This window comes from Saccostrea echinata, unplaced genomic scaffold, assembly GCF_033153115.1.
Source record: "Saccostrea echinata isolate AGI-Se365-2 ecotype Australia unplaced genomic scaffold, CSIRO_AGI_Sech_v1 ptg000012l, whole genome shotgun sequence".
NCBI classification, from domain to species: domain Eukaryota; kingdom Metazoa; phylum Mollusca; class Bivalvia; order Ostreida; family Ostreidae; genus Saccostrea; species Saccostrea echinata.
This window is the reverse complement of record NW_026889761.1, coordinates 16,797,761-16,869,849: the sequence shown is the minus strand read 5'-3', so window position 1 is coordinate 16,869,849 and position 72,089 is coordinate 16,797,761. Positions and strand designations below refer to the sequence as shown.

General features: G+C 33.2%; 2 protein-coding genes across 2 annotated transcripts; both read right to left on the bottom strand.

The window, feature by feature from the left end:
- Nucleotides 1-21,204: 21,204 nt before the first annotated feature.
- LOC133185432 (serine protease inhibitor dipetalogastin-like) lies at nucleotides 21,205-24,409 on the bottom strand. Its single transcript, XM_061320629.1, has 6 exons — nucleotides 24,332-24,409; nucleotides 22,763-22,847; nucleotides 22,503-22,543; nucleotides 22,275-22,359; nucleotides 21,555-21,686; nucleotides 21,205-21,277 (listed from the first exon to the last, which is right to left on the bottom strand). The coding sequence occupies exons 1-6, from the start codon at nucleotides 24,390-24,392 to the stop codon at nucleotides 21,223-21,225; spliced, it is 459 nt and encodes a 152-aa protein (XP_061176613.1). The 5' UTR covers nucleotides 24,393-24,409; the 3' UTR covers nucleotides 21,205-21,222.
- Nucleotides 24,410-34,114: 9,705 nt separating this feature from the next.
- LOC133185434 (leech-derived tryptase inhibitor C-like) lies at nucleotides 34,115-46,185 on the bottom strand. The gene is made up of 3 exons (XM_061320631.1): nucleotides 46,117-46,185; nucleotides 45,017-45,119; nucleotides 34,115-34,247 (listed from the first exon to the last, which is right to left on the bottom strand). Exons 1-3 carry the CDS (start codon nucleotides 46,178-46,180, stop codon nucleotides 34,187-34,189), a joined length of 228 nt encoding a protein of 75 aa, XP_061176615.1. The 5' UTR covers nucleotides 46,181-46,185; the 3' UTR covers nucleotides 34,115-34,186.
- Between the last annotated feature and the right edge of the window lie 25,904 nt (nucleotides 46,186-72,089).

Sequence of the window (72,089 nt, the reverse complement as noted above, 5' to 3'; positions counted from 1 at the left end):
CTTCCAAGTTTTTATCCTTTCAATTATCAAAGCAATATTTAAATGGTAAATGTTGATGATATCCGCTGAAGTTTGAATGTGTTCCTGCAGTTACAGTGCAGATTCTTTTAAGGTTTTATTCTGGCTAACATTCTCACTAAATGCCCAAATGAGGATTCTCTACCATGGAAAGTGGAGACGTGATTCCTACAATAAAACATGCCAAGGAATTAATTATTCCTTTCAACCTTGGATCTGAACCTCCATATTTATTGACTTGTTGAAAAATTATTTAATATTTTATTGTGAATTACTTCATTGGAAGTATTTGGCTGCCCGTATATTGACAGTACACATGAAACATTCCTGTGCGTGTCTTTTTTTTTTTTAAAGAAAAAAAAAAGTAAATTAGGACTAACTCTTAGTAATAAACATGTAAAATAAATGGCTCTTTAAGTAATTTAACTAATAGCACAATTTCATTCTGTATTGAAATAAGTGTTTTGAGAGCTATTAATTCTTTTAATAATATTGTTTGTCTTTAATGGAATGAAAGTTAAACACTAGGTAGTTCACAGTTTACACTTCATTACCTGCAAGTCAGGGATGTCTCAGTCAATTAATTAGCCAATTAAGATAAGCAAACACTGTGACACTTACTCCCTATCTTACAGACACCTATAACCTCTCACTGATATAAAAGCAACCTTACAATTTTGAATGAAAACATGAGAATGATTTTGCAAATTTTAAAGTTACCAAAACACAAGTTTGAAGTTGTTTAAACATTTTTAGATCTGAATAAGTTTTCCATCTTCTTTTTTTCGAGTACAATGTAGTTTATTGACCAAATTATTTATATTTAATACAGCACTTAAATCTGTTTTTGCTATTTATAATTTTCTATTACAAGACAAAGTTTTTCAACATCTGAAATATGAAAAAGGACATGCAGCAAGAGGACAGTGGGTCAAATGTAGATTGCACGCGAAAAATCTGTATATTTTATTAATACATGGTTGAAATACACTTCTGAATTATTTATATTGCAAATTGTATTGGAATATTATTAAACTTATCATAATAAAAGTTAGGAAATCCAAATATTACACTAGGTGGCTTAATTATATTTGATATTTTTGTGTGACTGACTGGAAATAATTCTCCAAAATAACATCCATTCATGTATGAAATAATCGAAAGTAATCGAAAAAGTAATTACAATTACATTGAAAATTTTAGCTGTAATCGATTAAATTACGATTACAAGTAATCGAAAATCTCTTCGATTACAGATTACTGTCACAATTTTGTTTAATTTGATTATGTTGGTTATGGTGTACCATAGGTTCAGTCTCATCGTATAGTTGTTACGGATAGCTGGTCACGGCTGTCAGACCGGTTTTAACAATTTTGTCTACGTGTAAGTTAGTTCTGAGCAGGCCGTGGAAGTGAGAAGGTGTGTCCTTCCTAAGTATAAATGTTGTATGACCTGTGTGGTCGCGAGAAAAATGGCTGCGTGCATTTGGCCTGAATGGTTTGTGTGTGTTCGAGAAGTTTTCCTGTGTGGACAGTAGAGTAATTTTGAGAACTTTGGCAGCGGTGAGTTTGAACTGTATATTTTGTTAGCTAGGTTTTTCTTGTTATTTTTTTTAAAGAAAAAGTTATTATTTCATTACTTTGTTAAGTTAGGTTTTATTTGTACTAGATAATGTACCCGACATATTCAAGTATTCCTTATGAATGCGTTTATTACCGACTATGGAAACCCAGACCTTTAAATAATGTGTTGTTATAGGTGACCAGCTGTGTATGTGTTTGAAGTAGCAGGTGAACATTGGTGAACATACTGAGACATTCGAGGAAATCCTAGGTACTAAGGTGTTGAAGGCTAGAGGGACATGCGGCCTTTGGACAGTGTCGTAACCGAAATTCCATGAGTAACCAACGACTGTGTGTCCATGAACAGTATACGGTAACGTCTTAGGTCAACCTCTGTGGTCTCGACAGTCAGTGTTTCCTCCGATTTTGATTTTATTCGCACATGGCAATGAAACATTTGTTGGGTCTGGTATGATGCTATTATAGTCGGTATATTGATACTATCACTATTTTTTTTGTTTATTATTATTTTGTTTTTTTTTTATTTGTGCGAGTGTTGTAGATGTGCGTGTTGTGTGTGTGCAGGTGTGCAGATATTCTTTGCATTTTTTTTTTGAGCACTATAATAAACTTGTTTGCACGTACTCTTTGTTCTTTTTCAAAGATTTGGTTACAGCGAGGGAATATTTCCATGCCATTATCACAAATTGTGTCGATTACTTGATAAAAAAAGTAATCATTACAATCGATTATGATTACTCGATTACGATTACCCCATCCCTGCTTTGTGTCTATGTCCACAGTTTAAAATATGTCCAACCGATTCCATTTAACCAATTTCTTTCAGAAAATAGTATGACTATGTGAAAAAAAAATGTAAATGCTTCAAAAAGATAGGTTGATAGTCACTGACAAAAATGATTTAAAATTTTCAATTTCCATACTTCATATGCTTTAATGAAACTGGTCGCCATTTTTAGAAGGGATACTTGTAACAATGTGTCGACCTCCCAATCATTCGTAGGTTCAACCATGATATTTTATGGGGTGGGTCAGATCTTGGGGGAATGACACTCTTTAACTATTATAAAATTACAAAAAGTAGGATTTCCCCAGAAAATTTTATCTGGTGTGGGATTTCCGTAGAGGAAAGCCATCTCTAGAGTTATTTTCCGTGAAGAAAATCCTTATCTAGAGTTTTTCTTTTCCAAGGGAAGGATTCTACTATAGAGCCAGTTATCCGGAGGGGGGTTTTAGAGGGGAAAAACTATATTACAATACTGATACCAATATATTATACTGAATTTAAGCAACAAAACGGATACATTTATAAACAGAATCACATGTCTTAGTAATGTAAGAAATCTTACATTTTTCAACAATGCACATTCTTATGTCACATGCCGAATATTAACCTCTTCTTACAGCCTTAGGACTCAAAACAAGGGACATCAGAGTCTGACACATCTGCTTCATATCTGGATATTTTACTAGAGAATGACAGTAATGGCAAAGTAACAACTAAACTTTATGACGAAAGTGATTACTACTACTTTTCTATCGTGAAATTCCCTTAGTTACTAAACATCATATCATTATCACCTGCATAGTGAGTTTATGTCTCCCAGTTGATTTGATACGCTAGCGTATGGTCTACGTGCGAAGTTTTTCTAAAACGAAGCAAGCTATTGACAAACAAATTGATTAAAAAAGAATATCAACAGTCTCGTTTAAAGTCAACATTCTTCAAACTTTATGGTACATACAATGATCCTCTTAGAAAATATGATTAATTGTTTCGTTCAATGTTCAATGTTGAATAATTTTATTCTAGTCATAACGCGGTATTTGATTGGATAAACAATACTTTATATTGTATAAATTGGGTTGCCTACGTCACAATGACTTGCGTCTAAAACGTATGGATCCGCTTGACGTTACATTTTTAATTTTTAAATTTTTAAATTTTGTACAATTTGATGTCATTTTTAAGGGCAATCATCTTTTTTCTTACACTAAAGGAATGAAAATTAAATTACAAGGAATGAAATTAATAGCTACCCAATTTATACGGTATAAAGGGGGTTGGAACAATATACGCTTTTTTTGTATAAACCGTTTTGCGGTTTATAAAGCTTAAACTGCCCCAACCCACTTTATACCGTATAAATAGGGTATTCCTTAATTAAAGAATATTCATACAAATTGTTAGGAAAATTTAGTTACACTGATTTGTGCACAGGTATTTCTTTTTATCCGATCATGACAAGAAGGACAAAGTGGGTGTGACCAGTCAACAGAGGTTGCTTACTCTTTCATGGCACCTGACCCGCTGATGGTTGAAGGATACGTGCTTGCTCAGCTCCTAATCTGAATTATGAAAATGAATAAAGTTTTATAGTAACAAATTTTCCAATTTTTTATTTAAGATAAAAAAATTAATTTAAATGTTCTTGACTATTTTTTTTTTCACTTTTACGTTTAAGTTTAGTCCATTAATGAATGAATGAAGAAATTAATGGTATGGTGAAATCACTCTATGTTTTTACCATCTGTAAATGGTAAAGTGGTAAAATGGTAAAGTGACACAATGAAGGAAATCGTTTAAAAGTTGCCTTCAAATTAGAACTTTAACTAAGAAATGTGTCTGTTACATTTTGTTTTTCATAATAGTTTGGTTCATGAATCATAAAGAATTCTTTTTAAGGGTTGAAACAATCAATATTTATTGCACATCACTTCATACATAATTATGATGAATAAATATATATCAATGTCTTTTTTTCTTAAAAAAAGCTTGTTTGTTTTTATTTCAAATAATTTTTATGTTATGTAGAACTTTCACATCTTCAATCTGGCTTAAAGCATTTTGAAAAAATTAATCTCTTTATGCAAAAGAGAATGCTAAATTCTTCTGAGATAACTATTTTGTTAATCAAATCATAAACCCATGCATGATATTTTTTTTAAAAATATTTTTTTTCTTGTTTTCAAATGATATATTGAATATAAGAGAATACAAATATGACATTTACATACATATTACATAGTCATGTAGTTAAAGATCATTAGGGATCTCTTGTGTTCTCTAGAGTTCTTCATGGTTCTTTGTTTAGTGTGGCCCTTGTCATAGCTTAAGCTGTGTACATGAATGAAGTTAGCAGTACTTAAAAAACATGTGACCTCAACTCAAGTGCAAAAACACTGTAAGTGATTGAAAAGAAAACAAAATGACTATTTAGAGATACAGTAATAAAAGATGAAATATCGTATTAATGGGAAAGAATGGAAAGCGTCTAGTCCTTGCCAAACGCTGTCAAGGATAAAAATGTTCCATACACATTTTTCTTTAATATGGGAAATGGGTGTTGTAATTTTCCATTCCAGGAAGAAAAAAAACAATATAACTTACTTCAAAACTATACAAATAAAAATATTTCACAGAAACTTAAAAAGTGGTTCAAAATAAGATGCAGAAAACTAGTAGAAAGGGTGTTTTTGTGTCGCACAATAAAATCAATGCCAGTAAGTCCAAACTAGGTGCCGATTAGAGGTGTCATTTTCATTTCTCATCCTGCTAATTCCTAATTTTTACCCTTTTGACTATTCCTTTTTCCAAAATGTAAAAGAATTTTTGGATGACGCTAGAAATATAAAGCATCAGTTGAATTAGCAAGATGCATCAGTTTATGTCGGGTGTGTAAAAAAGCTCAAGTTAACGAACGGTGATCTTCGAAAAACGAACAAACAATAGAAGTAGGAAAAAATGGGGTATAAAACACTGACCAAAGGAAATTTAAAGGTGGGAACAGGTGACTAGGAGGAGTAAGAATTGATCGTACTCGGAGCATGTTCTTGAGTATCGAAGAAGTTCGGAACATAAACACCAAAGCCTGGTGATAGAGAAATATTTCTACATAAACAAGGAAAGTTGAAACGGCAAAACTGAAGTCATCACGTTTGTCTAAGGCCACGGGCAAGTGTTTTATTCTTCTCATTTTTTCATGTAACGTTTCTAACACGTTTAAAGCTCGTGCATTTGTACAGCCAACGAGTGCAGTTCAATACCCCTATAGTATACGCCGATGATGTTAATATGGCAGCATAGGTAAATGAAAATAGCAGCCAAAGGCAACAATCAAAGAACAAATTGTGCCCAAATTAGGTACAAATAGCACCGCATTACTAAATTACTGAAAGGCGCAAATCGTGTCGTATATTTTTACAAGACAGCATATTGCATTCAATTCACAAAGGGGTAACTCACATACAGTTGACCCATGACAAGATCAAGGAAATGGTGGAGAAACAAAATTACAACAGATGAAATGGTCCAGAGCATTCCTCAAGGTATTGATAAAACTACTGCCCAAGTCTGACAAATGATCATCTTTTCTGAACAAATTCTTATATTGTGGCCTAATATCTGGATAACTGATTGATGTGTCATGCCCTTTTATTTATGACAAACGAAGCACATGCACTATTTATCCTACATCTACAGTTTTGTCCTTCCATGTTTGCAAGGTAGTGAACCTAATTATTTCGAGGGAAAATATGAGACACATATAATAGAAGTTTGAGAAAGTAAATGGGCAATATTTCCCGAAGTTGACTTAAAAACATTTTGAAGGCCTCTTAACGTATCGTAAGCCTGAAAACTATTGTTGCCCCCACAGTGAATAATGATATTTGGCGCCTTGTTACGAGCTAGCAAAAATTCAACTGTGGGTAATAACTGCTTCCAAACCATGTCCATGCCACAAGATGTTGGATGATTCATGACCAAGATGACTTTGATTTAAATTCTTTGCATATATATGAGCCCAATGTATAATAGATTAATCCATGATCAAAACAATAATTAAAAAAAAAAAAACCAAACAAACAAACTTGAAATGATGTGCATATCAAGTTTTTTGTCAAATTATCAATCACTGAAAAAGATGTCCAAAGAAGGGATAATTTTGTTTCTTAGTTTTTCTGCATTATAGTAGATGATTACATTTTTATAAAAATCAGGGACGTTCTTCGTCATTCACTATGGATCTCAGGAACAGAGAACAATCTGTGTGTGGACAATTCATGTGAAAGACAAAAACCATAGATGCAGATATATGTGATGTGAAACCATGGACATTTGATATGAACTGCCAGAAAGTGAAACACTTCTGAGTGATAGGGACTTTCTATAACCAAACACTTTGAGTAATTGTATGTACAATCGTACATGTATAAGGTTTTGCAAATGTTCATTTTCCTTTTGTATAAATGATGATTTATAAAGTGTAAATAAAAGAAATTCAGGTTTTTTTTACAGGTTCACGTAGTGATGTAGAATCCCTTTTTTATATTATAGCAGATAGGTTTTGTATTCAATTGCAATGGGTTTTTTATTGTAAAGTTTTCTCATTTTTTTTTTCCATTTCCCTCTCTAAATTTGAGCTTCCGAGGTCGAAAGCAATAAAATTAGGGGAAAAGTAGTCATAATGCAGTTTTTTTATTGATAAATAGAAAATATTCCAGAAAGACAGGTCATGTTTTATGAGGTCAAAAATGATTTTTTTTTTAAATGTTATGAAAATTGATTTTATTTCGTACCAAAAAAATTTCAATAAAAATGCCAAGAATTTCGGCGACAAACTTATCAGTTTACTCAAGTACAAAAGAAAGAACAAGGTACGGTTTCAATACAAATGTTGCCCTGTGTTTTTCTTAAAAATAAAAGTGATGTAAAAAATTAAAACTCATGTTTTTTGAATTATTGAAATTCCATGCAGAAAGATCATACAAATCTTTTTTCTCACATGACCTTCCAAATGCTAATTGTGACGTAATAAACTTGTGCATTTTCCCGTATTTTCTTAAAAAGTTGCAGAAGACATCAATTTTCAATGGAATTTTCTTTCAGATAATATTGTCCACAGGCATCGCCCACAAAGATTTTGAGATATGTGATTTTTCAAAGAATTTTACACAACATATCTAAAAATTAACGTGGGCGACGGCTGTGGACACTATTTTCTTAAGGAAAATAACCCTTGAAATGGGTCATTTTGAGGCTTTTTCTGTTTAAAATAGAGAAATGCATCAAATTAATGACGTCATATATCCAGAATGGTACTCCATCATACTATATTCTTTCCTGATTTATTACAGTCATATATTCAACTAATATTTAAGCCAGTTTCAAAACTTTTTGAAAACGTTAAATTTTTAGGGCACAATAAAGCTAAAACCATACCTTCTTCTTTGTCATTCCATGCAGAGACGCCACTAAATAAAGCCGTAAACTTTTATTTGCATAATTTTCATCTGGGTTGTAGGCAGCTACACTTTTGAGTGCTACTCTTATACTCTCACGGTACTTGTGTGTCCAACAGAGGAGAAAGACATACCTGTCAATATGGCTACTGCCAGGTCATCGTTGGTTCTCAGAGTATGAACATTGATATTAAGTTCGTGTTTAATTTTTTCCAACAATTTTAATTTGATGATAGTTAGATCAGGACTTTGGACTAGCCATTAAAATGTTGGAATCCCCTATATATATACAAATAATCTTTAACTATTCATGCTCTATGCACAGGGGCATTGTCGTCTTAAAATATATACTGATCGTTTGGAAAATGCCTGGCTATAACAGGCCATAAATTACTATCAATGACTTCAATATTTTTTCAGCATTTACGCTTCCAACCACAACACACAACACATTTAATACTTACACCCTAAGTGGTTATACATCTCCACACCATTAACTCAAGGCGACTTCCAGTAGGGGGTGCTTACCCGGTGCTACACAAGAGAGTTCCACTCTTCACCGTTCTTCCGCCACACATATACAAGTTGTTCTCCGTCAATCATCACCTTTTATCTCATACGTGTGGTGGATACTGCCCATGAGATAAACCTATGCTTTATCCACGGGTATGTGCCTTATCAATAGCACTTCCGGTTTCGACATAATCCCTCGGCCTCGCTTCAAGATCTCTGTAAATCTATCAAAACTTCTAATTGTGAAAGTTCTGTGTTATCAAATGAATGCTAATAAGCAAAGATTTTCGCTAAAAACAAGAAAAAAACTCATTATACTTCAGCGAAATGTCAAAATTTATCAATGTACTGGCTACAGCGATGGATGATGTTACCCCCCCCCCCCCCCCAAACACACACACACACCCTCACACACACACACAGAAAACGTTAGACCTAGCAGTTAAGTTGTAGATGGAATATTCCTTTGACCATGCAAGAAAGTCTAGCTACTTTCAACAATGCTTTCTTACATTATACTAACTATATAACTTACCATGGATCTATAAGTAGCCTAGCTAGCACTGCCGTAAACAGAATGATTTCACAAATCATGATGATTCCTTGGTCCTTATGTACAAGACTGTAGAACTTCCAGTCAAATGTTTGTCAAATATTTGTATGAAATAAATCTCCAACAGATTGCCACATATGTTTTTTAAATGATTTTAAGATTTCATACTCTGTACAGTCACTCATGATCTATGTACAAATAACTTTCTTTCGGCATGTCAACGTCAACAATTTACGCGTCATCGATTTTGGTTGAAATCATTCATAGTTTCACAGGAATTATCTCAAAGTTTGTTAAAAACGAAAGTTATATGAGATAAATAGAACATCTATAATTGTGTGCTTTGATATTTGCTTTATCCAACTCGTTGAAATGGTGTATATTCGCTCGGCAAGCCTCGCAAATATATACCATTCAACTCATTGGATAAAGCAAATATCAAAACACACAATATAGATATTCTCTATATATTTCTTTTTTCCAAAACTCATCGACAGTTTTCGTGTCTGTATTGCTTACACCAATTAACTCGATTACCTTTGTTGACATCAAGAATCCGAAGTTATTTTTTTTTCTGTACAAGCCTCCTCCGATATCCCACTCCGTTCAAAATTCTTTTTACGGTACTTTCTGACAAGCTTCTAGGTTTATTTTCATTGGTAACATTTGTTATTTCTGTCAAAGTCCTTCGACGAGTAATGTTCATAAGTCGGATAAGTTGCCTCTCTCATTGGACACTATATAATAACGCGGTCAGCCAGTTTGATCCTTGTCGCTTTTAAAAAAAGCTACATATAGAATATATACTTTTGGTTATCTTCGATATCTCCTTTAACTTTATATCAGCTTTCTTTTTCGGTCTTACTGAGTCCAGATCCCTTCATGTCCATTTGTTTTTATTGGGGACCAAAACATTTACAAACGACACAGTTTACACACTGGATACCACAGTACACACTTACTCACTACATTTGCCTACTTTGCTACATAAATAATCTTAAATCAATCTTTAATAATGCTTCACAGGCAAGAATCCGACTTTGAGCACGCTTTGTTTATTTTAACCAAGCATTCATTTTGATTTTTTACTATATAATTATACAATATTCCTAATTAAATTATTTATCAAAGGGGAGTTACTCTCATTCATTTCACTTATTACAGTTTTGTACCCTGTTTGCCTCCTAGATACACAGGAGCAGAGAAGAGGCACAAAGCATCTTCAAAGGTCCCCAGGACATTCTTATAACTTTTTTGTTTATTTTGCTCCTTACTGTGGCTCCATCATATTCCTGGGTCATGATCAGAATAAATTTTAATCAGTGCTTCCTGAGTATACTTATTGTTCTTGATAAAGTTATATATTAACCTGTATGCCCAATGTAAAACTGTGTTCCTCTATTGCCTAATTTTACCGCAAGGGAATAAACAAACTTAAATCCACATTATCCGATAATGCTTACATTTAAATATGATTTGTCCTGGCCTAACTGATCTTAGGAAGTAAATTATTAAAAACTTTTTCTGTTGTGGCACAGTGCTATTTTAGGGACCAAGATTTGAACGAATTTGTAAACTCAAATAAATCCACGAACATTTCTTAATATAAAGTATATATATTTTTTCAAATCTGGATCTTATTTATTTTGATAACACACTACTCTACGCTTAACAAATTCATTAATTCATCAAAATAGATTTTATATCCGCTTTATAATATACTACTCTAAAAGTGGATGATGATAATATGAAACATAATCAAAATACGACCCAAAAAGATGCTATATTTGCAAAGAAGGTCATTATGTCACTCTTATGATTTGCGTTATGCTGACTTTAAACAATTTATCTGTAGTCTGAAATCTGCCTCAGTTTAATCAAAGTACTCAGGAGTACACAGAGTCGGGCTCATTTACAGAGTAGAATTTTTACATGAACCCATACATGTACTATTGTATTAACAGATAAATAACAAGAACTTCAGACACTGAAAGAATATGTAACACAATCAATTAAAAAAATAATAATGAAATTAATAAAAATAAGGGTTTTAATGAAATCTTATTTGAAAAATTAATAATTTTAAACAATCTTATGAAAAATTCATTTTAAAAAATCAATATAATGAAATATATGGAAATAACGAACAGTATTCAAGCTCAATATAAATGATTGCCTGACGCCACGTGCGTCAGGCAGTATAAGGATTAATTTTTTCAAGATCCGAAACTAAACGACCATTCTTAATGAACTAGATTTTCTGGAAGCTGATTTACACTGGAATTTGTTACCTGCATTTAAACAAATACAGTTTGCTGAAGAAATAATCGTATTACTGATGCAAAATAATGATGTGTTTAATTCCTTCAGTTTTTGGGCATGCACATGTTTATTCTTTGCGATTCTTTGTACGGGCATGTCCGTGTAACATTTTTTCTGCGTTTCTAAACTACTGGATCAGTCCATTTGCCTTCTACAGAAGGGGTGACAATATCATTTCGCGCCAAATGTCACATGTAAATTATCTTCGCGCCTTTTTCTTGGATTGTTCTGTTGAATGGGTGTGATAACTTCTATGGAAATAAATAACGTTTATTCTTTTAACCTGATTCTTAAGCTTCGGATTTTTTATTAACAGTAAATTTTATCTCATTTTTAAAAGAACACATTGTATATGGGCAGGCAACACTAAAGCAATGGATTTGCTGATTATTCTTACTATTTATCCCATAAGTGAACTAGTCGCATCATAAGCAAACTCCCTCGACCTAGTAAATGGGACATCCCTTCTTGATTCAGCTAGTCTGTTTCCCACCTTTACTTTCAATATTACATTTATCAATAATGTAAGTTACAAGGTTAGGTTTTTAAAAAAGCTTAGAAAGTCAGCCAGTAGCATATTATTTCATGCTTTGTGATGAACAAGGATCGTGACAATAGTAGGTCAGTACCCATAGAGGAATGGGCTTAACTCCCGTAAGGTTCTAAGCAAAGAATCAGCAAAATGAAGAAGACATCATGATCTATACTAGTTTTCATTTCATATAAAAGCATGTTATTATAATTATGAGAAAGGTCCTGAAATCGATTGAAAAGAAAAACTAAACAATTTTAAAACTGCACATAAAGATGTATTTTTAAACTCATTTATAATACATGTATATGGTAAGACCATCAGCGCGCGCGTGAGTTTCGTGCAGGGGGGGGGGGGGTGTTATTAGTATCTTGTTTTGCTCTAGCTATAAAGTGTACAGTCCATTTTCTTTGAGTTCTAGAGCAGCATTGAAGCATTTTTGTCTCAAACATTTCAAGAAAAGGCAGTTAAAACTGTTCATAATTTCTTCGACGTCGAGAACGACGGAAAACAGACCAGTCTATAAAAAGAGTCCGTCTCATCAATCTATCACTGACCAAAGAAGTGCGCCCTCTAGTAAGAGAGTACATGTAATATGAATTTCTTTAGAATCATCTAATTATTTTCCCAAAAATTATAATCTACGCTATCGCACTTAAAGTTAGAGTTTCATCCCAACGTAACTTGTCAGCCTGTGGGCTAACTAATAAATGATTGAATAGTGGCATCACAGGTACTTGACGTTTTAAACCTTTCTCTTTAATGATAAAAATACCCCCATACTATAATAATAACAAGGTACGTCACGGTCGCCATCTTGAATTTTTCAGGTCAACTACATCGCCTCGATTTTTTGTCTACAACATGTTTAAAATCAACGGACACAACCACCAACGTTAATTACTTACTTTAGATATGTCTCAACTTTCGGGTTATTCAACTGAAATCACGTAACATCCATTCTATTTATTCAAATATCGCTCCAAACTCAGTCTACTGCTTCCGATTCAGTAAATCTTAGAAAAGGGAGGCCGGAAGTTGATGCTTTTATGTCATAATGCGGGATAGCCCTTTTCTGATTGGTCCTTATATTAACATGCTTATGAATAATAATGAACTGAAAAACGCGTTCGTATGGGAAAAAGAATGAAATCTGAGCACATCACATTTTATATTTACTTATTATATTGACACATATTCATATATATATTTGCACATAATTGGTTTCAGACTACATGCAGTGTACTTTTTACATTAACATTGGAGGGGTGTTGCTAAAACGCGGAACGGAAAACGGAACGGAAAACGGAAAATATGACACCAGTTTAAAGCCCTTGAAAAATTCAAATTATACCAAAAACGATATAAATTATATGTGTTTTTCATATTTAACCTTGATTATCAAGAATGAGTTGATCTCTTTATGTATACCGGTATTCTCATATGAAGTTTCCAATACAAAAGCAAAGCATAGGGTACGGAAAACATAAAATATATACACGTGGTACATATAAAACGTTGTGGTGAGATATGAGTGAATTAACTTTATAAAAGACCACTCTGATCAATATGAATAGCCAGTATTCGATATTTATATGAGCGAACACAACATAATTTTCGATGCACAGGCACCTAAAGAGCGAATAACCATGATACCGTACAACTCTGCGTCCCCCACCCACCCCCATCCCCCGTATTTGGCCAAATTGTAAAACTGGAAAACAACACTGACCGATTGCACAGAATAACATTAAAATTGATATGATAGAGAAATCATACATTTTCCAGAAAATGCACTCTCGTAATTTATATATTATTTGGTAGGGAGGGGGGATGATGTAGCCTACGTAGTCCTCGATTCAAGTGCCTGACGGTGGATAGCGCGGATTCAGGATATTTTTAGGGGTGGGTGGGTTAATGTGTACTTTTCCCATCAACTTCACAGGGGTCCGTGATTTTTTTTTTTTTTTTTTTTTTTTTGGGGGGGGGGGGTCATTTTTCTTAATAAATATTTACTTTACAATGTACACGTAATAACTCCGCAAATTTCAGGGGGTCCAAAACCCATTACGAACCCACTCTAGATCCGCACATGCCTGTAGTTTTAATAAGCATGTCCTCTTTTCTTTCCTTAACGTCAGTGATCGTTGTCTTGAACACAAATGTGTACATAATTATTCTCTTTCTCTGCCACCCCCAGCCCTCCCCTGTTTTAAAACACCATTGCCTGTTTCATAATAAATGATAAAAAAGATAATTTTATCCTTGGTGAATAAGCTTTAAAAATTAGATTTGGACAAGTGATGAATGAGTATCAGATAGTTACTTTGGCTTTGTGTCTAATTAGTATGTATTTCATTGACCACCGCATGTAGTTCTTACGGGGGGTGGGTGGGGGGGGGGGAGGGTCATGAATAAATTACATTGTTATGTTATTTTTTTAATGAGACATAAACTATATGATAAAGAATACTGGTTCCTGTCTGATTTATATATGCTTGAAGTAAATAATTTGATGTAAGATTTTCCGTTTTCCGTTCCGTTCCGCTTTCCGTTCCGTTTTCCGATCCGCGTTTTAGCAACACCCACATTGGAGTAGTCCCACACTTAAAAAAAAGATGGGGGGGGGGGGGTCCAAGAATTACTGCAATATACAAGAAAGGAGATGTCTATGAGAATCGTCGAAAACATTTAAAAAGGGTTTGAATGGAGTAAATCAAAACATAAAAATGAAAAGGAGGAAAAAATACCAGACGCAGAGCTCAAACATGATGCTTTTGCTCCATGATACTTTTGCTCGCCTCTCTTCTGAAATTTCTTATAGACTCGTAATACATATATTTCACCTAAAGGAAGGTGGAATGAGGGTTCAGACATAAGCACTAGCTCATCTGAAATTAAAAGGTCTCACTTATGAATATCTTACGAAAATCAAGAAAACATTTTACACTGAAAGACCATTTACACATTTGACGGAAAAGAGTAATACATTAAAGGTACCGGTCAGGCTGTACTTTAAGAGCCTGTTTACAACAGAAATTATGACCAGAACCAGATTTACATTTGCTCACCCACCATTTTCTTATGAGTTATTCCCCTCTTTTTGCATTTATTTGCATGGAAACTATCATTTTTAGGCCGACTGTCCCTTTTCTAGTTGTAGTACTGTTAAACCCTCTCACTTATTGAAAACAAACAAACAATAAATAAATAATGTCCCTTTCCCCAAACACTCTTTGGGAGACTGACTGACTATTTATTTATTTATTTTTTTCAAATTATTTTTTATTTATTTATTTTTTTTTTTTGCGTGTTTTTTTAATTCTAACCCCCCCCCCCCCCCCGAAAAAAGATGCTACGTGCCTCAATCACTTTGCACAATATATCTGCCTGTTTTTTGAGTAATGACCTACAGGTGGTATGGGTTCCAAGTGTCTGCTTTCACGAAATCCTGTCAACAAATAACAGCAATGGCGGACTGGAACTAAAGCATTATCCTTCATAACTGTTACAATCCTTTTATTTAACCTAAGAACAGTCTACCTTCGTTTCATAAGAAATACTATTTTTCCAGTACCTGTTTACTTAGAAGAATACAACTTTGCCGATCTCTTTAAATAATCAAAAAAAAAAAAAAAAAAACAAAACAAAAAAAACAAAAAACAAAAAACAAAAAAAAAAAAAAAAAACGCGTATCACAGGTACTTGGTATAACCCCCCCCCCTATTTATTTTAATCCGGGATCTCTCTCTCTTTTTTTCTAATGCTAGTACATTGTATGCATCACATGTTATTGATGTTGTAACCCTTTCTCCTCTATTAGTTATTTGAAAATAAATGTATCTCGCTTTTGACTGATACATGAATAGTTGAAACAAGCTTTTTACAAAAAATTTCAACGAGGATGAAAACTCAATAACATGTATTAAATAAACAAAACACACCAATGGGAAAAAATGTGTTAATTCCAGATAACAGAAACAACTCTAAGTGGATGGATATCTCTGAAAAGAGTGTAATAGTTGTTTTAAAAAGCACATGCTGTCTCTGCCGGACTTTTCCCGCGAAAATATCATTTTTCTTTTAACTAATCAAATATAACTGAAGGGTATTCCTATTTACATAAAAGCATCAACTTCCGGCCTCCCTTTTCTAAGATTTACTGAATCGGAAGCAGTAGACTGAGTTTGGAGCGATATTTGAATAAATAGAATGGATGTTACGTGATTTCAGTGGAATAACCCGAAAGTTGAGACATATCTAAAGTAAGTAATTAACGTTGGTGGTTGTGTCCGTTGATTTTAAACATGTTGTAGACAAAAAATCGAGGCGATGTAGTTGACCTGAAAAATTCAAGATGGCGACCGTGACGTACCTTGTTATTATTATAGTATGGGGATATTTTTATCATTAAAGAGAAAGGTTTAAAACGTCAAGTACCTGTGATCGAGGACTACGTAGGCTACATCATCCCCCTCCCTACCAAATAATATATAAATTACGAGAGTGCATTTTCTGGAAAATGTATGATTTCTCTGTCATATCAATTTTAATGTTATTCTGTGCAATCGGTCAGTGTTGTTTTCCAGTTTTACAATTTGGCCAAATACGGGGGATGGGGGTGGGTGGGGGACGCAGAGTTGTACGGTATCATGGTTATTCGCTCTTTAGGTGCCTGTGCATCGAAAATTATGTTGTGTTCGCTCATATAAATATCGAATACTGGCTATTCATATTGATCAGAGTGGTCTTTTATAAAGTTAATTCACTCATATCTCACCACAACGTTTTATATGTACCACGTGTATATATTTTATGTTTTCCGTACCCTATGCTTTGCTTTTGTATTGGAAACTTCATATGAGAATACCGGTATACATGAAGAGATCAACTCATTCTTGATAATCAAGGTTAAATATGAAAAACACATATAATTTATATCGTTTTTGGTATAATTTGTATTTTTCAAGGGCTTTAAACTGGTGTCATATTTTCCGTTTTCCGTTCCGTTTTCCGTTCCGCGTTTTAGCAACACCCCTCCAATGTTAATGTAAAAAGTACACTGCATGTAGTCTGAAACCAATTATGTGCAAATATATATATGAATATGTGTCAATATAATAAGTAAATATAAAATGTGATGTGCTCAGATTTCATTCTTTTTCCCATACGAACGCGTTTTTCAGTTCATTATTATTCATAAGCATGTTAATATAAGGACCAATCAGAAAAGGGCTATCCCGCATTATGACATAAAAGCATCAACTTCCGGCCTCCCTTTTCTAAGATTTACTGAATCGGAAGCAGTAGACTGAGTTTGGAGCGATATTTGAATAAATAGAATGGATGTTACGTGATTTCAGTGGAATAACCCGAAAGTTGAGACATATCTAAAGTAAGTAATTAACGTTGGTGGTTGTGTCCGTTGATTTTAAACATGTTGTAGACAAAAAATCGAGGCGATGTAGTTGACCTGAAAAATTCAAGATGGCGACCGTGACGTACCTTGTTATTATTATAGTATGGGGATATTTTTATCATTAAAGAGAAAGGTTTAAACGTCAAGTACCTGTGAGTGGCATGTCTTAGATATTCGTTAATCTGCAGTATTTGGTTTGAGATTTGAGAAAGGTGTACATCTTGTGTAATGAAGTATCGCAACTATGTCGCTTCTTGATGACGGAAACGTTTGGCATCTCTCTTGCTTATACGTTCCATAGATATTGATTGACTAGTCAGGCAAGCTTTTTGAAAAGCTATTACTTGTAAACCTATTAGTTTTAGTGACCTAATACCATGGTCCGAATTTATTATGGTCAGAGTTAACCTTGCGCACCGCTGAATGTGCAAGAAACAGGTCAGTCTAGTTCCCTCTCCTGTTTTTCTTTGTCTTTGTAGAGAACTAGGCTACGACAACATTGACCATCAAAAAACCTTAAACAAATGAACTATGGTGTTTGACTTAGGACTGAAGTTTTCAAAGTCATTACTACTGATGTTTATTTGTATAGAAAAAACTTCGTATTATTTTTGTTGCTTTATTTAATAATAATATAATAATAATAATACTTTATTTAAAGAGGGTAACCCGATTAGTGCAATGCACTTTAGCGTTTGTATTATCTCAAAAGCGGTTGAGAGTAAGAACTATATGTTTACACGTAATTTTTATTTAGCGGCTGTGGTCAACACTTCATGCCTGAACAGTCTGACAGTAACCGGCAATTGCTGTTTGAGCAATAAGCCCGGCTTAAAATTGATCGCACTCAGAACATGCTTTAGCCTACCGAATCAGTTGGAACACATAAACACCATATGCAGGTGATATAGGAATATCACTGAATTAATAAGGGATGTTGACGATGGACACTTTTTTAATTATCATGTTTTTTGGCCATTAAAGTCTATATCAATAAAACTTCCAAATTTGAAACAGATAAGACAGACTCTGTGGTGTCTTTTATTTCGAGTTCACTATTACTTATCAGGTATGATACTGACTGTCTACAGAAATAAATAAAGGTATTGGAAGTAATTTTTATAGAATTATTGAACATGTATATTCTACTACTGTATGCGGTGTGAAACAATCAAATGTTCATAGTGATTTTTTTTTCTACAAATCGTGGAGTAAAACAGGGAGACATTTTGAGTCCGACACTTTTTAACATATTTATCGATGATTTTACAAAATATTTAGATTTCTCAAAAATATATCCTGTTCAATTGAACAACATTAACTTTAACAGCTTATTTTTTGCAGACGGTTTATTACTTGTATCTGAATCAGTAGATGGGCTACAACAATGTCTTAATTCATTGGAAAGATATTGTGGTAACTGGAAGTTAGAAATAAATACACAAAAAACTAATGCTATGGTGTTTTGTAGTAAAAACCTTAAAAAATTGAGTTGTAAAACAATGAAGTTTAGAGAAGATGTTATTGCCTTTGTTGATGAATATAAATATTTGGGTGTTGTCCTAAAAAAATAATGGTAAATTGAAATATGCATGCGAGAATTTAGCAGGTAGAGCAAGGAAAGCATATTTTACAATCAAATCAAACTTACCAAGCAATCTTAGTCTCTCAGGAAAGGCTCAGTTTAAGATATATGAATCATGCATTATGCCAATTTTGACTTATGCTTCGGAAATCTGGATAAGTGATTTAAAAAAAAAAATGACAAAAGACTTTGATAAAACTCCATTAGAAAAAATTCAAAATTTCATCTAGAAAGACATTTTAGGGGTCCATAATAAAGCTTCTAATTTAGCAGTTAAAGTAGAGTTTGGTGCACTTCCCATTATTTTCAGAATATATAGATTATTATATAGATATTATTACAGATTACAGAAAATTGTTTCAGATCAAGAGAACTCAAACTTGCTCTTACAACATGCATATTTAGAGGATGAAAAACTTGCAGGAAATGGAAAAACATGTTGGCAAAAATGTATACAAACTATACTTGATGAAGTTATTGGTTCAAATGCTAATACATTATCAATAAATGATTTTGAAAATAATTTGAAAAAGTGTTTTGAGAATACAGTTTTTAGGGATATAAGACATATCAAAGAAAAAGGTAATGGCAAATTATCATTCTACAGCCAGTTAATAAGTCAAGGAAATCTAAACAAGCTTGAAATTCAACCATACTTAAATTTTTCCATTTCCAAGAATCTTTGTTCTTTTTTGACTAGATTAAGAATTAGTGCCCACAAATTACAGATAGACGTTGGCAGATATTGCAATCCAATTATACCAAGAGATGAAAGATATTGTATTAATTGTCAAACTGTTGTTGAAGATGAACATAATTTTTTATTTGTATGTCCTCTTTATAAACAACTAAGAAGTGAATTTTGTACACTTTTTAACAATACATGTATATCTTATGAAATTCTTAGTCCAGCAGATATTAAATCAACAAGAAATATTTGTAACTTCATACGTGATGCATTTAATATAAGAAAATCTGTGTGACTATATATTTTTTTACTGTATGTATGACTTGCGCCACATGTGGTTTTTGTCAAATAAAATAAAATAGATAAAAAAAATATATTGGGTTGATCTATCTCATACCCGGCGAGGTGCCTATGCCCATTTTAGTTTACTAGATAGTAGAAGTATTATATAGATAGTGGACGTTGACGATGGAAAAGAAATAAAGTAAACTATAGTTTATATATTGATATGACTTATCATGGTTTTTCTGTTCTGTAGAAGAAGGTTTTTTCAAAATTTTCCCTATATAATTACTATGTATAACTTTAAACCCCTGCTGTGGCCCCGTCTTACCCCCTGGGGTCATGATTTGAACCTCTTGAATCTACACCCCTTGAGGATGCTACTGTATTAATATGACTAATACTGGTTATCTTGAGAAGAATATTTTCAAAGATATCACCTAAATAAAGCTATATAAAACTTTGACCCCTTTTGTGGCCTCGGCCTACCTCTGGATCTCATGATATAAAAACTTCCATCAATAGTATGTAATGGAGCTTTCACATAGGTTTCATCTTTTCTGGCACAGTGGTTCTTGAGAAGAAGAATTTTAAATGATGCCATCAAATTTTCACAAATTCATCTCCCTTTGAAAAAGGGCATGAATACTTGCTGTGAACAAGCTTAAACCCAAGGATGCTATGAGGCATGTTTGGTATGTTTGGTTGAAATTGGCATGTAGTTTTGGAGAAGTCGAAAATGTGAAAAAAGTTTACAGACAGCACATGGCACACGACATACAGACAGACGGACGCCGGTTACTGTTTTGATCAGAACAGTTCACTTGAGTCCTCGATTCAATTGAGCTGAAAATGAGCCAGTTTACAAGGTATGAACCAACGATGACAACAGTCTAAATCGATATCGCTTTAAAAAGTGAGATTTATGTGTATTTATTTGTTATTTGGTAGACAAAGAAATTGAGTTACATGTTGCAATAGGCAGTGCTATAAACAGTGGTAAATATGCCACAAAGAGCAATATACCGTATTGACAAGGAGCAAACGTGGGGGAGTGTTTAATATATATATATATATATATATATATATATATATATATATATATATATATATATATATATATATATATATATATATATATATATATATATATATATATATATATATACATGTATATATATATATATAATATCATGTACATCTTAGATGTCCCTTTTCTATTTTATTGTACTTTGTCTTTCAGTTATACTGATGATTTTTGTCCCAGAACTATTAGTCTTCTACTATTTTGATTTATGTTCTGGTCCAATATGTCGATAAACCCTATCGCTGCTAGAAAATTGGAAATTTAATTCTGTTATTTAATTATTATTAACATAACTGTGCCTGTGGTGGAATCCACTGTGACAGTTTGCAGTCCATCACGAAAAAATGTATATCCTCTTGTATTGAAGCAAAGGGAAAATTAGATTTTTGATACTTTTTATTTTCCGTATCCTTTGCAGGGACAATATCCATTACACTGCACTGCTATATTGCTAGTAGAATTAAAAGAAAGAATACAGCATATGAAAATGATAACCAGTAAATGTTTATTTAGGTAATCGTAAATATGCTTTTAAATCAGAGTAGTTGAAAATATATCTTTTTTAGCATTTTAGTTTTTCTTGGAAAATTATGCAAACAAATAATGACAATAATTTTGCTTCTCAATATTGAATTTATTTCTACATGTATGAGTATTTTTTGAAATTAATTACAATAAATTTTAATAACTTTAATAAACGTGTACATATAGATTGATTTGTTACTTACTGGCAACGTGCCCAGCACGGATGATCATAGTTTCTGCCATCTACTCCACACACAGGAGACCTACCCTTACCCTCACAGTTACAAGGCCTGGGGCAGGGACATTCACCTTTACAAGCAACTCTTACACCTGGTCTGAACGTGAACAAAGGTAATAAATGGCTTATTAGGATTTGTTTAGTCTTTAATCTATTACTTTGTCATGGTACATGTATCTGTTCTATGAATACTAATTATGAAGTCCAATTTTTATCAATAAAATATTGGTTAAATAAAGTTGTAGATTCAAGAACTTTAAAATTTTCCTCCAAAAAACAAAAGTACAGAAGCTTTGACCATGTTATTTCAAAGAGAAATATAACTTTTATTCAAAGAAAAAAAATCACTATACAAAGTGCAAAACAAATTTTGTCTGATATTTTAAAATCAATCAAGATGTTCGATTTTGGATATTTCGGCAAAGATGCGACAAAAAATAAATTCTTCCTTATATTTTTTGCTTAAAAACATCTCCAACCGTTACTCTCAGCATTTTTCGTAACCAGTTAAGGAAAAGGAGGAGTGTGATTTGGATGCAAAGCTTCTGTATTTTATATAATCAAATGGAATGTCGTTCTTTAACTTCACCTCAATGTTATTACATAAAGTCTTAAAGAAACTGTTTTTCCGACATAATCAAAACATGTACACGTATCAGTTAGAATTGGTGCAAGACATACGTACGTGCAGCGCATACATGAAGTGTTGGAGTACGTTTTTCCGTCCGTACCACACACTGGATCATATTGAGTTGTGCATATACATGGTCCTTAATAGAAAATATTCTTGTTACCTTGTTGGCAAAAACCGAAAATATTTAAAAAAAAAGAACTTGATTGATTTATAATACATTTAGTTGAATTTTTTCTTTACTGCTTTAAAAATCAGAAAAACGTATTTTTTACTACTCACTACACGGACATCTTCCGCGACAAGCTATCTGGACATTTGGTCTAGTAAAAAGAATAAAACAATAGATATGTTGACTTAAAAGACTGAAGAAAATACAATCTACATGAACCTCCTATGACTGAAGAGGTAAGCGACCTAGTTGAACAATTTGAATGATAATGGATTTACATACGTTCCGATATCTCAAAAGAAGAATAAAAATATTTTTTGATGCCAATGAATATAATCTAAAGCTCTTAAAGAGGTAAATTATTCCTTACGTGCAACGCATACACGACGGGTTCGAGTAAGTTTTGCCATCTGTACCACACACTGGGTCATATTGTGCCGTGCAAACGCAAGGTGCTGAATGAAAAACGAATATATATATATATATATATATATATAAATATATATATATATATATATATATATATATATATATATATATATATATATATATATATATATATATATATATATATAGTTAACCTACAACACCGTTTATCCCATGTGTCGGATCTACGAGATAGATACAAAAGGTCACGGATGGAAATTTATACAAAGCACTTTAAATGACCAACGCACAATTAAAAATTGTCTAATTTTCGGGACGCCCTGTCCTTTCCTCAGGACATCGAAGATTTTAAAGAGTCATTTAAAAAAAAAGAAAACAAAAGAGATGAAAACAAAAACATCTAGCACTACAACCAAGCTATTAAACTCTATTTACAGTTTTACATTTTTGAATTTTAATGTTGATATCTAATTAATTTGAAATGAATCCGGACAACCGCAAGGTACGTCCGGTCACTTTTGTCTCCTATGGCGATAAAATAGAGTGATAAAAAGATGAACTATTGAATGGTAAAAAAATATATGGAGACATTGGTCTTTGCTAGGCATTGTTAAACATTTTCGACTTATCCAAGTTTATTCTTTTATTTACTGTTATTACGTCTTCTTCTATACTCATTTTCTTATTCGACACCAATTTAAAGCAACATTTTTTAATTCGATCGAAATTATTTTTATTAATTTGATCGTTAAGGTAAATCACAAATTGCCACAGGAGACCAAACTGACCAGACGTACCTCGCGGTTGTCCGAATTCATATCATATGTGGTGCAAAATGTTAAAAAGAGGAATTCAGTTAAGAAAAAGAGTTGTAGGTCTAGTAAACCAACATTTACATGTATAGGTCAAGGAAGACTTGGTTATTTGCGCAGTAAGAACAACACTAAGTGTAGAAAATAGGTTGATTCCCAGCCCTACCAGCTCTTTCCCTCTGTCGGATTCCTTTCCACTTTTCAATAATTTGTCCCACGTAAATCAATAATAGACAGTGGAATACTCATTGTTCCAGACGTAAAGCTAGTCTGTAATTGCTGATAAAAAGCATCTACAAAAGGCTTTCTTTTTATTAAAATCACTTATTTTGGACATAAACAGTTGGCCGGAAGTATACAAAGAAAACGGAAAATTATTCATTAAAACACATGTAGAATAAAAACAAAGTAGCAAATATTTTCATTTGATAAAAAAACTGGTATTTAACTATAAATGATTTATTTATAAAAGATTTTGAAAAACTTTTCAAAAAAGTCTCAGTAATATCTGGGATCACTATAAATATATAGCTTTTATACTATCCATTTTCTATTCTTTTCTTTATCTGGCCTGTGAATACGTTTTATAAAGGTCCACAATGTAAACTAGTCATTTGTTTCTAATTGTGCCATCCAGTCTAAATACAAGAATTCATTATTATAAATATTATACGTAAAATCTTTTTTCCCTAATTTTCTTCTCTTTAGTTAAATAAAAACAAGACGTAAAATGCTCTTACCTTGATAGCCCTCTTTGACAAAGAAAGCAGCTATAAGAAGAATAACATGATAATGTGCCATTTCGATTAGATGCAAAATAACAATGACAACAACCAGCTTAACTTCATAGGTTATAACTGGCAATGCACTATAATAGAAAACGGCTCTTTTATTCGATTTTTTATTCGTTTGATGTATGGTATACACGGGAAAAGCGGGGCATGTAATTTATCAGTGGTGTAATTGTGCAAACACGGTGTATATTTCACTAACTTATCATATGTTGTAGAATTTTACTCCGTCATAAGTTGCACGATTTTAATACACGCTAGAGGCAAGTCGTGTTCTGTTTAAGGACAACTATAGAAAGGTATCAATCGAGTTTAATCTTTATATACTGTGGAAAATATCATATTTTAAGCAATTTGTACTGCAACAGGATTTATACACATTGGACCAGAAACACACATTGGACCAGATACCTTTGTAATGCATGACGATTTTTACTGTCACACTATCTGTAAAATAAATCTAACAATGGCTGATACTATGGAGGAATATCAATATTAATGAACCATGAAATTAAAGATCATGTCTCTATACATGTAGTGAACAGCAGTGGATCAAATCAGCGAAAACTTTTTATAAAAAAAAATATAATGATTTTTCATATATGTACTGTATATAACCCCTCGAAGGGATCACCTGCAATAACAAGCAATAATATTAATATTCTAGAGCTTGTACAGAAAGATATTATTCATTATTCATGATTGACAATATCTATGTGGTTTTTGGAGACCAGGTCTTCCAACATTCTATTGAAATTCCCATGGGTACCAATTGCGCTCCGTTATTAGCAGACCTTTTTTTTGTATTCACATGAAGCAGAATTTGTCCAAAATCTTGTACGTGAAAAGAAAACACTTGCTGTGGCCTTCAACTCGACATTTAGATATATCGACGACGTATTGTCAATTAACAATGGCTATTTCCATTCTTATGTCGATACGATATATCCTTGGGAACTTGAGATAAAAGATACCACAGTCTGACACATCTGTTTCATATCTGGATATTTTACTTGAAAAAGACGTTAATAACCAAGCTTTATGATAAACGTGACGACTTTAACTTTTCAATCGTCAACTTCCCTTACATATGCAGCAATATACCTTCATCACCTGCATATGGGGTATATATCTCTCAGTTGATTCCATACGGAAGAGCATGCTCTACGTATGTACAATTTATAAAACGAGGTAAATTATTGACAAATAAGTTGATGAAACAAGAATATCAGCTGTCTCGTTTAAAGTCATCATTTCGTAAGTTCTATGGTCGATACAATGACCTTGTCAGCAAACACAATTTATCATTGAGTCAAATGCTGACTGACGTTTTTCATACTAGGCCATTATTTACACACTGAATTGTCGACGGATTTTCCCGTTATTTCCCGATCATGACAAGGAGCACACGGCGGGTGTGACCGGTCGGCAAGGGATGCTCACTCCTCCATGGCACCTGATCCCACCTCTGATGTTGGAGGTCCGTGTTTGCTCTGCTCCTATTTTGTATTGTTTAATGGACTTTTGAGGTTGAATACTGTTCGTTATCTCCATATATTTCATTTAAAGATTTAAGAAATATAATGCTTTGTGAAGACTTAATGCTAGAAGATTGTTTGATTGAATGATGTTTAACGTCCCATTCGAAAATTTTTCACTCATTTAGAGACGTTACTGTATGCCTGTGAAGGGCTTCAAATTTAGACCTTTACTCGGCACTTAGGACCATATAGCAGTGAGGATTCTTTATCATCGCAAACGCCTACCGTGATACGGGACCTCGATTTTTAAGGTCTCATCCGAAAGGCCCTTGACTCTCAGTTCTAGTGCCGTGCGCTTGGCGAAGGAACAGTCCCTGCCTATGTTTACGTCTTAAGTTTGGCGCGGCGCGGTGAACGAGAATCTAACTCGGGCCTCCCGATCACGAATGGTATAAGAGAAAATGCAGCTGATTATATATTTGATGACAACAACCGATATCTACCCTTATTTGAAACATATAAAATTGATAATTATATTTTCAATACAGTTAATAGGGACACTTGCATGGATAAAAGAGGAATAGAACTTGTATACATTTTTTTTTCTTGCAAATCAACTCCTTATTATGAATTGGAGATGTTTTGGTGACATTTTTGGAAATTTTACCTACCATAATTGCCATGGTAATAGTGTTGTTGATTATCTTTTAACTGATGAAGAAATTGAGAAAATAATATTGATAACAATCAATACAAGACCCATTCATCCTTTGAGTAGGGTGAAGATTCTTAAAAGATTAAATTAAAAGAAATTAAATTTCTTTTAAAGGCTCCCTGGAATTAAGAGATTAAATTAAAAGACTCCCTATTTTGTCGCTAAAACCAAACTTACCTAAACATAAAATTGAATGGTTTGATAATGAGCCGATACATATGCGCTCAAAACTAGTAAGGAAGGGATCATTATTTGGCCGCAACCCCAGAAATAAACATTTATTGGCACAATAAATTGTTTTATGTACAAAATTTTGTGTTTATATCCATTATCCCTTAAATGGCTCCTTGTTCTTTAGTTATCCCGTTGGGGACCCCAGCTTTTTAAATTGACTAGTCAGAGACAATTTGTATTGTTTTCATTGTTTTGTAATTGCCATCACGATTAAGAGCTTCAGTTTTTTTAACAACCGCCTTTCCCCCTCCACCACCATATTATTTTACATCTCATACTTGTTTGAATTTTGTACAACACATTGTTACCGTGTTTAATGCTCTTTCGTGCACCACCATTTTTGCTCTTTTGTGCACCACCTTTTTTGCTCTAATTTTTTACAATTACGATTTGTAAGATTTTAATTTGTTAGTTTTGTAGTTAGCTTTCTTGAAGTTGTATTGGCTGGGATTTCTATTATATGACTAGTCGTCATGTTCTCTAATTGAATCTAGTCAGATTTAAACATTATTTGCTTGACTTTATATCCCAGCCAATTAAATATTTGTATGTGTTTAGATATTTTGTCTGTTTTCGTAATTTATTTGATTAAATGACATTTTCACTCATATAACGTTGTTTGTCCTATTTTATAATATATGCCATTTTAGCAAAAAACGAGCTGCGAATTGCCAGGTTTTGATTTGAGTTGTACATAGCAAAATTTGTGGATATAAATATTTATGCCAAGAATCAGTATTATAGAACCTATAAAATTTTTAACAAATTACGAAACCAGAAATTTAGAACATACCATTGTAATATCATTAACAAGCTAAGCTCTTTAAGTTCAACATATTAAAACGAAAAAAAGGACACGTATAGGGGAATTAAGAAATGGAAATAGAAACACAATTAGTACATCAATCTCTAATAGTAACTGGATAAACTACCTCAAAAAATTGAATAAAATTCATGAGGATTTCTGTGATCAAGTTCAGTTTCTCAAAGACCAACTAAAATGAGGCGAGAAAACATCAACATCCATATTTAATGAACTTGAATATCTTTGAATGAAATAAGTAAAGCAACCAGAAAACTAAAATGATAAGGCAGTCGGTCCTGACAGGATCTTAATGCTTCTTATCTCATATTTATTATTCCTCTTCATGGTGTGAAGGACACAAACCTAACAATACTAATGATGTATACAAATCTAACAACACTAATGATCCCAACAGTTATTGAGAATCACAATTGCCAGCAAATTAGGCAAACTTTTTAATCATATTCCTAAGCCAAGACTAGATGAATATTTACAATGCAATATAAAATCACTCCATGTCAAATAGGATTTTACAAAACAAGTTAGAACTTCAGATCATGTTTTTGTTTTGAAGACCCTCATTGAAAAATATTGCAAATCAGGTCAAAGGAAGCTAAATATTTGAAATTCATGTCCACTGGGCCAGGGGCTCTAGTGTTAGTGCGGGGCAATATAGAGTGAAAGCAATCCTCCTGCTCGCGAGTATTAAGCAACCAGTAAACGTGCATTGTAATGATGAGGAAGGGTGCCTCTTCAAAAATTGTTAAATTCATGGCCTCTGTGCCAAAGGGTCTGGTGGGCTCTGTTAATCAGATAGTAAGATGCACTTTTGCAGAGAAAACTAAGGTCATGGTTATGATTAACAAAGATGCCTATTCTGTGTAATTCATGGCTCTATACTGAAACTGCTTTATTTCTTTGAAAAGCTTCTTTTCTGCCCCTGGGTATTTAGCAAACAAACTAAGTGCATGCTAATGATGAGACAGGATGTCTCTTCCAAACTTTTGAAATCTATTGCACCTGAGTCCGGGGTTCCCGTGTAGATCGGGGCTCTATTGATTATATAATGAAAAAACATAAAGTCTTTAAAAGTCTTCTCTACCTCTAGGTATCTAGCGAACAAACTAAGTTTATGGTGATGATGAACAAGGATGTCTCTTCCAAAAATAGTGAAATTCATAGCCTTTGGGTCAGGCGTTCTGTTGTTGAGGAGGGGTTCTGTTGGTGATATAGTGAAAATACAATACTTCTATGAAATTCTTTGAAATTCTTCTTGTCTTTCTCCTGAGCATCTACGAGGCTAACAAAGTGCAAAATTTTATTGAGCAGGAGTGCTTTTACGGGATTTTTGAAATTGAGGAACACTGGGTTAAGTGTTCTGGTGCTGTTCAGGGCTTTACTGATATTGTAGAGAAAATCTTACGCTATTGAGAGAACTTATTCGCGGGTACGTTAAGGCTTCCCAGAGAATATTGCAGTGTACTCTGTACCTTCACTACAAATATATGACGTCATAATTGAAAATGACGTCAAGTCACTGCAAACTTGAGCTATTATGATGGGGAGAGTGTCATAAACTTTACACCTTGTTTCCATCTGCATATAAAATGTCAGGAATGTAGTGTAAAATAAACATGTTTTAATCTTTTAAAAAAAAATCTGATATATCCGAATATTTTAGATCACTTTGCTTTATTACTCTTGTTTAAAAGTCAACGTGTTCAAAATATATAGGGAAAATCTGTAAGAGGAGTTCCGCCTCTAACTGAATCTTGCTTGGGAAAAATGTGTGATGGCTTTGTTTTAATACAGATGACGATATTGAATGGAAAATACCCTCAAATTTGTGGGTAAGTTGAATTTTTTGTGAAATATTTTGTACCAGAGTAATAGTATAACTTTTCCCAAGCACATTTCGGGTTCACAAGGATGCGACGAGTTTATTTATGTGACAAAAAGTTAATAATAATTGTGTTAATCACCTGCGCCGAAGCGATTTATGTGAAACATTTCAAAAAAGTAGAAATGACCGTCACGTGATCAACGAAGTCATGTGATATCGTAACAAATACGTATATATGTAGCCTAGAGAACTCTCTATATAAATTGGCCGTACTTAAGTACAGAACTTACAAATAAAAATAAAAATCGACCTTGTAATGCAGTGCTATTTTTTGAACGCATTGAAAGCTTCGGGAAGCCTTAACATTGCTGCGTTTTCCTTTGCTATTCACCTATGATAATTAATTACTGTAAATAATGTAACTGATAGGCGAAATTACTCAAGATATTTTAATGTACGAAAAAATAAAAAAAGTACTTTGCTAGTTTTAATAGTCAGATAGACTTAAAATGAGACATAAATACCTAATATTCTTACATTATATAGTTTTCAAAGATCAGATGAGGCCTATGTGTGAGGGAACGTAAAAGGGTTTAATTCTTCTTCTCAAGCACTATTATATTATATGGTCTGGATAATGTTAGTGACAAATGCGAGTGTATCTAATACTGGCAAGTAAATAAATCTACTTTATGATTTATTAATGAGTACAAGATTAACTATTTTGTTGATCCCTGGTCAACCTCTTTCACTTGCTTTGGGGCAACGCATCTTCATCTCTTAGTTTATTTTGTTTTATTTGATTCGTCAGTGGAATCTTTACAGATTTGTAGTATACTCAGGTGACAGTAAAAAAGAGTTATGTTCACAGATTTGTATTGTTTGTAGATTCATTTAGATCGTCTACTGTTTGTTATCTTCAACTTTTTCATTTCATCTTATTTTTCTGAAAAAAGAGAGAGATAATTCTGGACATACAATATACTCCCGTAATGTAATATCAAAATGTATAATAAATTTTATTATATAGCTAATAAATAATCTAAAATAAAAACTTATAAAAATATAGTGAATTTTAGTTTTTCAATATCTTGGCGTTTTATTGAAGGCTGAGTTTGAATTACGTGTATGTGAGTATGTCCGAAACATTCCGTATACAAGCTTTCAATAACTCCGCGTTGTAAACAAAAATTCTGGTTGCAAGCTCGTACATTTGTACAGTCAGCTAGTGCCATTATTCACCAATTTAATTTCAATAATCCTATATTATAAAATCCTTTCCGGGAGCAAGCTGTTGCTTTTACACTGAACGCATGATTTGTTATAACGAATTGCTTTTCAAAGAAAATAAGGCAAACTATGTATTTCCTGTTTGCAACTGAAAATGGATGACAGGTAATAGTTTCTGGTTATTCACAACATGCAATGATGCAATTGCATTAATGAAACAAGCATGACTTAAATCTAATTGTATTCAACTTTAATTTAATCAATACTTTTGTTTCATTTAACCTTACTATAATAATAAATTAGTGTTTCCTCCAAGAAATATTAAAAAATCATGAAATTAGCCGGATTTTATAAAAAGATGTTTTCTTTTTGAAAAAATAAACCACCTATTTCTTGCACAGGAAAATACTTAAAAGTAAGCCCTTTTTAAAAAAAAAAAAATAAGCCATACATTTTCATGCCGTTTAGGAGGAGATATTTAAATCGGATTTTTTAAAATTCTACCTTGAGAATATCAAAAAAATATTTGAAAAATAGAAACTTTTAATTTCCTTAGGGTATATATATTTCTTAAAATGCTTATGAACACACATTTAATACAAACATTTCATGACATTTATGATTTGATTTTAAACATTTATTAATATTAAGATATATTTGAAACATTTTATCTCATTAGGTACATCTGTATGTTAAATTCTAAAAATTAGAAGTTTAAAACATAAAATATTAGAAAACCAGCACTAAAATACATGACTGTACTGATTCTTGGATCACTTTGAACAGCTTTTACACTCTCGACTTCAACTCTGCCAGTGGGGCATCATCCTCAGCATTTCTGTAGGATCTCAGATTCAGGGTCTAAAATAATACAATGCATTTCATCGTCTCTTTCTCTGTGTCAAAATGATAACTGTCGATGCCTGGGAAGTATATGAAGTGATCCTCACTGCCATATATTTTGTTCGAAATACCGCAACTCTTAAAACACTTCACCACAGCATCAACTTGATCATTGCAGATGTGTTTCCACACTTTTGCTACCCATTTGTCCATAAGGATTCAACTGAAATTGAAAACAAATATATATTTCTTATAATGTATTCTTCACCCAGTACTTCAAAATAGAGAGAAGGAAACCTTATTATTGATGAGCCAACCAATAGAGCTAATTCTTTTCTAGTTATCGCTCTGAAGGTGGGAAAGTGCCCTCAAGCCTTTTCTTCTGATTTTGTGTACATGCTTGTCCGTTATCCCCTCATTTTTTTCCTTCAAAAGACCTTAGAACACTCCATCAAAGGGTTGAATTCATTTGTGCAACCATCTGCGTGATGCTGATCTCTTTTTTTCTTGATTTTGAATTTACAGTTTTTCCGTTTTCTGAACTTAAAAACTCATCGCATTATGCATTTTCTTCAAAATGTACCACAAAGCAAATGTAATTAACTTTTTTACCAAGACAATGAGTTGGCCAGTCCCCGAAAAATGACTGGTTTAATGCCTTCAACGCCTTCCGAAAAATACAACATTGTAAAGTGACCTGATAGCTTTGTCCTACACCATACTTAAGTAGCACTAGTTTGATACGCTTTCCCGTATTTATATCAAACGATAGTGGCGATTGGTCTATGTTTTCAATTAAGGTACAGTGGCCATTTGGATCCTCATGGTCCCAGGTTAAATATTTAGTTTTAGCCTACGATGGATTTTGGGCCCCACTAAAAATATCGTCTCCTATAATTTTTGAACCACCCGTCGATGCATTTGAATTCCACAGAATTGGCTAATTGGCTGATGTGATTTAAACCATCAGTATTTCACCTTAAACCCATCCTCCTGAATTTCTAAAATTGACAATGCAATTGACGTTCCATTTAAAGATGAACTGATTTGCGTCCTGACCCGTGCGACTTTACATCTATTAGCGTTTCTTCGAGTTTTATTTGTGCTTTTAACCAGCTGCTTACATTACTTCCACGTTAAATGTCTCGCAGCGTTCTGTGCTACCAATGGACAGCTCCTTGTAGTGCCCTACAACTTTTAAAGTTTAAATTCTCAAAAGTAACTGCTGAATTATTCAAATTGTTAATTACGTATTCACTGAAATATCAAATTACGGTAGATACAAAATTTACAATATGACAAATTGTGAATTACGTAATATTTCCAAATCTAATTGATTCTTTGAAAGTTACATGTGAGTGAGTTGATTTCTTGATCATTCAAACGGAATGTTAATTTCGCCAGGTGAAAGGTCAGAAGTCTTATATGCATGTCAATCTCGTTCGGCTGTTTTTGTGTCTGACGTCAATGGGCGGGGACTATTGAAATTAACATTTAAATTCTATTGAATTTAAAATCTATTGGACAGCATTTTTAAAATTTATATTTACAATTTTATTTCACATATAAACGTAAATATAAGGAATCACTGTCTATGTTGGATATGCCAGGGACATCAACGATAGTTGGAAACGTGGGATAATTTATGCTTAACGGGCGAAGCATACCCTGGCATACTCAACAAACTAGACACTGATTCCTTAATTCACTGCAACATCAAACTGCAGTAGATACTAAATTCACAATAAGAAAGTTTGTTAATTACGCATTCACTGTAACCTGGTTTGTTAAAAAAATTACGTCATGACATACTGAGCAACTGTAGTGATATGAAAACCTTCCGTACACTTATGACTAGCGGAAAAAAACCCAAAATTACATGTAATTTAATTCAATTCTGTATGTAAACATTTGTACATAGGACATGTTACATCCATCTTGCAATTAAAATACTAGAGGTTTTTAAACTGCTATCAAGGTTTTATTTCCATTGAGCATTTTATCGTCCTTGAAAATCCTTATTTATTTTTTCAAGGGAACATCGAATTTAATTTTGATTTTCCCCCATTTAATACTTTTTAATATGTCTCTTGAAGAGTTTCAAAATCACATAGTGCAAATTTCATCTGTTCAATGTTAGCTAGAAACTTGAATCTTAATTTTGTGCCTCGACTTTTTTAAAAGTGTTAAATATCCTCAGAGATTGACAAAAGTGATACATTGTCAGATCCGCACTATTTACGATACATAAAAAGTTAAAATTGACATATATTTCCTAGAATAAAACTATATTTAAAACGAATGCAATCTTAAAAAAGAAAGAACATGAAGAATAGAATTATAGACTTGTATCAATCTTAACAGTTAGATGTAACAAGCAGGGCAGGAATGGATAATTGTTAAAAAATCATGCTTCTAAAACACCTGAAAGGAATAATAAAATATCGGGGATTATCTTAGGCCATGACGTCATGTCCTTAAAATGTTTGCCTCAGAAGAAATCGAATGTTTTCTATTACAGTCAATCAGGAAATACATGTATCCACAAATGTACAGAAACGTGAAATTAATACTTATGATCTTGTCAGTTTTTAACACGACTTTATTAGAATACAGTTTTCACAATAACTGTAAAGAGTTGTTGTCGTTAAGTTCAGTAGCGTCTAAAACGTTTGTAACATGGACATTCTCCTCTGCAAGCCATTGGAACACCACTGTTAATAAAAATAAAATTTAATACTAAAAACATTTTGTAAACTGCATTTCAAATATAAATTATTTTTCTTTTGGAAACATTTTTTGTGAAATGGATTTTGATCTAGTAAATGGTATGAATTAAGGACATACGCAACGTAACTTACCTACTGATAATTTTTCAAGATATTCTTAATTTAAGATTATAGTGCCATCAGATGTTCATAGAAAAAAAATCAGCAGTTATTACCAATGGTTTTGAAAAGATATCAGTTGATGAAAATTCTTGTATAATTAAAAGAAATATCTACAAAAATTACTAAACATATATTCTAGATGTCTTGTTTACCCAAACTTGTCTTAGAAGAAGTGTACAACAGCATATATAGACATTAAAATGTAGCACACAGTTCCTTTAAGTATTGGAACTCTTCAAGTCCAGGGAAAAAGACAATAAAGTTCAAACTACGTTGCGTATGTCATTAAGCTAAGGATATTGTAATTTTGCGAAATTTTCCATTTCACGTGCAGAGAAAGATGAGATCTGAAAACCTCTTCTTTAAATATAATGAATTACTAGATGAAATCCCGCGCAAGCGCGGGGAATTGAACTTATACTACTACCGACAGAAAATATTTTGTAGTTTCTACTGACAACCTACAGGCTTATAGCAGGAAGGATTACTTTGTTCAAAATCCCGCATGAAGTAGATGTACATCCCCCTCCCCCCCCCCCCCTTGTAAAAACTTGAAAATTAACAATTTCATTAATTATCGTTTATTGTGAAACCTGTTATACTATGTTATGGATATTGTACTTCAAAATGCACAGGTACTTGGGTCTTGGTTTATAAATATGTTTGTACCTTACTGATATGTAAATTATGTACTTTACTTTACATATTAATAAGGTACATACATATTTATAAACCAAGACTCAAGTACCTGTGTAAAATAAGCTTTTAACGCCCTATGAATAGGCCGAGTATTTAATACAAAAGAGTTTTTTTTCAGAAAAACAAGAGGCCGAAGGGCCTTAACGGTCACCTGAGTACAATACAACAATTTAGAGGATCCATAAACTGATAAATGAAGCTTTGTTGCCCAAAAGCAAGAAATATATTAGGATTAGCATCAACAAAATAATTGGTCTAGTGTCTATCTGTCCCCCATTTATCACTTATATTACCATGCAGACTACTTAACAAAATGTCTATTTTTTAACCCCATATTATAACTTCTCACATTGGCCTCTCCAAGCCTTTGAAGAACATTTAAAAAGATAAGTTATTTTTGTCTTAATTTTATTCATTTATTATTTCCAAGTCTACCTGATCATTAAATCTGTGAAAGTAATTATTTTAGTTTAAAATGAATATTCTTGCATAATTCTCGTATTCTATTAACCTTTCAAATACATTATTTACAGTGATTAATTATCAAAGGTGAATGGCAAAGGGGAATAATTTTGCTCAGCAGAATACAAGTTAATAGAGCACTGAGCAGTACCAGAACACTTGACTAAATGGTCAAGGTGTTCAAAATTCTGGTAAAAATACCTCTGCATATTAAAACTTCTTTTCTTTTACCCAGAAGCATAGAAGGTTTTCAAAGAAATGCATTTTCACTATATTATTAAATAAATAAAGCCCCATCCTTACACCAGAACATCTGACCCAGGGGCCATGAACTCACAATTCTGGAAGAAGCACCCTTGCTCACCATAACTATACACTTGTTTCTTTGCTTTATAACCAGTAGTAGAAAAAAATATTTTGAAAGAAATTACCGGTATGCATTTTCAATATATAATCAATAGAGTCTCCCCCCCCCTCTTCACCTAACCCCAGGGGCCATGAATTTCACAATTTGGAAGAGGCATTCTTCCTTATCATAACCATGCACTTCCTTTGTTTGAATTTCTAAAATGAGGTAAATTATTGACAAACAAGTTGATGAAACAAGAATATCAGCTGTCTCATTTGAAGTCATCATTTCGTAAGTTCTATGGTCGATAAAATTACCTTGTCAACAAATACAATTTATCATTGAGTCAAATGCTGACTGACGTTTTTAATACTAATTGTTAGGCCATTATTTACACCCTGAATTGTCGACGGATTTTTCCGTTATTTTCCGATCATGACAAGGAGCACACGGCGGATGTGACCGGTCGGAAGGGGATGCTCACTCCTCCATGGTACCTGATCCCACCTCTGATGTTTAGAGGTCCGTGTTTGCTCTGCTCGTTTTTTTGTATTGTTTAATGGACTTTTGAGCTTGAATACTGTTCGTTATCTCCATATATTTCATAATACCAAGGAGCATAGAAGAAGATTTTGAAAGAATTTATGCATTTTCCCTATATAATCAATAGAGCCCCGCCCTAACACCAGAACCCTTGACCCAGGGGCCATGAAATTCATAATTTTGGGAGAGGCAACCATGCTCGTCATAACTCATCGTCACTATGTACTTAGTTTATTCAATATCCAGGAGCAGAGAAGAAGATTTTCAAAGAATTAATGCAATTTTACTATACAATCAAGTGAGCCCCGCCCTAACACCAGAACCTCTGACCCAGGGGCCATAAAATTCATAATTTTGGAAGAGGCACTCTTGAGAGGCAGTTAGTTTATTTAATATCCAGGAGCAGAGAAGAAGATTTTCAAAGAATTAATGCATTTTCACTATATAATCAATAGAGCCCCGCCCTAACACCAGAACCCCTGACCCAGGGGCCATGAATTTCACAATTTTGGAAGAGGCACTCTTGCTCTTTATAACTATGTACTTAGTTACTTAATTTAATACCCAGGTGCAGAGAAGAAGATTTTCAAAGAAATAATGCACTTTCACTATATGATCTATATAGCCCAACCCTGGAGCCAGAGCCCCTGACCCTGGGGCCGTGAATTTCACAATTTTGGTAGAGGGCTCAATGCTTATTACAATGATGCCAACAGTTTGATTGATGTCCAGGAGTAAACAAGCAGATTTTTTTAGATTGAATTATTTTTGGTGGTTTCAGCCCCACCCCTCAGGCCCCTCGGGGGGGGGGGGTGCAGGGACCATGAAATCACGATTTTTGTTTCCCTTTACCCATAGATGCCATATGCCAAATTTGGTTGAAATTGGTTAAGCGGTTTCAGAGAAGAAGCTAAAAATGTTCAAATGTTAACACACGACGCACGCCGACGGACGAGAACGGATAGCAATAGGTCACCTGAGTGACTCAGTTGACCTATAAAATGAAAATATTGATTAAAGCACAAAATTTTACATCTTTAACGTAGAACTTACGTCGTATGACGTCATATCGAGTAAATGAATTTAGTGTCTGTTTGGTGCTAGATCCATTATGACGTCATAATTAATTTAATGTTACTTTTTCCCATACTTTACGGCTTCAATCCAAGACTGTCCCATGTAATGAAGTTGCACAACTGTGATAATATGTGAATGACATGCAACTATTTTGAAGGAATGCAAAAATCCTAATAAATCTAAATAGTGGAATATCTTGATGAAATGTATCTGAGTCACAGATCTGTTAAAGATTGTGTGTAAATTTTATAATGTCTATCATGAAATGACGTGCATTCCTTTTCATAATTATTTGTTAATTATTCATAATGGTTGGTGTATAATAACAATGTTTCCCTTAAATATTATCTTTTTAAATAAAAAAATAACATTTTTTGATAAATATTCACATTGTAAATCTGAACGTATCCCAAAACAGTCATTAAATAATTAAATCCTGTGTAAGTGCAAAAAGGTCAACAAAAGAAGTATTGATAAATAGAGTGTCTCTCATTAGTTTGCGGGGAAAGGTGTATATTTTAATCACTTTCTCTAATTATTTGGGTATGTTCTTCATCATATTAAAGATTAAAAACATTCTGACAAAGACTTTTGAAAAATATTTACAAATTTAAGTTGCAAATTGGCTCAAAAATATTTGAGCACATTTGCCTATATTCGTTGAAATGTGCACTTAATCTTTTATGTCAATTGAATAAAAAAGAATTTATTCTTGAATAATATTGCTTAATACAGTTCAGTTAATAAAGTCTATAAACGACGATGTTTGAAGAAGTATTTTTGCGATTTTCTATATTCTCTTTATGACTAGTGCCCCTAAAAATGGCTAAAACATATGTAGTCGCAGTGTAAAATTATCATTCCAAATTGCACAGGCTGCACTACATTTAATAACAAGGAAACATACCATTTATTACAGATTCCCTATTAATCAAACAAACAACAGATATTATTTTGCTTGTTTAATGTGGCGCTTCTGGCCGCGGTGATCAATTTGTTGGGGCTACCACAGGGCTGCCCCACAATCAACAATCAATACAACAAATGTGACGACCCAAATCGGGCGGATCATGCACTGGGTAGGTCACAAGTGCATGAACGTCACCAATTCAATTATAAATCAAGTTCAATCAATAAATCAATAATCAATCAAGTTCAATCAATCAATCATCATTCAATCAATCAATTCAATATCAATCAAGTCAACTGCTTGTCAATTACAAGCCAATGCACAAATTCAAATCCTGAATTTCAATTTACATGTGCAATAGGATAAACAATGGAATGAAGGTAAGAATATGTGTTGCACTCCTCCAGTTGCGTTGAGGTGCGACGGAATACGCAAACACACAGAATTACCACCGCGACATCGGTTGAAATGGACGCTGTATCAAGCAGGCAGTCATCACGGAATACGTAAACACACAGAATTCACCACCTTGACATAGGCTGATGTGGACGCTGGACCAATCAGGCTGTATTTACGGAATGAGCAAACACACAAAATTCACCATCGGCACATCGGCTGATGTAGGTGCTGGACCAAGCAAGCCGTCCCTACGTACATATAATATCCGAACACACATAATCCACCACCGCGACATAGGCTGTTGTGGAAGCTGGGCGAAGCAGGCAGTCTTCAGCTACAATGACATAACAAAAAGCAGCAGTATTTGTTCTAAAAACAAGAGGAGGGTGGGTGGGTAAAATTTAAAACATTGCCACAATTTAACTCCCAAAAATTTTCCATGACCTTACCGTTTAATTGATTCTTCTAGAAAGGAGGTAGAAAAGAACTTATTATTAGACTATATACAAATGGACCTAAATTATCCGGAATGATAGCTTGTGACTAAGGGTGAAAATTTATATTTATTCGAATGTACGTAACTTATCCGGAATAGATAAATATTACTAGGGTTACTGAAATAAACTCACTTATCCGAGACCAGGCTCGTATAAGTGGTATTATTACAGATTCCCTATTAATCAAACAAACAACAGATATTATTTTGCTTGTTTAATGTGGCGCTTCTGGCCGCGGTGATCAATTTGTTGGGGCTACCACAGGGCTGCCCCACAATCAACAATCAATACAACAAATGTGACGACCCAAATCGGGCGGATCATGCACTGGGTAGGTCACAAGTGCATGAACGTCACCAATTCAATTATAAATCAAGTTCAATCAATAAATCAATAATCAATCAAGTTCAATCAATCAATCATCATTCAATCAATCAATTCAATATCAATCAAGTCAACTGCTTGTCAATTACAAGCCAATGCACAAATTCAAATCCTGAATTTCAATTTACATGTGCAATAGGATAAACAATGGAATGAGCGTAAGAATATGTGTTGCACTCCTCCAGTTGCGTTGAGGTGCGACGGAATACGCCACTTGCAAGGGCCATGAATACTCGTGTCTACCACGAGTAAGAATGGAACTGCAACCGCCACCAATGGGGGTGCCAAGAACCATGGTGACGGCGGCAGTACCTCAACGCAAATGGTCACCGTCGACCAGGGCCTGCTCATTCACCAATACAACTTATAAAACAAGTGACTTATTAGTCAATTACTATTCAATGCATTAAAACAAAATATGAATTTAAATCGTCAACGGTCATTGACCTATTCCGTTATATGTGTTGAAATGCAATTACGGACTTGTGAGAATAAAATAACTCCCGGTTTAATCTAAAATTGTGGATCCATACCTGCACTCTATTCCCTGTCCCGTTGGTTTATTTTATTGTATTACTTACCTACTAGGTTGTTACTCCTGTTACGCATTTTTATGGCTTTTATAAAAATTTAAACTATCTTTGCAAGTATTGGTTATAGTTATACTAAAAAGTGTGGAGTGTATCAGACCCAAATTGAACAAAAACGAGATATTTACGTCATCTCTGAACTTAGAATACTTTTAAAAACAATATTTGTGTACTTAACCCCCCCCCCCTTCTCATTTCCCCAGCTGCATAAATCATATTTCCTCTTCACAATTTATCAAACAACTATAATCCATAGTAAAATAAAATAAAAAATAATAATAATAAAAAAAAAAATCATTGAAATGAAAGAAAGTAAAAATATGTGAGCCTTGTAACAACTACTTAATGGATGCCTAAACATGTACATTTTATAGCCAGCGTTTCAAAGCTAAAATAACCCCCCTGCATGTTGGTGGCAAATGTGCTTTAGCGGTTGCTCCCCAATTGTAGTGAATGAGATTTAAATTTTGTATTCTACAAATAATAAAACATATGGGCATGATATGCCGTATCCAATACTGACTAAACCTGCTCGAAGTTTCCCTGAAAAAAGGATAAACACCTTTTATGACTGGTCATGGAAGTACTTGCAACTACATTCGAATCGTTAAACTGTTTTAATTAAAAATAACTGCCAAGGCTTATTAATTTAATCATCACCTATTAAGTGTTTTAAAGTACGACTAATTTTAGTTTTATATAACCTCATGCCATAAGGGTAGTTTAACCTATTTCAAACAAAAGGAAGAATACTTTATATCGCTATTACTTAACGTAATGAAACTCTTTTGCGTTGAATGTAGGAAACGTTGATTAATAGCTGAGGACAATGTGCTATAGCTATTGACTACACTATGAGATCGATCACTGCAGATTTTTAAGGGACATATAATATAAGAAAGAAGCCCTGGTGAAATACCTAGCTAAATGTTCGTTGCACCACGCTATGAAATTAAAATGCTAGCTCTCTTGTGTTAATTTTTTGTGGATATTTCCCGCTAAGTAGACTATTCTAATAACAAGTTTAATCATTTTCTTTCTGATAAACGTTATTTTGGAAGTCTAAATATTCCGAATACTTTGACTTGCTTTCTGAAGTGCAACCATCGGCATTACATTGTACCTTCGGCATACTTATTGTTCGTATCATTCAATTGTCACTAGCGTAAACAATATATGTAAACAACATGTTATGCCCCGAAAATGAATGGAGATTTATAAGTTTCTTGACTTTATTGCAAAACAGCCGCAGTAAGTTATGCAATTCGAGGTAATTGCGATACTAAGTGTTCTGAGCATACAAAAAATATCTGTAAGGGAGTAGTTTTATCTCTGGGAAATTTAAGGTATAATCGTGGACCATTGTGTATTACACACAATTATACATGTATTTGGTAAAAATTAAACAGAATGATAAAATTAGTTTCAAGGCTTAAATCCCCATTAGACACTGACATAGGTGTGCAATAAAATAGATAAACACAATAAAATATCCGAGAAAACAAATTCTTGAGTACATTGCAACTCTTTGTCCATGGGTATGTGCGGTGGAAAAAAACTGGTATACTTTATAAGGCATACTTCTGGAGATATCTTGGATATCCCTTACCAGATTAGCTTAAAATTGAATGTCAGTGTACCTTAAATAAATGAATCAATATTGTTTTGACAACACATTATTAACTCCTTTTTTTTGACTTTTCTTATGTACTAGTAAATTCAATATTGCAATTTCATATCAACCTATTAAATCTTTAAATAATAATAATAATTGATTCATATATAATTTAACTGATTATTTGACAAGCTTTGTTTCCCCGTCTCGTCGAACACATTAGCAGACTATCCATTCAAAGATAGCCTGATAAGCAACATACGGAGCAAGTACTGGGTGCTGCTTATCCTAGTGAGACTCCTGACCAATCACTTTTATTAATCTGCCTATCACAGTGCTCTAATAGCTTAACTAAATATCAGAACTAGTCCATCCGACGGAGACGAGGAACCAATTTGATTTTGACCATCTTTTTTAAAAAAATTACCAGTTTATTTGAAATATGCCCCCCCCCTTCACACAAAGACTCGCTTAACCAAATTATACTTTTCCCTAGATGTAATCTAATAGCTGCGATTAATTGAAGCTGGATTAGGATCTATATCATTTGCCAATTCCACTTTTATATCTAGTATTAGCACAACTGCAACATTTCCTACTTGTTTCTTTTTTGCAAATCTTTAATTACTATTCTAATGAATTACTGGGGAAGTGATAAGGTCATGCTTTGATGGAAAGGAATGTTGTGCCCATTGCAGCTGTTGACTCACTGATAAAGCTGTCTTAAAAAAATAAAATTAAAAATGTTGACCTGTTTTTGGTAATGTACCTGAAAATAAATAATCATGGTAACATACATCTGTAATCACTATCAATTACTTAAGGTTTTTTATGTACTTACTGCCTTTTGTACCAATATAATTTGCTCCTTGCTTGTGCCTGAACCCTGCAAATTTGCCTACCTATTCTAATGCATATGAAGAATACTTTTCCACAGCTTTGCTGCAGTTTGACTGCTCACTGTGAGACAAATGCTTGCAAAATTAATAAGAAATGTTTTCATCCTATTTCAATAAACTGTGATTTTGCTTTCATTAGTTGGATTTTTATGCAGAAATTGACCATGTGGACCAAATGAGCTCCCATATGTTGTGTAACATAATATACAAGTTAACTCCCATCCCATTATGTAATAGAAAAATCAGTTCATACAATATCATCCATAAAACCTTACACCTTTTTGTTTTCTTAAAAAAAAAAAAAAAAAAAAAAAAAAAAAAAAAAAAAAAAAAAAAAAAAATGACAAACAGTTCTGTTCCAAACCTTTTCAAAAGACCAACAAACAAATGAAATGATACAAGTCTGCAAATAGAGCATAACACTTACACAATTTAATAAACCTCCTCTCAGTACACACAGTACTTTGATTACTTGAAAAGTGAAAGTGCACAAATTCTCGTGAATGCTTTCTCCGATTTAACGACGATTACATTTTGTAAAATGCGAATCAATATACCTCCTTCGAGCACGATAAATCTATGTAGAAAACCAACTAAAATCATTCTAGTAAGCCCAGCTTCTGAGAATATTCCGTGTTTTATGAAATTATCCCCCCCCCCCCCCCCGTTATAGCTATGATGGACTCGAAGTTTAACATTTCGCTCCTAAAAATAATAACTCAAGTTAAACAATCATTTGACCCCCAAACTGATCTTAATATATTCCTGTTACTTGTAAAGTCTCACAAATCACAACATCGCGTAAAATCAATTCAATTTACGAAAAAGTCCAATCAGGCCAAATCCAAAGTCAAACTTCGCCATCGATACATCTAATTTGCTTTGAAACTACAAACCCCAATAGTTATACTAAAAATCAAACTTTTTTGATTTTAAAAATTTAAAACATTGCCACAATTTAACTCCCAAAAATTTTCCATGACCTTACCGTTTAATTGATTCTTCTAGAAAGGAGGTAGAAAAGAACTTATTATTAGACTATATACAAATGGACCTAAATTATCCGGAATGATAGCTTGTGACTAAGGGTGAAAATTTATATTTATTCGAATGTACGTAACTTATCCGGAATAGATAAATATTACTAGGGTTACTGAAATAAACTCACTTATCCGAGACCAGGCTCGTATAAGTGGTAATATTTTTAACTGACTGATAAGCGAGTGCTAAATTATTATTTTGAAAAGTTTGAAAATCTTGTGACAAAGACTTTTCCGACATAGGTTCTACCTTAATTGTTTTTGAACAATACCTTAGTCATTAATTTTCTCTTTACATGTAAGCAAGTTTATTACGAAGTACAAATCGTACTTTGGGTTCGTTGCCACAATGCTCTCAGTATATACATTTTACCGATAATTTTATTAGGAAAACTTACTATGCATACATGTATATATATATATATATATATATATATATATATATATATATATATATATATATATATATATATATATATATATATATATATATATATATATATATATATATATATATATATATATATATATATATATCGGGCTCGATGCTATATGATGTTCTAGAAGCTTCCGTCAATATTATGATCGGTGAATGACGAGAATAATTTGCACAATCCCCTTTTTAATCGGTTATCACAACTTATTTCTTTTATATCATTTAAATCAAGTTTTCATTGAATAATTCAGTGATGACGTTTTATGAAATAAATAAACGATTGCTTGTTGTCAGTTTCATTAAAAATTGCCAGTAACTTAGATCGCCAACCGGAAACGCCACCGTACTCACGTTTTTGCTATTTCATGGCTGTTTATAGAAAATAAAAGTAGATTTTTAATTTAATGTACGATACTTACTATGTGAGTGAATTCTAAATATAGTTTACGGACATCATCTTGTATCCAGTATATTGTTAGAGGAGTAAGTAAGAACTCTGGTTCACCCGTTTCGGAGTTTATTTGCAAAATTTATTAATTTATAAGTATAGATTATATAATTCCTCTTCAACATTTTATAGAAAGTAAAGTGTAATGACTACAAAATTTCTTTTAATGTGTACTTGGTTTTAAGTCAAAATTGGTCCAAATACAATTTTTTTTTCAAGAAAAAAATTAATTTTATTAACATACGCGCATGCCAGACATCCAAAATTGGAATACGTTCGTCCATTTACGCCACATACAGGATCATATTCTTGAGTACACACACATCCTCCATTGTAACCATAATAACCTAAATAGAAATCAAAAGTATGAAAGAGGTATTCACGTAATTTTAATGTCAAACAAATTAATATATATGTAAATGTCTGTTAACATCCGTGTTTTAGCAATTCATTTTGAGCAATTTCATACTTTTAATTTTGAACGATAATAACAGAAAAGTGAATTTGAATATTGAGAGAGAGAGAGAGAGAGAGAGAGAGAGAGAGAGAGAGAGAGAGAGAGACCCTCGTAGATCAAACAGGTAATAACTAAGTAGTGTTCTACTAAATTCAAATTACAGATTAACATTTTCTATAAAATACTGTTAACATTTTTAAGATGAATTGGAATTTTTACACAATGTGCATGTAAATAAGAACACTAAAATAACGACCAGACCTTCGAATTGAATATATAGGCTATTATATAATACCACTTTAACAACGTTAAGAATAATTTTTTTTTCACAATTTAGTAAAGTTTATCTTTTTTATCGTTCAGTATGTTTTTGTATGGGATTCTGACATGAAGCTTTAAAAATCCGTTTTCCATTTTAAGAAAATTAGAAAACAATTCTTACTTTTAGAGGATTTTCTAGTATGATAAATGATAACTTATTTAGGGACTTCTTGTATAACAATTTAATGATTAAATTTACGCACTAAAATTAAAATATTATGAAAACGTTCTTTTTTATTGGAATAAAATTTGTACTCTGATAATGAATTACTTATAGGAAGAGTAAAATTTTCTATGATTGTCTTGTCTATTGCTCGCGTGAAAATTAATACTGCTAACCTTTATATAGCAATGTTCATTATTTTGAAATTTTTAAACTGAATAAATTTATTTTTGCATTTTTAAGATATTTCTTTTTTGCCTTAGATTTGTTGTAGGGTCTGATTAATACTTTTTTGTGTCTAAAATCAGCAACTGATGACATATCCTATACGTTTTAGGCCTGCGTAAAATATTTCGATGAAAACTTACAATCGAAGATTGCGTGTTTTTATTTTTCAGCTTACCTTCACTTGGGGCTACCAAGAATAATGTCACAACGAAGAATAAGACAGTAGTTCCACCAAACATTCTGAACAATTATGGATAGTAATTTAAAGAACCTCAATTTATACACACTATACCCTCCTCCCACTCAAGGGATTTTTTTTTCTAGCTGACTTACATTTCTAAAGGTAAAAGTGCAGGAAAATCTTTTCAAAATTCCATAAACGACTGACTGTCAAAATTATTATTCGACATAAGACTGTTTATGAAGTCCATACAGGTAAAGAAACCAGAAGCATTTCCCCCCAAAATTTCGTATTTTAATTATCCCCTATATTTTTCTCGTGTCGTTTATATCTGTTTAGCGTCCAGTGATTCAATTGAGACCTCACTCTTATCATGCATATATAAAAGTGGTTATAGCATTAGTTTAAAAAAATGTTATTGACTACATTAAGACACAACTATATTTTCTGAATTCCTCTTTAGAGACCTTCGAGATATATCATTATTTTAATACCTGTTAATATCATTGTTCATTAGATAAGACACTTGGAACGATACAAACAAAAAGCCTTATAAATGTACACAAACAAATCGAATCAGCTAAATATCTGAGTTACTGAAATGTTATCTCTGAATTTTCCAAACTATTGTTTGAATAGATATATTGAAACCGATCTCGTAATAAACACACCAAGGGTTGTCTATCTGTTTCATAGTGATATGTTTTACTGACTACACACCTTAATGACCAACTAACAATTGGATTCTATGACAAAAATGATGACTTTAGTATTTTTTCATCGTCAACTATTCTTATTTTAACATTAATATTCCAACATCACCTACAAATTTTGTTTATATATATATATATATATATATATATATATATATATATATATATATATATATATATATATATATATATATATATATATATATATATATATATATATATATATATATATATATATATATATATATATATATATATAATCTGCTTTGGTTCGCAGAGCATGTTTTGAGAACGATCAATAAGTTATCCAAGGCAGACTAATGACAAGAAAAGTAATGTTACAGGGCTTTCAATGATCTCGTTTAAACTTAATTTGCAAATTCCACGGACGTTATAATTACTTTGTCTGCATATGCTCATACCTATTTTTGGTTTGTATTTTGACTGACAAGTTTCATAACAACTGTTAGGGCATTGTCGTATACAAATCTTGACCACGGATTACATTGTTAACCTGATCAATACCGAAGTTCATGGTGGTTGTCACCAGTCGGCAGATGATGCTTACTCCTTCTGGACACCTGATCACACCTCTGGTGTATCTAAGCGTCCATGTTTTTCCCTATAACACGAATTGTTTTTGTTAACAGGGTTGATGAGATCGCTTATTTATTTTTCGTTATCTTCAACTTATACATTTAAAAAAAATCAGATATTTGAATAATAATAATCAGTCACAATGTACATGTATTATACAACGACCATGTAGGAATGTTGGATGTTGTAGTATATTGGTGCTTGTAGACACACTTTTCTTAGATTGAACGTAAATTGCAAACAACAATACCAATATCGAAAGTAGTAATAAAAATGCATGCATAATATTCTTTCAAAAATATATCAGACATTTCAATACCAGATATAGATATTTAGCTCCAATGCACATAGCTGTACAATTTAAAGACGTACATATACCACATTAACCAACAAGTAATATAACGTCTAACATTTTAAAACATGCAAGAAATATAACCAACGTTAAAAAGCCGTGAGTCCTATGTTATGGTCAGGTAGACAGAGTAATCCGTACATTAAATAAAAGGCCTAACAAATGACAGGAATTATATAAGAAAAAAATACGACTCAGGTATAGGCTATATTTGCCAACAAGATTATTATAAAGACCATGAAATTTACGAAATACTTTAAACGAGGTTGTAACATCATCCTAATTGTCAATAGTCTGCCTCAATTTCAAAATTCAGAGCACGCTATTGAATATCGAATAGATTAGGTTAGATTGTATGTTGTTTTACGAATTTTCACTCATATAGAGACGTCACCATATACCGGTGAAAGGCTTTAAATTTTGACCTTTACTCGGCACTCAAGGCCATTGAGCAGTGAGGGATCTTTATCGTGCCAACGCCTACCGTGACATGGGGCCTCGGTTTTTGAGGTCTCATCCGAGGGACCCGCAACTTTCACTTCATAGAGCCGAGCGCCGAGCGTCAAGGAACAGTTGCTACCCATTTTTTATCGACTTAGGTCAGTCGCGGCCGAGATTTGAACTCACGACCTCCCGATCAAGGAGCGAGCGCTCTACCGACTGAGCTACCGTGAACAGTCTGAGTGTGGAATAAGTTGGAAGCATAAAAATCATATGCGCATGATGTCGGAATATTACTACATTAATAAGGAAGGTTGACGATGGAAAAGCTAAAGTCACCTCTTTTGTCAAACAATGCAATTGTTAGTTAGCCCTTATCGTCTTAAGTCAATAAATAGTCAGTAAAATATCCAAATCTGAAACAGATGTAGCAGACTCTGTGGTTTCTTTCATTTCGAATTTACTGGTAAATATCGACTCGACTTATGAATGAAAGTAGCTATTTTGTTCGAGATGAAGGTCAGAGCAAGTTTTTACTTCTTTTTATGTAGACGATTTTGAATTAATTCTTCCACATAGGAATATAAAAGGATGTCGGCTAATAAAGGAGCACAATTAGTGTCCATTGAAATTCCAACAGTTTTTTTGAAGACCTGGTCCCCAAAGATTACATAAATGTCATCAATGAGGAACTCCAGTATCTTTTAATGTCAACTTTAGAGTGTTTGCGTGTAGAATCAGAGTGATTCTTAACAAATAATCAGTTGTCATAATACCAGAAAGCCTAGTTTTTAATTTATCTCTAGGTATGGTTGTATAAAAAATAGAAAAGTCATTCGCTTTTACTGACTTTTGAAAAAAAATATGTGCTTTTTAAAATCCACATTCTTTTAATACCACTTCTAAAATATGCTCTGGCACAGAACGTGTAAAGTTTCTCCTTTACAACAGTTAATATTTTTGAGTAGAAATAGCAGATACAAAGAATTGAAAATTAATTTAATGTTTTTCTTTCTTATAGTTAATGAACTGTAAAAACAAATCGATACTTGCTTATACGCTTTGGCAAAATGCCTACTCAACTGGACGTGAACACTTTAACTATGTACACTGCAAGCATGCAATTAAACACCTGAAAATTTACAGCAATTTACCTGACATGAAACAAATGTTTAATTACGCATTTGCAAAGAAAACTTAGTTCACAGAGACATGCTTTTAAAATTCGCAATAATTGTTTCCTGTTATTACAATGACGATTTATGATGTTATGTAATGTCATTTTATGTCAAGAAAAATCCTGTTTAGGGACCATAATTGCCAATCACCAATTAAATGACAAATGCTATCACTTACTTGAAATTAAGTCATCTTAAAATAATTTGCTCTGAATAAAAAGTTAATGTTAAGGACATACGCAACGTAGTTTGAACTTTATTGTCTTTTCCCCTGGAGTTGAAGAGTTCCAATACTTAAAGAAACTGTGTGCTACATTTTAATGTCTATATACGCTATTGTACACTTCTTCTAAAACAAGTTTTGATAAACAAAACGTCTAGAATATATGTTTAGTAATTTTTGTATATTTTTCTTTGAATTATACAGGAATTTTCATCAATTGATATCTTTTCAAAACCCCTGGAGATGCATGCTGATTTTTTGTCTACGAACTTCTGATGGCACTATAATCTTAAATTAAGAATATCTTGAAAAATTATCAGTAGGTAAGGTACATTGCGTATGTCCTTAAAAAGAATTTTCTCCTTGATAGCAGCAAGGCTACATGCATTGATTGTAAAATATGCACACATTCATATTTCCCTTACATTTAATAATTAACCTTTGGGCCTGAGTGAGAATACATTAATTCCGTAATAAATGACTTGAAGAAAAAGATTAAATATATGATCATGTTAATAGATTGTTTTAAAATTTATAATTACTATTGTTGTTTTTACAAGAAGGTTCTTAAAAATAATCAAAAATAAGAATAACATACATACAAATAAACGGAAAATGTGCAAATCTACTGTTTAACATGGTATGCTTGTCATATTTTTCCATGATTTAACAGCACCTATCCGAAGTTCCCATAATATCAAATCTTTATAGTTGTTTGAACTTCATCTTAGATTTGATTATAGTTTTGGTCATAACTTATGATATGTAAAATCTGCTTATTATCCTTTATCTTTTGTTCATCAGCGGGTCAGTGATTTCTTGACAAGTTCTCAAAACATAATTAAATAAGTTATTCAAAGAAAAAGTAAACGACCGTTTGTTTATTAAAAAAAAGTTTCTTAATTTGCTAGATTCCTTATTTTCGAAAGACAACTTGGCCATATTAATTAATCATAAAGTACATTGTAGTTTGTTGTAGCACACAAGCATATAAAGATTAAGGAAAGGGAATTTATAATGATTTTAATGACACCAATCAAAATTGTCCGGTTGTCTTTCAGATAAAAAAAGATGCAAACATTACGAGCGTTTAATTGGGAAATTGTTTTTATAGTAATAAAACATTCACAGTTATTCCATAATTATTCAAATTCAAAGTAATTTCCATGGTAAATGAAAACTTTTTTTCATTATAAAGCAAGATTTTCTTCCATTTTTCTTTCTTTCTTTCCTTCTTTCTTTTTTTGAAAAGGTAATAAAATAATGTAATATTATGAAACTCAGACTGAGAAATCTTCTTTTTAATTTTCAAAAAAAGATTACGTTCTAATTTTAAAATGAGAACTCTTTCCCTAATCGACCATCTGCAGAAACAGTTGCTCCAATGCTTTAAAACAATTCATGGATTATTCTTTTAAGTAAATCAAAGTGTCATACTAAAGTTTCAACGCATCAAATTAGATAAAATTCTTAAAGTATTTAATTATTGTAATAGTAACACAGTGCATACTTCCGTTAACTGTTATATATTAAAGCTAATTGGAATCTTTAGTGAGATTAATGGAAACAGTAGCATAAATTCATATTTACATAGTCAGATGTCTAAACTCCATTAACAATACATATTATTCTCAACATCATTTTCATTTCTCGTGTCGATAGTAACCACCTCCGTAATATACAGATATGTGATTTTATTTTTATAGCAGCATTATCAAAATTAACTTCAAAGAACAATTACATGGTAATTTACAATATTAGTTAGCTGTTTAATAAAACAAGACACTTTTGCCAAAAATGTCATAAAAATCACTGTACTTTGATCATAGTTAAATCTAATTGACACCATATGAAGGTTATTTAAAATTATAAAGAACGCAGTACATAAACAGAATAGAACATTTATGTGGTGGAAAAGTCAGGTGCCCATAGAGCAAAAGAACTTAAAAATTAAGACAAAATAAAAAATTCCGATTGAATTGTTTTTGAACATTAATTTGAAATATTTATTTATCTTTTCTAAAAGAATTTAAAAAACAAAACAAAACATTTATACAAGCAATTTTTAATAGAATAATTAATTTTGAAAGATATTAAAGTCATCTAGATTTTCTTTTTGATTTTTTTTAAACGTGACCCAGAACATAAATACAAAATTACTAAGTGAAATGTTCCATTTTGAACAGGAATTTTACATGAATTTGCCGCTGTGCATAAGAACCTGGCATGATAATTAATGTTATTAACACTTTAATTTCACTTTTCATTTTGTCATGCCTGACTTTGGTTTCATTATTTATTAATTTTTTATTATAAATCAAAAATGAAACATATTTATTCTATTCTTTTTTGTCTTTCAGCATTTTTATTAAACCTGTATGGATATCATAAAGATAAAAAAAAAAAAAAAAAAAAACAGAATGAGAATTTTAGTTCTCATATATTTAATGCAAGTGGCTTTGATAATGAAATACTGTTTCCTTTTTTCAATTACTCAGAGAAGCTGAGCCACACTGGGATATATCGTGTCGACATATTAATTGAAATAACTATTGTTAATTGATAATACGTCGTCGATACATCTAAATGTCGAACTGATGACCACAGCAAGTGCTTTCATCTTCTCATGGATAAAATTTTGAATAAATTCTGCTTCATATGAATCCAAAAATAGGTCTGCTAATAACAGGGCGCAATTGGTACCCATGGGAAATTTCAATAGATTGTTTGAAGACCTGGTCTCCAAAAACCACACAGATATTGTCAATCAGAAACTCAAATATCTTTTTATATCAACTTCAGAGTACTTGTGTGAACAATCAGAATGTTTTTTAACAAAATAATTTTGCAAATGACCATTGACAAGGAAATCTACGAGTTCCATTTTTATTGAAAAAGCAGCTGTCAATGATGTCAAAAAGCTTTGACTTTAATTTGTTTGGAGGGGTTGTATATAGAGTTGAAAAGATTTAAATTTTGATTTTATTGATTTTGTTAAAATTTTGTGATTTCAAATCTTCCATGTGTTCCATGGAATTTTTAGGAATCCTCATCTGATTACATCACTTCCGGAATATATGTTGCACAATTCTCCTGAAGTTTCTCCTTCACTGCTCTTAATATCTCAGGAAGGAGTAAAGGAAGAGGTTTGGTAGAACATTTACTTGAACCCGCTGTCTACCTTTCCTTGTAAGGATTTTTATGAAGTTTCGGAATCCAATATAGATATGGTACTGTAAATTCCTTATTTTACGCGAGTACTTAATATCGCGAAGTGGCCCAAGGGCGTCAAACCGCGAGAACAATAATTCGCGAATGGGTGATTTATCTAGAGATTTTACATACATTAAAGCACCATAAAAATAAAAGCGAGTAATTTTATTTCGCGAGTGGTGCTTCGCGCGTAATTACGCGATAATTTATTCCTCGCGTATATTTAGGAATCTACAGTATTTCAAATTCATTTTGGCTGTTGGGAATATTAAAAATATTTAAAATTGACAATAGAAGAATTTCCTCCTTGGAAAGGGACCTATGAGTATGAGTTGGGTTACCACTTGTAGAATTAAATCCCAGTTCCTCTAAAATACCATTCAAATAATGAGCCTTATAAACACAGTTGTTACTTTCTTTGTCAGCTGGGACCAGTATATTCTGATCTTGTAATCTACCTAATTCTTTTTTTTTCTCTTCTGCATTATTGAACACAGAGGGAAAGATTGTTTTCATGTTGCCTCTCAATCGCTTAATGTAAGATTTTAACATACATCTGATACACTTAATCCATTCTGACAAAGTGTCAAGGTCTTTTTCTTATTTGGCCTATCATCTGGCCTATTCTTCCACAGAGTTCATAATATTAATGAAATTATGACGCCAATTGAAAGATCGGGGTTCCCTAAATTTTGGCCCTTTTAAAATGAGTGATTTAAGGTCCTCATTATTAACTATATTTACGTCACCAGTAATAACGTGTCCTGCAGGACTATAGTTGTAGGGTGAAGAAGAACATGAACAAGATTGAGGATTATGTTTCAGATTTAAACACTCATTTAACACGTCCACGCTAGCCCCAGACATTCACCTTTATCAAGCTCAGTCCAAGCTAAACTAATGATACGCTTGGTTGGCGTGGATGCACAATCAACACTTCAAGAGATCTAGAGTAAAAAAGAATTAATCGTGTGTAATTGGACCCAGGTCTTTGTTTGGAGAGATCGAAATTTCAAGAAATGAAGAGTAAATTATTTGCTTAGTTATAAAGAGAGAAATGAAAAAGAACAGAGAACTGGAGTTTCACTTTAAGATATAAAGAACTTCCAGAGATCAAAGTACGAGCCATCAAAAGTCAACTGTAAAGGCGAAAACCCCGAGCAGCGTGTAATTTTCGAATCGATATGTACTGAATCGCAAAAGAAACACAACATCCTTTTTTAAGGGGAAAATTATATACAGGTTATAACTTTGTACTTAAAAAGTTAGGACATCTTCAAGTTTGCTAAATCAGTAATTTATCATTTGAATGATTTTCATTCCATTACCGAAAGTTGATTTTGAGCCCTTTTTACAGAAATTAAAAATTTGCATGTTTAATAAAACATTTGATAATAATTTGGATTTTCAAGGGTATGTAGGTTTAAGGATAACATTCAAAAATGAATACAGTGAGGTAAAAAAGCTTATTTACAAACATCAGATATTGATTTAAACGTTAAATGTTATCTTTAAACCTTAAAAAGTAGCACATAACTCTTAAACCATCCCCCCTTCCGAACATTCAATTTCAGGGAGCTAGTCCGCCATGTGCAACTATTGCAGCTAGATTTCTACTATGCATTAGGTTTATCAATCTCTTGAACTGAGCGAAATAATTATCCTAAGGCATTTTTATGTGCCTGTTTTTTTTTTTTTCAGATACTGAGGTCGAAATTTCTCTAACCTGGGGTGTTGCAACCACTATTGAAATAATTATTATAATTATTTCAATAGTGGTTGGCGGTACTTTTGAAAACAAAACACAGGTTGTAACCACTATTGAAATAACAACCACTATTGAAATAATTATTTCAATAGTGGTTGACGGTGCATTTCAAGACCAAACATAGATTGCAACTACTATTGAAATAACGTTCACTATTTATTTCAATAGAGGTTTTGAATGCTTTTTAAAATCTAAACCAGGTTGCAACCACTATTGAAATGCTGTTCACTTTTGAAATAAAGATTTCAAAAGTGGTTGAAATAATGATTTTATTAATTGCTGATAATGATTTCAATACCAAAACCACATTGTAAGCCTTCAAGAAATAACCCCACTATTGAAAAAATATAAGGATGACTTCTTCATTACGTTTTCCAACGTTATAAATTAATTTCTTGAGTTTAAAATATAATGTTTAAATAAATGTTGTCCTTTCTTTTCTAGAAATTACCATTCGTACATATATATCTGATTTAACTGACGTACCTGAAAGTATGCAAATGTTATATGCAAGCTTCCGCTGAATCTGGCCGATTCAGCGAAAACCAACAGACCATCAATCAATATTTGCCAGTTTTAAATAATTTTGTTATATACGGTTTATTCTTGCCACTGATTTGGAAAGGAAATGATCATAAATACAGATAGTGGTAGAAATTAGAATATCTGCATTCAAAAGAAGAGAGAAAATTGATATATATGTGTACAAACTTTCTGATGAAGATATGGATATTTTTAATAAAAAAAGAATATAGAATGGAACTAAATTCTTGCTCATATTCATAGACTTATCTACACTACAAATATGGATAATAAATCCATCGTCTACTCGTTAAGACATTAAAAAACAAAACTTCAAGGGAAGTTAGTATAAGCATTATTACAATAGTGGGTGTTATTTCAATAGTGGTCACAGGTATAAAACCGCTAATAATGTCCGCTACTGAAACAATTATTTCATTAGTAATCCTTATGTCAATAGTGGTTGCAATAATACTGCATGTGCCGCTATTGAAATAATATATATTATTGAAATATTTTTTTCAATAGTGGTCGTTATTTCAATAGTGGTTGGAACAATGCACCCACTATTGAAATTAAGACCCCTACTGGAATATTATTTCATTAGTGAATATTATTTCAATAGCGGTTTTATACATGTATCCACTATTGAAATAATATCCTCTTATGTTATAACGCTTATACTTAGTTTTCCCGAATGGTTGATTTTAATGTATTGACGAGTAGAAACGTTGGATTTACTATCTATCCATATTTGTAGTGTAACCAAGTCCATGAATATAAGCGAGAATTTACTTCTATTCTATATCCTTTGAATAAAAATAACCATATTTTCACCAGAAATTTTGTACACGTAGATATTACAAAAATTTCTTTTTTTGACTGTAAATTTTCTAATTTCTATAACCACATGTATCTGCATTCATTATCTTTTACTTTCCCCAAATAATATAGCTAAGATGAACCTTATATAACAAAATTACTTAAAATTACTAGATCAGTTAAATCACAGATATCCGTGTATTAATATTACATCTAGATAGAAATTAAAACATAAAATTAAATCTCATATTTTAAGCGCAAAAAATTAATTTATTATGTTAGAAAAGATAATGAAAAAAATATCCTTATATATTTTTTTTCAATAATGGGGTTATTTCAATAAGGCTTGCAATGTGGTTTTGGTATTAAAGTCATTGTCAGCAACTTTTAAAATAATTATTTCAATCACTATTGAATTCATTATTACAAATTCTATTGAAATCTTATTTCAAAAGTGATAATAACTTCATTAGTGGTTGCAACCTTGTTTAGGTCTTGAAAAGCATTCAAAACCTCTATTGAAATCCTTGTTTCAATAGTGAAAGTTATTTTGATAGCGGTTGCAACCCTTGTTCAGTTTTAAAATGCACTTTCAACCACTATTGAAATAATCATTTCAATAGTGAACGTTATTTCAATAGTGGTTACAACCTGTGTTTGGATTTGAAATGCACTCTCAACCACTATTGAAATAATTATTTCAATAGTGGTTGCAACACTGGGGTAGTGTAGTAACCCTTGGACTTCCGGTCAAAGAACTGTCATTCATGCTTACGAAACGCATGAGCCTGAGTAGTCGCCATGTAGTGCATATTTGCATCTGCAACTCTCGGGAAAAGAAATAAGGATTTTTTTTCTCGGAATATTAGTGCAATACTTATGATTAACAGTTACAAACCCTTGAAAACCCAAATTATTATCAAATGTTTTATTAAACATGCAATTTTTGATTTCTGTAAAAAGGGCTCAAAATCAACTTCCGGTATTGAAATGAAAATCATTCAATCGTTAAATTACTGATTTGGCAAAGTTAAAGACGTCCTAACTTTTTAAGTACAAAGTTATAACCTGTATATAATTTCCCCCCTAAAATTAGGATGTTGCGTTTCTTTTGCGTTTCAGTATCTTTCAATGCACCCGTCGGTATGTTAATTTCGTATACAAATTTTTCTAGTTACCTAAATAATGAGTTTGTGCATGAAAATTGTGTATCACTAAAATTGAATTATAAGCATTGACTAATTAAATTATTTTGTTTATCGAGAAATGAATATTAAAAAAGCCTTAGGTTTCTATTTAAAGTGTGTGATTCGTTTTATTTTTTAGATTCATTTTTCGATGAAGAAAATGATTTATATAGTCAATCCTATATAATAAATATCTGATGAGAAATGTTAAGCAAATTATATTGAAAAGTAATTGCAACCATTTAGCCTTAGTCTTAAGCAAAACAAAAATAAATAAATAAATAAATAAATAAATAAATAATAATAATAATAATAATAATAATAAAAAAAACAAGACAAAACTTTAATTCATATTTTCTAAGTGTTTGTAGTATCTGTGCGACTGTCCCGAGGTACGACTTGTGGATGAGATTACGTCAGACGGCAGGATGCCGAGCAGACTAGACGTGTCTGGGACAGCAGAGGAGCAGGGAGTAGGACCAGACCAAATCCTACGGAGAAGTATTAATAAATACCTGTAAAAAACCCTTACGACTTTATTGGAGCCCAACTCGATGGATTCCAAAACTGCTGTCAGATTTTTATTTAGGCATCGTTTTAAGCCGTCACTTTTTGTGCTGCTGGGTACGAGAGAGCATGCGTTGATTTTAAATGCATTGTTCTCGAATCAGCTTTCAAAATCAGCTTGTAAATATTATCTGTGATTTACTTGATTATTTGTGACATTTTATTATGGATATGTCCCTGGAGGAAGCCGTGTCGGCTTCAGGCCTGGGCACTCGCCCGGCTGTCTCGCGGTCAGACAATTCTAACCCTCGTACTCTTTTTAGGGTGGGGAGTTACTCCATGGAGAGGGTTTATTCACCATAAGTTTATAGCGGGAGCGAGCAATTTGTCTCTCGTCCCACACTTTTGCTCAGTCAATGTCAGGTCACTTGGGAGGTGGTTGCACCTAGGAGGCCCCTTACATCTATGCCCGACCTGCACACGACATCCCCTGTGGGAAGGGTAGTATATTACATGGTATGTCAAGAAAAGAGGTAAGGTTTGCCCAGCCTCAATTAAGCTCAGGGATGATCAGTGATTCCCCGGAGTACTCTTTAGGTAGCCTGTGTAAGTGTGGCTCACCTAACAACATTGTAGGTTGTAGCCAGTCTAAATACGAATATAGTGAGTTTCCCTTGAATTCAGGTTTAAAACATCCTTATTCCTTAGACCATGTGCATCCAACTAGTAGCCACCCTATCCTTGTGGGAGACACAGTTAACCTGGGGGCCCTGCTATCCTGGGTAGTAGACCAAGCCACTCGGGTGAGGTTGTACACCACCTACTTAAATCCGTATTTCCATCCCATACATTGTGTGTCAGTCATCAGAAAGGACTGTGAGGCTTGCACAGCTCACCTCTGACTTTGATCATCGACCTGTAGGGGTCGCATGGGAACCTGAATTCTTACAAAGCCAGTGTAAACTTGCAGATTTGAGTGTGCCCTTTTCCTTGGGGATGATTTGAAACTCCAGACGTCAACACCGCATACTACCTCTGTCCCAGTCTTTGTGAATACGTGGGGTAGGTATTTCCGACCCCCGCTTTCTGAGCACATCCAATCTGTGTTGTACCGAGTTAAGAATACTCCAATCACACACCACTGTATGGCTATGCCCAGTGCATTTCAGCATTATAGTGTCCCCATGTCAGCGACGTGTAGTCTCGCCAGTCTCGATACCCTGGGCTTGAAGGGGGGGGGGGTAGCACATTTGCAGCAAAACATGTATGGGCCTGCCCAGCTGGGACACTATGCTTGTTAGCCAGTCCCGGGCTACCAGGCTCCCAGCTTTATCACACCGACACTTTATAGCTCACCTGTATACCAAGGCACTCCACAGAACAGTAGTAGGGTAATCACTGGGAGTAAAAGGATCTCCGATATGATAGGAAGTCAAGCTTGAAGGTATTTTTGCGTTAGTTCCTGAGGATATCTCGAAGCCAGTTGTTGACAGAGGAGGAGCAGCATGACCAGCAAGTGATTATTATACCCAGCTGTTGGAAGTAGGTAATCTCCGATTGAATATCGCTGATATTCTGCAGAGGTTTGAGAAGCGCTTTAGTTCATCTGCCCCAGACCTTACCCATCAGCTGAATTTCCAGTCGGTCAGCCAGAATCCTGAGGAGTCAATTTGTCAGTGGACTGACAGGGTGTTAATATAAGATAATCGAGCTTTCCCTGTTGTACCTGATGTGCACGCACACGCCATACCACGCCTATGTTATGGGGCTGAGGACAAATGCTGGACTGTATGCACTTGATCAGAATCCGGGGATTGTGGAGGAAGCTGTGGAGCGCATGCAGTATTTTCAGCACTCCCGGCACCACATGACTAAGTCGCCGAGGGAAGTGAGGATGTTTGATTCTGCTCAAGACACCAAGCAGGATGATTCTGGGACGGAGAATGTTGCTGCTTGGGAGGAGCTTAAATTCTTCCGGAGCAGGATATAGAAACTTGAGGGGGCCTTGAAGTAGAAAGGATATGCCACCTTTCCGAAACCTTAGAGGGATGGACTTTTTCTAACAAAATATCCAAATATGAAACAGATGTGTCAGACTCTGTGGTATCTTTTATCTCAAGCTCACCTGGATATATCTTTGCGACATAAGAATGGAAATAAGCATTGTTAATTGACAATGCGTCGTCGAAATCTCTAAATGTCGAGTTGAAGGCTACTGTTTTCTTCTTTTCGCTTACAAGATTTTTTTTTATGAATACAAAAATAGATCTGCTAATAACGGGACGCAACTGGTACCCATGGGAATTCCAATAAATTGTTGGAAGACCTGGTCTCCAAAAACCACATAGGTATTGTCAATCAAAAACTCGCGCATCTTTTTAATGTCAACTTCAGAGTTCTTGTGTGTACAATCAGATTGTTTTTTAACAAAGTAATTTTGCAAATGACCACTGACAAGGTATACTACTTCATCACACTATCATAGTAATATCATACTAATTGCAAGGCCATAATTTAAACACTGAATGATCTTCGAATTTTTCCATTTCCCCGATCATGACAAGGAGCAAACGGCGGGTATGACCGGTCGGCATGGGATGCTCATTCTTCCATGGCACCTGATTCCAACTCTGATGTTCTTGGAGGTTCGTTTTTGATCTGCTTCCGATTTGTATTGTTTATATGGACTTTGAGCTTGAATACTGTTCGTTATCTATATCTTTGAAAACAACCAAAAGAGAAAAGAATTTGGAATATATACAGGTATCGGATATAATATGTGTCAACCTACAGAATTTGTTTACTGATCAAAAAGCCCGTTTTCTGTTAGGTTATCTTATATTCATGATTGATTGATTGATCGTGTGTTGTTTACCTCCCGTTCGAGAATTTTTACGATAGAGACGTCACCATATACCAGTGAAGGGCTTCAAATTTAGTCCTTTACTCTGCACGCAGGTGAATTGAGCAGTGAGGCATCGTTCCAACATCTGTCGTGACACAAGGTCTCAGATTTTAATGTCTTATTCGAAGGACCGGCAATTCTCTTTTCAAAGTGCCTAGCGATTGGCGAAGGAACAGTTGCTACCTTTTTTTTTATCCAATTAGGTCTGTTAATGATGTAATCTTTGCTATGAATGAAGATGTTGTTTATCTATGGATTCTGTCTGATTGCACAAGACACAGATTCTATTTTTTAAAGAAAAATTAAAAAAAAAGGAACAAGAGGACAGCCTGTATTTCTTGATTGATATTGAGAAGTATTTGGATAAAAATACGTTGATTTTGTCAGTCATTCTACGATAAAAGGACAAATTCAGGGAATGAACATAAAAAAATGTTCAAAATAACATCAAATTTTTCGTAAAGCCATATCAGTGAACTTGAAAAAAAGAATTGTCCACAAATCTGGTAACTTACACTTTTTACAACAATTTCGATATACCATTGATTTTATGGTAATGTTAATTCTATAGATTTTATTGACTGTTTAGCACATCAGGTCCAACATTCATTGTTTAGTGCCCTGTATCCATGATTGTAACCTATCATTGATAATGATAGGTTTAATAATTATGCACACAATGGTATAGTCATCCAACCGTGAAGCTTGGGCTTGGAGTGTACCAAGTGATTTGGTGGCAGCAAAAACCCTTTGTTCGAGGTATGACACATGTACTAACGTTTGTTTTAGGATGTTAAACAAAAGTATGAAGCATTTTGCTCTTTAAATAATATTTTTTTTTATACCTTTAATGCAAAAACTTGAATTACCGTTACGGAAGTTAATTTTTTTAAGTGAGACAACTGTTTATCTTATTCATTTTGTTATGTCGGAAAGGTAGAGGTATAAAATACTCGTAACTAGAATCCATGAATTAGGTTCCATTGTCACTTTCAGATAAGTTCTTTTTTATGCCCCCGTATAAAAAATTCGGGGGTACATGTACATGTATATAGTTTTTGCCCTATCAGTCTGTCTTTCTAGTTGTCTGTTTGTCCGCAAAACATTGCTCATAACCTTTAATAGGTTGAAGCTATGGTTTTCATATTTCACATGTGTATTCCTTGTGACAAGACTTTTCTTTGGGTACACATTTGACCTTTTGGCCTTGGAGTTTGACCCAGTTTTACAAAATTTTACCCAACTTTAACCTTGGCCATAATTTTTAAACAGTTCGTGTGAGGGCTTTTATAAGTCACATGTGTAATCCTTGTGACAGGAACTTCCTTTGGATACCAACAACTTTGACCCTTTGACCTAGGAGTTTGACCTACTTTTGGAAAACTTTAAACTTGGCCATAACTTTTGAACTGTTGGTTCTAGGGCTTTCATACTTCACATATGTAATCCTTGTGATAAGACCTTGCTGTGGATACAAACAACAATGACCCTTTGACATTGACTTTGGAGTTTGACCTTCTTTTGGAAAACTTTAACCTTGGCCATAACGTTTGAATTAGTTGGTGCTAGGGCTTTCATGTTTTTTACCTGTGTATTTCTTGTGACAAGATTTTCCTTTGGATACCAACAATAATGGTCCACTGATCTTGACCTTGGAGTTTGACCTACTTTTGGCAAACTTTAACCTTAGCCATAACTTTTGAACAATTTGTGTTAGGGCTTTCATACTTTAAATATGTAATCCTTGTGACAAGACCTTACTCTAGATACAAACAGCTTTGACCCTTGGACCTTGCCCTTGGAGTTCGACCTACTTTTGAAAAAAACTTGGCCATATCTTTTGAATGGTTGGTGCTAGGAATTTCATATTTCACATGTGTATTTCTTGTGAAAATGCCTTTTCTTGGGCACCTTTAATTTTGACCATTTTGACCTTGACGTTTGATTGATTGATTGATTGTATATTGTTTTACAATGCACATCCCTTTCAAGAATTTTTCACTCATATAGAGGCGTCACCATATACCGTTGAAGGGCTTCATATTTAGACCTTTCTTCGGCACTCAGGGCCATTGAGCAGTGAGGGTTCTTTATAGTGCCAACGCCTACCGTGACACCGGGCCTCGATTTTTAAGGTCTCATCCGAAGGACCCGCAACTTTCACTTCAAAGTGCCGAGCAAAGGTACCCGAAGAATACGAAAGGTGTTATGGAAGGTGTTACACACAGCGCCCCCATCCCTCCAGCTACGTCGCAATATATTTTTGACCAGAAAGAATGTTTCAAATCACATGAGAAATGCTGCGGTGTGATTATTCTAGAGTCGAGTGATTTTGATTGACAGGTGAAGCACCTGAAATCCCTGTATTACATAGAATATATAAATTTCGACTAAAGTTGAAAAAAAAATCAAGAAAACTGGTTGTGACTACATTTAAACATAACGAAGATGAAGATTAATTAAACAAGTGGCTGTCCCTCAAAGAGGACTGCAATGCGTGGATCAGAGGCATGTATCTCACCACACAATTAAATATAATTTGTGTTGTAATGAAAATGTGTTGTAAAAAAGATTTCTTTCATCATTTAATTGTTTTCTTTGAATTCAAAATTCTGTTACATGATGTAACATCACACTGGTCATGGCCCCAAAACCGAACGTTTCTGAAAATCGCTCAGGTGTGAAATAGGGGTTTTTCTCTATATCTCCCTTAGTTGTGCGTAGATTTCGGTGCGTTTTTTTTCTTCAGTATTATTTCAGAGTGATCTTCATGTATCAAAAAAGTAACGAAAAAAGGAATACATTTATTGCTGTTAATTTAAGACAGTGTATCATTTAGAGAGACTATCCTTGTTTGTATTTTAATTTAATTTAATAAACAGAATCACATTAATTAAGCAATCAGTATTTGAAAACATCGACTACGTTTTATCAATTAGCAATAGTTACTTCCATTCATATGTCGACTTGATATATCTCAGTGAACTCGAAATAAAGACAACAATGAGTCTTCTACATCTGTTCCATATTTGGATGTTTTACTGACTATACACGATAAGGCCCAACAACTAAAGTGTATGGCAAACGAGATGCCTTAAGGACATTGTCAAGTCAATATTTCCGGAGAAAAAAGGTTTAATACATGTTTTTTTTCACTTATGAAATAGTGATTGAGAGTGCACGTGATCTCCCGTGTAGAATTCTCTAAGCGGTGAAAACCAATAAAGCGTATGTTAACAGAGGTAAACAAAAGCACGTGAACTTCCTTCAACGGGTAGAATCATCTATACAGCAAGAAAGAAAAGTAATAATGGCTTTGTTGTAAATTATATTCAGGGGACAAAGAGCCAACAGGTCGTCATTTACCATAGTTATGCTCAGTATGCTGGGAAGGGCAAAGATGTGACATATGCGGAAAGGAGATCAGTTCTTAGGTTGTATGAAGGAAGCAGCATTTAGTAACTACGAATAAAATTTGAAATAAATTCATGCCAATATTTTTATGACAATGTCTTTCAGTCAATTCAGTCAATTACATGATAGAATAAATCAACCAGTCTGACTCTTTTGACCATTATGAATAATGTGTAATTATACATGTAGCTCAAAAGTAACTCAAAAATAAAGATTGGTGCCGGTATGTCCTTGTCTTGTTTCTATATATATATATATTTTTTCAGCCAAAATATCTAGAAGTCATAGGAAATGAAGATACAATAATGTATTATTGCTCTAACGCATTATTAACGCTCTGCTCCTATTTTGTATTGTTTAATGGACTTTTGAGCTTGAATACTGTTCGTTATCTCCATATATTTCATAATACAAAAATTATATGAAATAAGTGGGTTTTGGAGAAAAATTATGGTGAAAAATTATGTAGGTCCCTTTTATCAACATCTTACATAGGAAATGCATTGAGAATTGTAAAAAACACTGATTTGCCAAAATCTAATAATAATAATAATAATAATGTCCTTTATTTATACAGGATAGCACAATTAGTTTAGAAAACTAGTTTACATTGTGGTCCTGAAAACGTTTATACAGACAGCAAGAGTATGTACAGAAACAAATAAATATTAAAGAATATGAAAATAAAATTATTATTATTATCTAAAAAGAAGGCTGGCTTGGTAGGTTAAACAATCCAGAATATAGTCTGTTTAGTACAATTAAACCTACTCAAGAGTTCTTGAAAAATTCTATACGATAACCAGGAACCTTGCCAATGTCCTTAAGCTTTTCCATTATTAACTTTCCTTATTCAAGAAACTATATTCCGCGTTCATCAGCATAAGATGTTTACGTTTCTCAACTTATTCGATATTCAAGAGCATTTTTAAATGAAGGCAGGCTACTGACAGAGAAGTTGATATTACAGTGATTTCAGCGACCTCGTTTAAAGTCAACATTTCATCAATTCCATGGTCGTTATAATGGCCTTGTTAACAAATATAACCTACAGTATTGTGCCATTAGTGATCGTCAAAATTCAGTTTTATTACGTCGCCATAAATTGTCACACGACTTCGTCGGCCGGCGCTGTGACTTTTAACCATGGCGTCAAATGAGTATATATCTATAGCATATCCACTTGACCGTCACGTGTCACAATTACGTAGCAAAAATTATTTTTGTATGCTGTGTATTTCAAATGTAAACAAAATGGCTACCATGCATGAAGAATTGAGTACGGATGTGAAAAAAAGTTATTGTTTCTCTGTATGTGTGGATTAAAGCATTCGGAGATAGCAAGGCGTTTACTAAATACCTCGTCCTACAATAACATCTGTAGTTGATCGGTATCGAAAGCGGGGAAGTGTAGAACACATTCTGAGAAAAGGGAAGCAGGCAAAGTTAAGTGACAGAAACAGTTGTAGTCTTTTAAGGTTGGTGAATGAAAACAGAAAGAGAAAATTATCAGACACAACAGGCTTGTTCAATGAAAATAGGATCTCTGCTATGTCTAAACGGACCGTCCAACGAAATTTATACAAACAGGGGTATTTTAGAGTTCGAAAGCACTTCAGAATTCGCGAAGTACGGCTCTTCTGGTGTAGAGGAAACAGATACAAAATCATAGATAATTATTGGAACAGAGTAATCTTTAGTGATGAATACAAAGTGGACACTGGGACTGATAACTGTTTTTTTTTTTTTTTTTTTTTTTTTTTTTTTTGAAGAAAAGTGAAGAGTGGATGCCATGTTGTCTCTCGCAACGTTCAACACCGACATTAGTTTAATGACATCGCTCACCTGAGCTCATTGGCTAGGAAGAAGCAGAAATCAGTTCAGTATTGAACGGGAGAGGGGGGATAAACTTTAATTTACACTACTTTAGGATGCTTTCATATCAATATTACTAATCACGGCTTTGCTGTTCTTCAACAGAGGAATTTTAAAGATTTTTTTCCTATGTTTTCCACCGTCACGGTAGCTCATTCTGTAGAGGTCTTGCTCTGTGATCGGAAGGTCGTGTGTTGGAGCCCCGGTCCGGACTGACCTAAGTTAATAAAAAATAGGTAGCAACTGTTCCTTCGCCAAGCGCTCGACACTTTGAAGTGTAAGTCGCAGGTCCTTCGGATGAGACCTTAATAACCGAGGCCCCAAGTCATGGCAAGCGTAGGCACGATAAAGATCCCTCATAGCTCAATGGCCCTGAGTGCCGAGTAAAGGTCTAAATTTGAAGCCCTTCACTAGAATATGGGGAAGTCCCTATATTTTCAAACAACATACAATCAATCAATCCTAAGTTTTCCTATGTAAAACTCTGATCTCTCATTGTGGACCCAACCCTACCCATCCTAAATTGGAACAAATTTGAAACTACACTACCTGAGATTGCTTCTTTAATAATATGACTAATCATGGCCTTGCTGTTCTTGAGCAGAAGCTTTTTTTAAGATGATTCCTTTATTTATTTTCTTATGCAAAACTTAATTGACCCTCTGTTGAGCCCGAATGATTTGAACAAACTTGATTCTATAATACCTAAGATTGCTCCTGTATAAATATGACAAATAATTGCTTAGTTGTTCTTGAAATGAAGATTTTAAAGATATTTCCTATGTAAAAGCATTTCACAATAGAAAAGGATTTACTAAGAGAAAGTTTCAAAAATGTAATTAATTAAGCAGTAACTAATTAACAAAGATTGTATTGAAGTCTATGGGGGTAAGCGATTTTTTTTAAATAAAAAGAAATAATAAGAATATCAACAAATACTGTGGTGGAAAGATGCATTAAAACATTAGAAATAGAATGATAATTGAAACCAATTTTTTTCACCAGATAAGATTTTTAAAATTGATTTTTTTAGTAATTAAAACAGAGGGAGATAACCCTTACCAAAATTCAAGGTCATAAATTAGGACACATCCCACCGTTACATACTTATAGTAATAAATGGGAATTATGTCTAAATATACTGAGTATTAAACACCTACACATCTGTTATGTATTCAATTTCATTGAATCTGTTGCTATTAGGGGTGGAATACCTTAACTTCTTTATTGCTGATTCAGCATCTAACATCTTCAGCTAGCCTCTGAATGCCTGACTTTTCCAAAGCTTTGTCTTGTATATGTATACCCTTTAGTTTGCCTAGTCCATTCCAAGGGTTGTGAGGTCACTCCATTATTTGAAGTCTTCAATGGGTTTTACTCAAATGTCCCTTAACCATTACACCTATATAAAACTATGTAAAACTTTAACCCCCTGTTGTGGCCCTGCCCTATCCCCAGGGGTCGTGATTGGAACAAATTTGAATCTACACTACCTAAGAATACTTCTACTATAATATGACTAATCATGGCTTTGCTGTTCTAGAGAAGAAGATTTTTAAAGACATTTCCTATATAATCCTATGTAAAACTATGTAAAATGACCCCCTCTTGCGGCCCTGCTTTACCCCCGGGGGTCATGATATGAACAAACTTGAAACTACAGTATGTAATAAAAGTTTCACATACTGTAAACGTGGAAATTTTGACGACGTGCTAATTTTGACCATATTGACGATTTTTCTTCTCTCGTCAAATTTTCCACTCTTCAAACTTCACATCATATATATATATATGTATATATATATATATATATATATATATATATATATATATATATATATATATATATATATATATATATATATATATATATATATATATATATATATATATATATATATATATATTAGGGATGTCAATTTTACTCGGACAGCTTAGTCGAAGAGTCGGAGGCTTTAGTCGAACGATAGTCGAGTACTCGTTGAAATTAAATTAATTTTCATGTCATTTTTCCTGCTAGTTTGTACAGTATTTAATCTACGCTATCACCATTTTGCAACCAATTATTGAATCGTTAACATTTACGTAGTAATAAATATATGTATCCAATGTATTTGATTTCAAATATAACATCTACTGCACATTTTATCTATATACAGAATATCAAACACTCGCATTTATCCTTTCTTTTCATGCTGCTAGTACATGTACCCGTTCTTGATTTCTTACCTGAAGCCATTTGAACGTGTCTCGTCAGTGACCCGTGATTGTTAAACAATTAAAGCGTTACTCTTATGAAAACAAAGAGAGCCTGCGATAAATTTTAATTATGAGATTTTTTGTAAACATCAATACAATTTTAAAATGATTGATATCAATATCAGAAAGAAACACCTTTCAATTACGCCCATTACTGTCCCCCAATTTACATGTATTTACAAATTTGTAACAGCTGTTTAATTATTCTTTAGGAATTGATAGTTGCATTATATGAGATCTTACGGAATTGCAGATTGAAGCTTTACAATTTGGATCTGACATCTTTTAAAGTATGCCAATGCATGTTTGCCGAACAAAAAGAATCCTTTGAACACTTAACGAAGACCGGTTAAACCTTTCCCGGAGTTTTACGTTAATAAATGAAGTCAGGTCCATTTTTGTTTTACCTTGAATTTAAGATTACTATTAAATAGCAAATTTTTAACGAATAACTGATTAAAAAGATTTTAGTCGATAGTCGGTATGATCGAACGATAGTCGAGTACTCCAATATTCGTTGACATCCCTAATATATATATATATATATATATATATATATATATATATATATATATATATATATATATATATATATATATATATATATATATATATATATATATATATATATATATATATATATATATATATATATATATATATATATATATATATATATATATATATATATATATATATATATATATATATATATATATATATATATATATATATATATATATATATATATATATATATATATATATATATATATGTATGTGTGTGTGTGTGTGTGACGGTGTGTGTGTGTGTGTGACGGTGTGTGTGTGTGTGTAACGTCACCACAGACATTGACTATTATAAACTCTACCGCTTAATTTTCTCGGCTTTCCCTCATTAGAAATAGATCAAAGGTAATATTAATTTTTTTCTAAATAGTTATGAAAACATTTAATCACAGTTTTAAAAACCATTGAATCAAAACAAATATGTCGTATACTATTAGTACCCACGATCACAACATTCTAACTTTGCGTAATTATCACGCCGTGCTTGACCTATTTGTCACACCAGGCAATTGGTCTCGTATAATGAAAACAAAATTTATTCAATCAAATCTTATACACTGTTTTCTTTACAAGCAAAATTAAATTTTATTGATGCCAACGCTTGTAAATGACTGGTCACGAGGAAATCGCTGTCTTTGTTTATAAGAAAATCGTGAACTTTCAGGACATATTTCGCATGAAGGGGCTTAATGGTCAAGACAACTAAGCCAATGTTTCCACCAGGTTTTTGTCCTCTAGTTTCTGGCGAAATCAAAGATACATATCTCTTAATTAATATACGTCAAAATTAACACTCGTCAATTTTCATAAACAAATAAATCATCAACTTTTCAACTCGACAAAATAACCATGTTTACAGTGTTTCATTTTTTCTTGCTCAATGGTTCTTGAGAAGAATATTTTTAAAAGATGCCACCAAATTTTAACGAATTCTTAATTATCTCCCCTTGAAAAGGAAGCGGCACTTCCTGTGAACAAACTTAAATCCCCTTACCCAAGGATGCTTTGTGGCAAGTTTGGTTGAAATTGGCCCAGTGGTTCTTGAGAAGAAGTGGAAAATGTGAAAAGATTACGGACTACAAACGACAGACGGACGTCGGACACTCTTTGATCCGAAAAGTTCACTTGAGCCTTCGGATCAGGTAATCTAAAAGCGGCAACGAAATATTCTTGTGTAAAAATCAGCGTGAGGCAGCCATTCGACGTATATGGATATTATGTTCAGAGCTTATACAGGTCAATTCCCAGACGAATACAGACAGTTCTAAGGTCAAAGGGCTATATATATAACTAGTAAGTATTAAGGTAAGAAAAAAAATATTTTGTAATTTTATTTCTGTGTTTTATTTCTCCGAAGCGTCTTGTTACGGCCATTTTGAATTTGGACGATCACTAATGGCACCTCACTGTATCATTGAGTTGTACAAGTTCTGGCTGACATATTTCATACCAATAAGGCCTTTGATTTCAATCCCATAATTTGACAACGGAATATTCTGTCTACCTGATTAATACATAGGGATCACAGTGAATGTGACAGGTCAACAGGGTATGCTTTCTCCTCCTAGACACCTGATCCCTCCTCTGGAATTTCCGGGGGTCCTCGTTTTATGCCTATTTACAGATTTGTATCGTTTGTAGGTTTTTTTTTAATTATAGACAGAAACTCCTTTAAAACATTACTTTACTGGTTAAGTTTTTTTTTTTGTTTGTAAGAGTGTGTGCCAGCTTAAAATTGTGTTATAATGGAAATTCCCACACTGGGTTCATACTCTGGGTTCATGTGCTTTAACATCTCAGTAGCTACATCCAATGATAAATGATTTTATGGACAAAATAAAATAATTTATGAAAACAAGATTAGATATGTGTCATATATTGTTTATTCAACTCAAGCATCTAGAGTTAACGCGTACTTTATTACCTGAACCAAAGATGACTTAATGCGAGTAAAGTTTAGCTGTCGGGTATGGAATTCGGATAGGGTCATGTAGTTCAGTATCGCATCATCGCACCATCGAGATTTGGGTCAATAGTGCGATGAGGCGATAATGCAATGACGATGAAACGATGATGCAATGACGTTACTACGATGGCGCGACAATGCGCTGGCACGATATGAAGCGATAGCGCGATGACGCAATGGTGTGACAGCGATAAAATGATGTGCAATGACAATATTAATGGTGCGATGGTACGATGACTATAAAAAGATATTCACTTTCTCTCCATCGTGCTATCGCAGGATCACTATTGCATTGTCGCGCCACCGCATCATCGTCATCGCGCTATCGCTTCATCGTCATCGCGCCATCGCCATCAATTCTTTAGTCGATGCTCGATAGTGTGATAATGAACTACGTGGCCCCATCCGGATTCTATAGTCGGTTGCAGTTTACTCTGCATCATTTTGCATACCTCGGAATGCGCGCTTTTAATTGGTCTTTTGTAGATGTCGCCTTGGGTTTTCCAGGGGTTTGCATCGTTAGCCATATTCCTTGATCTGGATGCTCGCTGCAAGGATGATTTATTTTCCGCCCACTTACCTTCCGATTTCTCTGTAAGAAACTCTAGATGCTTTTCCTCTTAGTTGGCAACATATTTATCTCCACCTTTGCGAATCTATGTCATTATTCAATCATACCAAATGCTGCATTTTCTAAATGCTCATTAGATATTCAATTTTTGAGTAATGTACTTTTGTGATTTATTGATCTTTTTACACATTATGGGTCTTGTGTCCATCAACTAGCTCGGACACTGGCTGTTTATAATTTAGAAGTACATTGATTGGCATAAAATATATCATTTCCTATGACAATCAATCGGTATTGATCAATAATACTTTATTTTACTTAATTTCACCAACTTAACTCGTCTTTCTTCGCTTAAATAAGGATGAGAGATTAACATTTAGATAACCAGCTTCCACAGCATTTTATTTTTTTCCCTGCAATATTGAAACTGCTTATCCCTGTATTAACACACACACACACACACACACACAGGGTAGACAAACTAAGAAATCATGATAATTTGGTGGCATCTTTTAGAAATCATTTCCTCAAGAACCATCATTTGTGATCAAAGTTTTACATGGTAAAACACGACTTATTTCAATAACCCGATTCTTTTATTTTCGCTTTTCATTCCCATCAGCGTTTAGCAATACCCTTGCCTATAGTCAAACCTTTTCAAAGCTGCTCGATGAGCGGAGTCAAATCAAAGAAGTACAGAAACGCATAAAACATATCGTTATTAATCTATTTTAATTTGTACTATTTATTTAAAAAAAGACTTCTCTTCTACAGATATTAGGTACCTATACACCATCTTTATGGTCCCTGCTGACATATCAGGTTTATATCAATTACTAATTGTACCTTACTTTCCTAGGAGCGTTAGTTTGATAAATTCTAGTC

What these genes read in the sequence shown, in the direction of transcription:
- LOC133185434 (XM_061320631.1), bottom strand. Translation starts at nt 46,180, where the DNA reads ATGTTTGGTGGAACTACTGTCTTATTCTTCGTTGTGACATTATTCTTG. An exon ending in CTTGGTAGCCCCAAGTGAAG is followed by an intron (nt 45,120 to 46,116) that starts GTAAGCTGAAAA and finishes ATTTCTATTTAG; the next exon opens with GTTATTATGGTTACAATGGA. An exon ending in TTTGGATGTCTGGCATGCGC is followed by an intron (nt 34,248 to 45,016) that starts GTATGTTAATAA and finishes TTTTATTAACAG; the next exon opens with TGGTGTTCCAATGGCTTGCA.
- LOC133185432 (XM_061320629.1), bottom strand. Translation starts at nt 24,392, where the DNA reads ATGGCACATTATCATGTTATTCTTCTTATAGCTGCTTTCTTTGTCAAA. An exon ending in CCGTCGTGTATGCGTTGCAC is followed by an intron (nt 22,544 to 22,762) that starts GTAAGGAATAAT and finishes TCTTTTTACTAG; the next exon opens with ACCAAATGTCCAGATAGCTT. An exon ending in TCGCGGAAGATGTCCGTGTA is followed by an intron (nt 22,360 to 22,502) that starts GTGAGTAGTAAA and finishes TTTTCTATTAAG; the next exon opens with GACCATGTATATGCACAACT.